Source organism: Oryctolagus cuniculus, chromosome 7 (genome assembly GCF_051225735.1).
Source record: "Oryctolagus cuniculus isolate XC-2025 breed Fujian yellow rabbit chromosome 7, ASM5122573v1, whole genome shotgun sequence".
NCBI lineage: Eukaryota > Metazoa > Chordata > Mammalia > Lagomorpha > Leporidae > Oryctolagus > Oryctolagus cuniculus.
The window spans coordinates 40,915,329-40,987,417 of record NC_142873.1 but is presented as its reverse complement, the minus strand read 5'-3'; the positions used below and the strand labels follow the sequence as shown (position 1 = coordinate 40,987,417).

General features: G+C 38.3%; 3 protein-coding genes across 3 annotated transcripts; all 3 read right to left on the bottom strand.

The window, feature by feature from the left end:
• Positions 1–1,325: 1,325 nt before the first annotated feature.
• On the bottom strand, positions 1,326–2,303 carry OR6Y1 (olfactory receptor family 6 subfamily Y member 1). The gene has a single exon (XM_051858490.3). It carries the CDS (start codon positions 2,301–2,303, stop codon positions 1,326–1,328), a length of 978 nt encoding a protein of 325 aa, XP_051714450.1.
• An 18,342-nt stretch (positions 2,304–20,645) lies between these two features.
• On the bottom strand, positions 20,646–21,599 carry OR6P1 (olfactory receptor family 6 subfamily P member 1). The gene is given in 1 exon segment (XM_002715334.4): positions 20,646–21,599. A coding segment is annotated over 1 exon segment (954 nt).
• Positions 21,600–51,615: 30,016 nt separating this feature from the next.
• Positions 51,616–52,560, bottom strand: OR10X1 (olfactory receptor family 10 subfamily X member 1). Its single transcript, XM_002715290.5, has one exon. The coding sequence runs from the start codon at positions 52,555–52,557 to the stop codon at positions 51,616–51,618; it is 942 nt and encodes a 313-aa protein (XP_002715336.3). The 5' UTR covers positions 52,558–52,560.
• Positions 52,561–72,089: the final 19,529 nt, after the last annotated feature.

Genomic DNA, 72,089 nt, shown 5'->3' with positions numbered 1-72,089 from the left:
GGGATATTTACATGCTTTTATATTTTATTAAAGGTTCTAATTTGAATATTTATGTATACAACCACATGAATTACCTCCCTAATACAGAGTCTTAGATTTGAAATTACAGGGTCAAAGGAATTGAATATTTCCAAGGTGACTTCATGGTTTGAAATAATGTATTTAACCACAGATAGTACAACATAAGGGGATGTCAAAATGCTCATGGAAAAAAAAGACAATGTGGGGGCAGGTGTTTGGAACTTCTGTATCCTATATTAGAGTGCCTGGAATTGAGTTTAGCCTCTACTTCCAATCCAGATTCCTACTAATGTGCAGCCTGGTAGGCAGCAGATGATTGTTCAAGAACTTAAATCCCTGCCAACCGCATGGAGAGACCATATTGAGTTCCTGGCTCCTGGCTTCAGCCGTTCAACCCTGATTACTGTAGTCACCTTGGAAATTATCCAGTGGATTGGAGACCTCTAGCTTTCTTTCTCCTTTTCTTTGCTTTTCAAGTAAATAAAGTAAATAAGATGTTTCTAAAAAGATAATGGTACTGCTGACTTTTGAGTATCAGTCATACAAATATTTATGTCTTTAACTTTTATCCACTATGGATGCTATCTTTACATAAACAATTGAAATTTGGAGTTTCTCAATGTCCTTCAAGTTTTATTTTTAAATATTTATTTTTAAATACTATTAAGTTTCATTGTATATCATATTAGTTTTCTAGTACCAGTTTTAAAGTACCAGTAAAACATAAAATTATTCTCTCAATATTCTGCAGGTTGAAAAACAGAAACCAAGAATCTGGCAGGGCCATGGCCTCTCTGACCGCTGCAGGGGATAATCCTTCCTGGCCTCTTCTAATATTAAAGATATTATAATGTAGGCTACAAATATGTTCTACTTTACTTTCTAATTTACGTTCTATTATTTTAAAAGCCTCAACAAGTTAGGAGCGTATTACTTCATTTTCTTTTACTTCTCAAGGATGGAATATTCAAAGACGTTTTCCTAATCTGAGAGCAGGAATATGGTTTTACTCCTTATCCTGTCCAAAATTTATTTTGGTAAGTTGTGTGAAAAAAAGAACCTCCTTTCTCTTTTCCTTACTCCTCATTTCAAATATTTTTCTATGAAAATGCTTAACATTTTTTTCCTCTGGTCCTGATAGGAGAGGTTACTACTTCTCAGAAATCTGATTCTCTAGTCGTAAGTGTACCCTCAGAGAGCAGTGTTAAAGTTCTGTGTGTTATTGCCTAACTACAGCTGAGACTGAGGGAGAAAGTGTGTAGTAATCATCTTCCAATTCAGGCCTTACAGGTCGACACAGGTTTTTAACTACTGACAGTCTCATCTCCCCTAGACCCAATTCCAAGGCAGAGTACAGTCTTTTTCAGAGATGCTTTTACTTCACGGTTCCTCAGACAGTAAATGATGGGGTTGAGGAGTGGTACAACGACGGTGTAGAGAACAGATACCATTTTGTTGGAATTGTAGGCGTACATGAGCTTGGGGCGGGCATAGGTGAAAAGGGTTGTGGAGTAGAAGAGACTCACAACTGTCAGGTGGGATGCACAGGTGGAGAATGCCTTTTGACGGCCTTGAGAAGACGGGATCTTGAGAATGGTGGTGAGGATGGTGATGTATGATGTGACCACTACACAAAGTGGAACAGCAATGACCATGAGGGCCAAGAAGAAGTCCACCAGCTCAGCCTGTGAGGAGTCCTCACAGGAGACGTTGAGGAGTGGAGAGATGTCACAAAAGTAGTGATTGATATTGGGTGTGCCACAGTAGTGAAGTCGGGCTATGAAAATCATCTTTATCATGGCAGTCACGAGTCCACAGAACCAGCATCCTCCAGCCATTGTACCACAAAGGTGATTGTTCATGATAACTGGGTAACGTAGTGGGTTACAAATGGCTACATAGCGGTCAAAGGCCATGACAGCAAGAAGGATGTACTCAGTGCAGACAAAGGTTACAAAGAAGTAAAGTTGAGTCATGCAGCCATTGAAGGAAATGCTTTTATCGTGGCTGAGGAAGTCTACCAGCATCCTGGGGCTGATGACTGTGACATACCACATCTCCAGGAAAGAGAGGTGGCTCAGAAAGAAATACATGGGCTTGTGCAGCTGCCCATCACTTCGAATGACTATGATGATTAGAAGGTTCTCAAGCAGTGTCAACAGGTAGGTTGCCAGGAAAACAGAAAAGAGAAGAAGCTGGAAGGCTGGTCGTGTTGGAAATCCCAGAAGAATGAAATGTGTTGTTGCTGTCCTATTATCTGCTTCCAGAGTCTTGGTCATCATACCTGGCTGTGGGCACAGACAATGTCAATTCCTTCCATGTCCCAGCACAAGCCTATGGTTATTTATGTAACACAGCCTGCCACCAGCAAATTCTTAGCAATAGGAACTCTCCCCTGTCTTTATATCTTTATTTCACTTTGAATTATTACACAACCAAAGCTTTTGAGTGAATATGGACTTCATTGAGACTATGTTTTTATTATTTTTAATGTTAGTTCAAGAAGAGTAACTTGTCCATGATGATACAGAAGTAAAATTAGTACCCTCTGATTCCCAGTTCTGTGCTTTGCCAATTTATCACCTCTTGGGAGTATGAATATAACCTCCATACCAGTCACTACAAGCAAAACATAACTATTGATTACATTTATAAAATCCACCATTCTCCATTCTTTAAATATAATTTACCCATTCTTGGGGTCAATGCTGGGCGCAGCAGGTTAACACCCTGGCCTGAAGCACTGGCATCCCATATGGGCACCAGTTCTAGACCTGGCTTCTCCTCTTCCAATCCAGCTCTATGCTAAGCTATGGCCTGGGAAAGCAGTGGAAGATGGCCCAAGTTCCTGGGCCCCTGCACCCGTGTGGGAGACCTGGAAGAAGCTCCTGGCTCCTGGCTTCAGATCAGCGGAGCTCTGGCCATTGTGGTCATCTGGGAGTGAACCAGTGGATGGAAGACCTCTCTCTGTCTCTATCTCTCTCTGTAACTTTGTCTTTAAAATAAATAAAATAAATCTTAACAAAAAATTTACCCATTCTCAAGGTATAATTTGTATAGTGGTTGTTTGGCTCTACTCCTATGTAAAATGGATTAAATCATATTTTAATCTGAAACAAATTGAAAGTTTGAATGAATAGTTGAACACACCCACAAGATTATTAGCAAGATGACATTTGATATAAGTGTTCACCAGCTTCTCAGAGAACAAAAATGAGTACATAATTTGAAGGATAATATTTTCCTCAATTCAATCCAGTGCATAGAATACTTGCTTAGGAGTTTGAAAAAGTACATTTAAATTCCACACTTGTATCCTATAGAAAAATGAACGTATTACACAAGATTTCAGGATATTACTTTACTTCTAAGGTGGGGAACTATGGTGGAGTTCACATATTGTGAACATCAAATGGCTTTGCAGTTTAAATGCAGTGCCTATGCATATTTGCTATCACCTTTCCAGGCTGCACTATTTACCCATGCATTCATAGGACCCCTTCACCCAAAACACATTCTGCAGCTCCTCTTCACACAGAATAAAACAAAGCAAACAAAAAAAATGGTGAAAACAGCAACCACAGATAATGAGAAAAGAAGAAGTGATTATAGGACTTGATTTGCTCAAAGAATCCTAATCTGTTAGAGAATAACTTCAGAAATTTTCTTCATTCTGTCCAGTGATTCAGCAAAATGTGTGGCCTCTTTCTAGGTTGGGCTGAGATTCATTCTGAAACTTATTGAATAAGTTACCAGGATTAGCATTTAACTTAGTGGTTAGATTCAGTTTGGGATGCTCTCACCTCAATTCAAAGTGTCGAATTCAAGTTCTAGCTCCCAATTTCAGTTTTTTGCTCATGCACACCCCGGGAGACAGCAGGTAATGGCTGAAGTACGTGCATCCCTGTCACCCATGTGGGAGATCTGGAATGGGTTCCTGTTCCCAGCTTTGGCCTGGCCCATCCCTGGCCATTATGGTCGTTGGTGGAATGAATTAGGGAATGGGAGCTTTGTCTCCTTCTCTTAAAAGCAAAGACAACTTGCCATTTCTAGATTTTTCTTTATATTCTGCTACTTATTTCCTCTTTTCTAGAGCCAAAGTCACTGTTGTTTTCCATTTTTCAGTGAGCTTTCTTTTCTGCTATCATATTTAGGACAACAGAGAAAGCTATATTTTTCCATAAGGAAATAGTCTTGGAATAAAAGAGCTGGAAAAATAGTGCTCACTCATTTATTTCTGTCTTCTCACTTGAAAACTCAGTGTTAGCATCCTACAGAAAGGCAGACTCATTAGCTCCTAATTTATTCATGTTTAGAGAGGAAAACAGATAAATAACCAACATATTACAAATTTATCAAACGGTTTTGTTTTCTGTTGGAATGTCATATATAATTTCTTTAAACACATATTGTCTCTTTCTGCTCAAATCAGCTCTAACAAACTTACACACAAACATACACAGACATACCATATCCCTGCTTGCTGCAGTCTAGTGTTCACCAGACATTAAGACAGTAGATCTCAGGAAAAAGGTTTTGCATTCCTCCCTAGATTTTCTTTCAACTTTGCTTTCTTTGAATCTCATTACAGGAGTCTAAGTCAACTAGGAGTCTATTTGTGAATAGACTAGGCCAGTCTCCATTCTGGTCTTTGCTCATCACTGTCCCATGTTTCCCCATGGATGGATGAAAAGAACATATTTCTAGTCACTGAAGGGTAGTACTTCTGTTTTTGAAGCATTTTTTTTTTATATTCCAGAAACTACACACACAACATTATTCCTTGATCTCTTTTCCTGGAACCATCTTCAGTGACTCCTAGTAGCATTGTGGTCTAACATCATAGATCTAAACATCACTCTAAGAAGAAATTCAATATATTATTAACACCATCTTAGCAACAGATACTGTTTTTTCAGGGTGCATGCCTCAGACTTGAAGTTGGAAATAAAACACACAATTTATCACTAAGAATTAGTAAATGAAATGGGTGACAATTTCACAAGACCTATCCATTAATTCATTCTTCATCTACTTTGAGCAGAAATATAAAAACTAAGATGCAGAATCACAGAAAAGTAAGCAGCAAATATAGGTATGAAGAACCAAAGTGACTACATTTTAAAACAATAAAAAAACAGCCTCCATTTCCCATAGCAGACCCAGGTCCTTGTAAAAGCAGGCATTCAGGCATTCCAGAGATATCAAAGCTCACCAGGAACAGCTAGCTCCGTAGACCAAGGACAGCACAGTAGAGATTGCTAAACAAAGTAACTCCCTGCGCCCAAAGCTCCCGTTCTGTAAGCCCCCGCTGTAACTCCCTGTGCCCAGAGCTCCCCTGCTGTAAGCCCCCGCTGTAACTCCCTGTGCCCGAAGCTTCCATGCTGTATGTAACTCTTTTTCCTGCTGATGTAGCCCTTTTTCCCTTTAAAAACTCTCCCAAACGAAGACCAGGGCCTCACTCCTTCCTCCACTGTGCCGGTTGGTTGGATGGGGTCCCTGTTGCGGCTTGTACTCCCGAATAAACCTTGCTTTTGCAGTTCGGTGTGATCGACTCTCTGGGGGTCTCTGCGAGGATCTAACGATCTGGGCACAACATATTTTTTGGTGCCCAACAGGTACAAAGCAATAAAATGGAGTTCAGGATATGTATCAACAGCATTTGATGGAGAGCTTTCATTATCTGAGCATGGAACTTGGATTGAGCTTTCTGGTTGCCAACAATTGGGCGGAGTTGCATCCTAGTAACATCCAAGACTGTTTAAGCAGCTCCTGTGCTAGATTTATGAGGAAGAGAACGGGGCTAGCACAGTCAACAGCTCTTCCTCAGTGGGAGTGGAAGTAAGTGGAGCAAGCATACTTAGTGAAATACACCATACGCAAAAGACAAACATCATGTTTTCCTTGATCTGTTGTAACTAGTAGAGTACCAAAAAATGTAATGAATAGGAGTAAAATTGACATTTTGAGATTCAATGACTGTTTACAGACCTTGTCTCTACTTTTGAGGAACTGTTTTTTCTCCCTACTATTTACTGAACTCTTTACTTAGTGCAGGATTAATCTTTTGAATATACAATAATCTGAAAGTAGATCACTGTAAAAAATAAGAGAGGGAATAAGAGTGGAAGGAAGAGGAAAGGTGGTATCTTGGGCAGGAGGGAGGATAGGGTGGGAAGATCACTATGTTCCTAAATCAGTATATATGAAATGAACAAAATTTGGTCATCTCAAAAATTTTTTTAAAATAAAAAAATAAATAAAAAGAAAGAAAACAGCTGGATCCGGAGGAGGTCACTCTGAACGCATAATAGCATTTTCAGTAATGTTTGTGATCTGAAAGCACATTCACACTGCTTCATTTGATCTTCACATTAACAAGTGCCCACCAGACTCAGAGATATTAAATATTTAGCTCAAAGTCAGAAAGCTAGTGCCTTAATGGCAGACCCAAAATAAAATAATGAATTTCATTTTCACAACCCACTGCTTTTTGTGTGTATGTAGGCAGAAGATGATTAGTGAGCTAGAGGTTTCTCTTTTGTGTTGTGAACACTAAATTTTATCTTTCAAGACAGTTCTAATGACTCTATGCATGAAAAATAAAGATTCAAAGAATGAGGAATGTAAAATATTTAAAATTCCAAGATGAAAACTAAGAGCTAGGTGATTATTCCAAAATAAAATCATTTTAAAACCAGTGGTATTTTAGTTCAAACTCTGTTTTCATTTTTCTTTTTAGGATAAGGTAATCAAAGAATGTTGAAGTAATTTTCTCATATATATTAGCAGAGTAGCATTTTATTAATTATTACATTTTAGTCCCTGGCAAGCTGTAATTTCTGGTTATTTTACACACTCTATTTAATTTAATTCCTTTGACGGTCCAATTAATGTAATCTCAAGAAGGACAAATCATCTTAAATTTCAGTTTAATTTGAATAGAATCATAAAAGTTAGTGTGAGAGATATAATCATGATTTATCTGAAAACAAGGGCAATTCACTAGCTTTCATAATTGACAGTGCGTTACACTAAGAATGCGCACACACACGCTGCTACAGTAGGAGATAACGTTCAGCTCAGGAAACACAAAATCTTAGAGCAGCAAGGACCTGATTAGACTTACTCCCTACCAAATCTGTGAAACCTGGATGCACAGAATCCAATATTCACATAATCTTTTTCTGTTACTCTCCAGAAACAGAATACTCAAAATCTACAAAGAGAACCATAATTTTAAAAATCTCTGGGCCGGCGCCGCGGCTCACTAGGCTAATCCTCCGCCTTGCAGCGCCCGCACACTGGGTTCTAGTCCCAGTCAGGGCGCCGGATTCTATCCCAGTTGCCCCTCTTCCAGGCCAGCTCTCTGCTATGGCCCGGGAGTGCAGTGGAGGATGGCCCAAGTCCTTGGGCCCTGCACCCCATGGGAGACCAGGATAAGTACCTGGCTCCTGCCATCGGATCAGCGCAGTGCGCCGGCCGCGGCGGCCATTGGAGGGTGAACCAACGGCAAAGGAAGACCTTTCTCTCTGTCTCTCTCTCTCTCACTGTCCACTCTGCCTGTCAAAAAATAAAAAAATAAAAAAATAAAAAATAAAAATCTCTGGGTGATATAAGCATTTCTTTTCTAGAAACTATTGTTGCTTCATTCATGCATCGCTGTTATGTTTTTTGAGGTTGCACAGAATGTGTCTCATTGCTTTCTCAGGGATACACATTTCACTCAACCTCCTATCTCCTCTGAATACTGCTGTCCTATCATAGAATTCCTTCTTTGGACTACACCACTCAATTTATATTTGGTTAAAAGTCAAGTTATTAGCCCCTAAAGTTTGGTGCCTATTTGAATTTTTCCACTTTAACTGTAATATTTAATGTGGATCAATAAGATGAGATTGTAGAAAATTCACATGGGATTTAAGGCATGTTTTCCTTCTGAGTACGAGGAATAGGTATAGTGTCATCCTCTTGAATTTCCACTAGAGAAAAGCAGGTTTTCCTTCTGATTCCCAGGGATGTTGGAAATGGTCTTCTCCACGGACAATGGAGGTTGAGCCAGGATCACAATGAATTTTGCAAGGGATATGCTCTGTTTGTAGGGATATGAAGGGTCAGGGAAGAAAGTTTATGTGATAAAAGCATTACTGGAAAAGAAAGCATTTGAAATATTGCTACGTAACCTCCGTGGAGAGCCGTCAAGACAAAATGACACAAGAATTCTCAAAATGTGACATAGGCAATGAGACATATGGTAGAATTGTCATCTGGACTTGTTCTAACCATCTGTCAACTCCTGCAGAGACGTGAGAAAAAAGAGGGGTTAGTCAGAGATAGATGTATCAGCTTTGGGCCCTCACTAACAAGCTATTTTCTAAATAGGAAATTGATCTTTTAAATCCATTTTAAAGGGATATAATTCTAGCCCCTCTCCCTTTCCCCAGGACCTCTTAGGAACAACCGTGCTTTTGAATATGTTCATAGCAGTTCCTTAGCTTGTAGAAGGACAGAATAAGGAGCCTTCATAGTGAACATCTCTGGACCTTTTGGTTTTTGCTGTAAGTTTGAAAACTTAGAGGGGAAAATCTTTAACATCCCTGGTCCTTAACATACTGTATAACTTCGCACAACCTACATCTGAAATAATTTTTCTTACACCTAGAGGAAGTAGCTTTAATTCTATAGATCTCAGGTCTCATTTTTAGAAAAATTAATTTTATATTTAAGCTATCTAGTTGAGGATAAATGTGACTGAGTTTTTTTTCTGAATGATTAATAAGTTAAAAGGGAGTCTTATCTCTTATCTTATGGAAACCCTGTATGTTCTAAGGGATTTTAGTCATCAAAATTTCTGTAACCACCATCTTCTTTGCAAGCTACTGCCCTTATTTAACATAAAAGTGCACACTTGCATGACTACACCACACTCGCTACTCCTCACACACACATAAATGTTCATTTATATACTCTCGCAGGTTGAACCTATCCTCCCTATCACTTTCTCTCTCTTTGTCTAAGTCACAGTAGAACTGTACTCTGACTGTGGCACAGCAGAGAGTTGGGTTGATGCATTAATAGGATGGATTTCCAGAGATCACCAGGTAATTATCAGAAGCTCAAGTCTATTTCATCTAGAATAATTTCTCACAGTAGAGCCTTAAAATCATGTGAAAATCTAGACCACAAGGTATCACTGAATTCCTAACATTTTCATGTGACTTGCTATGCATAAAAGCTAACAGAATTTTTATTGATTTGAAATTAATCTATATAATCTAACAAGTTCTCTCTCTGTCTATATCCCAGTATGACATACTCATCATAGGATCACAGAAGGAAAACAATTTTTAAAACTATCAAATTAAAATTCTGATGAAATAAATAATATGATTTTCAATTATTTCATGCTTTCCTTAAAAATAATAAATTATTAAAAGCTGACCAAACCCTTTTTTGGAATTATCAACTCACCATTTTTTATTGATTTAACTCTCTTCCCAGCCTTGGCAGGATGGCCAGCTTACACAGAGGAAAGAGAAGAAATCCTGCAGGCAAGGAAGAGGGAAACAATGTGCATAAGCACAGATTGTCATTGCTCAAGTCCACTTCGCTCTTGCTGAGCCTGAGTTCAAGCTCTGATGGAGCTATTTGTGCTACTGCCTGTCTCCAAGCTAGTGATGGAGCAGGATTCAACTCCCTTCCACCCACAAGGGACCTCCCAAGGGACACAGCCTTCAGGAAAGTATTTGGCCTTTCCAAGGCTCAAGGGCATCAGAGAGGGGAATTCTAAGGAAAAAAAACCAGTCATCTAAATGTAATCTCAAGGCAAAAAGAGATGGCTTAGACTTACTAGAAACACACTACCCCATTCTTCCCAACCAGACTATAAGAACAAGGAAGGTGAAGCAAATTGTGTGTGTGCAAGCACGCATGTGTGTGTGTGTGTGTGTATGTATCTTCTATTTCCTTGAAACAGTCTCACAAATAACACACCCCTCTGGGGAGATGGTGCCAGAACCCAAGTAATGCAGAATACAGGAATGATCTTTACCCATCCTTATTTGGAGGCTTATGTATGAAAGCAGGCAAACACAGAAAATCTGTGAACACACTGAGATATGTGCTGACTCTGTACATTGCAATGATTCTTACGCGTGGGTGACTCAGTACAGGTGAAAAATATACACTGCCTCTGGATGATATCTGTATTTTCAAAGACAAGTGGGAATATGTGTGTTTTATCTGTAAACGGTGTACATTCAGAGGCATACAATGGTATTCAGAGAAGATGGAGGTAGTAAGCCTATACGGGACACACATGGAAACTGGATAGTTATCTCTTTGGATGGATTTGTTGCTTCGTGGGTAAGGATACCTAGTCATTCCGGGATAGTTAGCCTTTGGACCACAGACCCAAGGCTATAGCAGAAGGTGAACAGGATCTATTGGGATTTCATATTCACTGCTATGAAGTATGTAGGATTCTTCTAGTATTGCTGCTTAAATTTTAAATTTTTATTAATATAAAGAGAACATATTTCATGTATTTCATAGGACAATCACACTTACCTCCCTCTCTCAATCCCCCTCCTTCCTTCTTTCCTTTTTTTGAAAACCTTGAAAAAATAAGCTCAATCCACTCTATAATCACAGACTTAATTCAATTACAAACAATAATGTTCAGTGAATATAAAATAAGAAGACCACAATTCCACAGGAGTATAAACAAGGGCTAAAACAACAATCATATAACAAGATGTACATTTCATTTCTATGAATTTTTATATTCTATATTAACTGTCACATATCAACAAAAATGTGATTTTGTCTATTTTAGACTGACTTATTTCACTAAGCATACTGGTCTCCAATTATATTTATTTTATTGCAAAAGACAGATTTCATTCTTTTCTATGGCTGAGTAATATTCCATAGTGTATGTATGTGTGTGTGTGTATGTGTGTATATATATATATATATATACACACATATATATATATGTTTTCTTTGTCCAGTTATTAGTTGATGGAAATTTGGGCTGATTCCATATCTTAGCTATGGTAAATTGAGCTGCAGCATATATGAGTGTGCAGATAATGCTTTAATATGCTGATTTCATTTCCTTTGGGTAAATTCCCAAGAATGGGATGGCTGGGTCATATGGTAGATCTATTTTCAAATTTCTGAGGAATCTCTATAATGTCATCCTTTAGGTTGTACTAGTTAACATTCCCAACAACAGTGGATCAGGGCTCCTTTTATCCACATTATTACTTGCATTTATTGTTTTTTGACTTTTGGATGATAGACATTCTAAGAGGGGTGAAGTAAAACCTCATTGTGGTTTTTATTTGCATTTGCCTTATGGCTAGTGATCTTGTACTTTTTTTTAATGTGTCAGTCATTTGAATTTCATCCTTTGAAAAATTCCTATTCATGTCCTTTGCCCATTTCCTAACTGAATTATTTGTTTTGTTGCTGTTAAATATTTTGTTGCTGTTAAATATTTGTTTTGTTGCTGTCAAATATTTTCTTCCATTCTGCTGACTGCCTCTTCACTTTGTTGAGTGATTCCTTGGCAGTGCAAAATCTTCTTAGCTTGATATAATCCCATTTGTCTATTTTTACTTTTATTGCCTATGCTTTTGGGGATTTTTCCACAAATTGTTGTCCTAAGTCAATGTCTGGCAGTGTTCCCCAGTGCTTTCCTCTAGTAATTTTATGGTATCAGGTTGTAGATTTAGATCCTTGATCCTTTGTGAATTGATATTTGTATAATGTGTAAGGCAGGAGTCTTGTTTTATATTTCTACATACACAGATTCAATTTTCCCAACACCATATATTGAATTAACTGTCCTTTCTCCAGGAGCTGATTTTAGCTCATTTATCAAAGATTAAAATTGGTTATAAGTGTATGGATTGATTTCTAGGATTTCACTTTGTTCCTTTGGTCTACATGTCTTTTTGTGTGCCAGTACCAGGCTGTTTTGATTTAAATGAACTGTACTGTTTCCTGAAATCGGTATTATGATTTCTTTGACTTTATTTTTGTTGCATAAGATTACTTTAGCTCTTAGGGGTCTCTTGTGTTTTCATATCAATTTTAGCATTTGTTTTTTTCCAGATCTGAGAAGAATGTCATTGGTATTTTCTTTGGGATCACATTGAATCTGTAAATCACTTTGAGTAGTATGGACATTTTGAATATATTAATTCTTTCAATGCGGGAACATGGGTGATTTTTCAATTTTTGTGTCTTCTATTTCTTTCTTTAATGTTTTGCAATTTTCATTGGAGAGATACTTGGTTAAATTTATTCTAAGGTATTTCAATTTTTGTAGTTATTATGAATGGTACTATTCTTACAAATTCATTCTCAGCATGGCATTTTTGTGTATGTATATAAAGGGTATTGATTTTTGTGCATTTCTGAAGTTGGGACAAAGGAGGTGTAGCAAAGAGACAATAGCTCTTTGTCTATTTCAGCTCTTTATCAAATTATCAAATTCCATTCAAGACGAGTAGCAAATTTCTCAAATCACAGAAGCCCTAGTGAACATTTATATGAATAATCATAGTTTAGTCTTCATTATTTTTTAATTTGATAAAAATTACAAAAAAGTCTCCCACAGAACACTGAAATTACATAAGATTGATTATTGGCACAGTGGTTAGAAGCCACTTGATATGCTCACATTCCACATTGGAGGACCTAGCTTGGAGTCCCAGCTTTGCTTCCAACTCAAGCTTTTGGTAATGTACACTAAGGGAGACAGCAGATAAAGATTCAAGTATTTGGTTCCCTGTCACTCACATGAGACAACTTGGATTGAGTTGCTGGCCCCTGGATTCATCCTGGCCTAGCCTTAATTGTGCAGACATTTGAGGATAGAACAGAAGATGGAAGATCTCTTTCTATTTCTTTCTATCTCCCTGTCCCTCTGGCCCTCATTCTGCCTCCTGTCAAATAAATAATTTCAAAAGAAAATCCATTGGAATATCATTTACAGATAGTCTCCTATTTTATTACTGGTAGTTTGGTTATGTTCTCTAGTTCTGTATTATAAAGAACAAAGAGCTCAACCAATCAGTCAAAAATATTTAATGAGTTTCTTCTAAGTGTCAAGAATATCATTGTCATGTGCCATTAATCCTTTCAAATAGTTTTATCATTAGTTTAATTCAGCATTTGTGCATTTGATCATATACTTCGGTAACAAACTCCTCATCTGAGACAACTAATAGAGTACTTGAAATGTAACGTATTGGAGTGAAATAGACATTTTGAGAATCGATGATTGTTTATAGCCCTTGTCTCTTCCCCTGAGGAACAGTGTTTTGTTTAGTTTTTTTGTCTTCATACTATTTGTTGAACTATTTTACATGGAGTAGGGTTAGCTATAAGATCATTAAGTATACTGAAAATAGATCATTGTAAAAAGTTAGAGAGGGAAGGGGAGGAAGAGTTGGAGCATGGGTGAGAGGGAGGGTGGGGGATAAGTGCCATTATGTTACTAAATCTGTATGTATGAAATATATGAAACTTTACTAACTTAAATAAAATTTATAAAAAAACATGCAATTCTAAAAAAGAAATCATTGAAATGAAGCCAGTTTTGTGAAGCAACACGTTAAGCAGCTGCCCATAATGCTAGCATCCCATGTGGGTGCCAGTTCAAGTCCCAGCTGCCATACTTCCAGTCCAGCTCTTTACTAATGGCCTAGGAAAAGCAGCACAGGTTGGCCCAAGTGCTTGGCTCCTGTCACCCGCACGGGGGACTTGAAGGAAGCACCTGGCTCCTGGCTTCAGCCTGGCCTACCCTTGATCATTTCAATCATTTGGAGAGTGAATTAACAGATGGGAGATCAATGTCTCTGCCCCACTTTCTCTCTCTCTCTCTGTAACTCTGCCTTTCAAATAGACAGATAGATAAAGAAATAAATAGATAAATAAATAAATGTTTCAAAAATCATTAAAATAATTTCTATGTATGGTGAGGATATGGGCTGAGTCCTGTTTTATTTAGATAACATAATAGATACATAATGTCAAAGCAGAGGAAGATAAAGATAAAATACTCCCAAGAGGAGATTTATGAATAAAGCTATGATTATTATTCCAGATTAAAAATACATATATTTCTAAATATTGTAGTGTGAGCTGAGAACTTATGCAAATAAAACATGGTCTTTTCTGAGTATGACTGCTTATAATAATTCCTTACTACAAAAAATGGAATTAGAATTATAAGTACCTAAAATGAGAAAGAATTGTAAGCTTATTTTTCATTGTTTTATTTCACAAAAGAAAAAAAATAATTCTTATGCATAAAGACTAAAAACATAGAGCAAAACACTATAGCTTTGTATAAGCTTTGCTATAGCTTTGTAGTAAGATTTGAAGTCAGGCATTCTGATGGCTCCAAGTTGATTTTTTTTTTAAATTTTGCTCAGGATCATTTTGGCTATTCTTGATATTTTGTAATTTCTTAGGGAATTTAGGATTATTTTCTCATTCTGTAAAAAATGTCATTGGTGTTTGATAGGAATTTCATTTATTTTGTAGGTTGTTTTAAGTAATACAGGTATTTTAATTATACTAATTCTTCCAATCCGTGAGCAAGTTATATTTTTCCATTTTGGGAGTCCTTGATGATTCATTTCTTCAACATTTTAGAATTATCATTGTAGATATCTTTCACTTAATTGGTTACATTTATTCCTAAATGTTTTATTTTTGTCTCTATTGTGTACAGGATTACTTTTTAGATTTCATTTTTGGCAAGTTGGTTGTTAGCATATAAAAAGCTACTGTTTTTGTATGTTGATTTTGTAACCTGTAACTTTACTGAATTGGTTTTTCATCTTGAACCATTTTTTAGTGGAGTGTTTAGATTTTTCCATGCACAACATCATGTATTCTACAATGTTGTTGCATCTAGTTATTGTTAACAGTTGTGTTGAGGAATATTTAATGTCATAAATATAAGAGCATGTCAAAAGAAACACAATAAGAGCTTAAAAAGTAAAGTACAATAAAATAAAATAAACTCAACAGTATCTATTGAAATTGTAGGTACAGAATCTAGAAAAAAATAAAGCTATCTTCCTCTGGCTAGTCCTCCAGGTTACAACTTTACAGAGATAATCAATATCACCCCCCGGCAGAATGACAATACATTAGGTTGGCAGGGATGAAAAAAGAGTCATAACTTTTGTCTGAAAAACATAGAAACATGTTTTATTAGAAAAGAAAAAAAATTTAACTTTCATTTAATAAATATAGATTTCCAAAGTACAACTTTTTATAGATTATAGTGGCTTTTCCCCCCATAACCTCCTTCCCACCCACAACCATCCCATCACACACTCCCTCCCCCATCTCATTTTTCAACATGATTCATTTTCAATTATCTTTATATATAGGAGATCAACTTAGTATATATTAAGTAAAGATTTCAACAGACTGCACCCACAAGGACACACAAAGTATAGAATACTGTTTGGGTAGTAGTTTTACCGTTAATTCTCATAGTACAACACATTAAGGACAGAGGTCCTACATGGGGAGCAGGTGCACAGTGACTCCCATTGTTGATTTAACAATTGACACTCTTATTTATGACGTCAGTAATCACCCGAGGCTCTCGTCATGGGCTGCCAAGGCTAGGAAGCCTCTTGAGTTCACCAACTCCGATCTTATTTAGACAAGGCCATAGTCAAAGTGGAAGTTCTCTCCTCCCTTCAGAGAAAGGTATTGCCTTCTTTAATGGCCCGTTCTTTCCGCTGGGATCTCACTCACAGAGATCTTTAATTTAGGTCATTTTTTTGCCAGAGTGTCTTGGCTTTCCATGCCTGTGAAACTCTCATGGGCTTTTCAGCCTGATCTGAATGCCTTAAGGGCTGATTCCGAGGCCAGAGTGCTGTTTAGGACATCTGCCATTCTGTGAGTCTGCTGTGTATCCTGCTTCCCATGTAGGATCATTCTCTCCTTTTTAATTCTATCAATTATTATTTGCAGACACTGGTCCTTTGACACTTAATCCTATCATTATGATCAATTATGAACTGAAACTGATCGCTTTGACTAGTGAGATGGCATTGGTACATGCCACCTTGATGGGATTGAATTGGAATCCCCTGTCACATTTCTAGCTCAACCATTAGGGGTAAGTCCAAGTGAGTATGTGCTGAACTGTACCTCTCTTCCTTCTCTTATTCCCACTCTTATATTTAACAGGGATAACTTTTCAGTTAAATTTAAATGACTAAGAATAATTGTGTGTTAATTAAAGAGTTCAACCAATGGTATTAAGTAGAACAAAAAAATACTAAGGGGAATGAAATAGTAAGTTGTTCCTCGACAGTCAGGAAAAGGGCTGATCAAGACAATGTTTCTCATAGTGTCCGTTTCACTTCAACAGGTTTCCTTTTAGGTGCTCAGGTAGTTGCTTGGGACACCCACATCAGATCTCAAAGTGTTTGGGTACGTGTCCTGGCTCCTATTTTGATGCCAGCTTCTTAGTAATGTGTACCCCAGGAGCCAAAAGTAATGGTCCAAATACTTGGGAATCCATCACCTCCCATGGGATACCCTGATTGGGTTTCAGGACCTTGACTTTGGCCTAACCCATCCTAATCTTCTTTATTGTGAGCATCTGAGGAGTGAACAAATGGATGAAAGATCTCTGTCTCTGACTCTCTGAATTTCAAAAAATTTTGAAAATGAAGTCTTTTAAATCAATTTTTAAAATGTTATTAATGGCCGGCGCCGCGGCTCACTAGGCTAATCCTCTGCCTTGCGGCGCCAGCACACCGGGTTCTAGTCCCGGTCGGGGCACCAGATTATGTCCCGGTTGCCCCTCTTCCAGGCCAGCTCTCTGCTGTGGCCAGGGGGTGCAGTGGAGGATGGCCCAAGTCCTTGGGCCCTGCACCCCATGGGAGACCAGGATAAGCACCTGGCTCCTGCCATTGGATCAGCGTGGTGCTCCGGCCGCAGCGCGCCGGCCGTGGCGGCCATTGGAGGTTGAACCAACAGCAAAGGAAGACCTTTCTCTCCGTCTCTCTCTCTCTCACTGTCCACTCTGCCTGTCAAAAAAAAATGTTATTAATAAGGTCAAAATTGGTAAGATAAGAATGATATTCTATTTGATACTCTAAAAATGTATTATGATATGTCCTCATAATTTTTAAAAGGGAGCTCCCCTGGTTCAAACCAAAGACACCTTCACATAATGGTAGAGTATATAATTGGGAGTGTTAGATGTTTTTATCAGTTTGTTATCTCCAAATAATTATGAGGGTGCTTACAATTTTACTGCCCATGCATGTTTTAGAGAAAGTCCATTTTCCAAACTTAGTTTGAATAATAGTGAGTTTGACACATCAATAGAACATGCACATCTGCTAGAAAGCATATAATATTAATAATGAAATAATAATAGTGATTCTTATTGGCAGCCACTTACTACCTTTTATACCAGTAGGTCTTACTGGCCCCACAAGCAAATTCACACACTGAAAAAGCCACACTTGGCATTAAGTTAATTGAGAAAAAGATAGGATAGGAAATAAAACAAGGCAGCATCAGGAGTTTGTCTTTTGGAAAAGGAGTCCTAAAACAGTTCATTGGCTAAATGTTATTACTCAAGGTCATAGCTGAGCTATAAATATATGAGTTTCACACAAAGTGGTGCAGATCTTACCATGGCTTGTAATCCTCACGCCATCAGAGTTAATTATATCTCTTGCCCCAGTTTTATGAGCATACATAATTTCTCAAATTTCCTGCAAATGAAGTGACTTTTCAAAAGTAGCCTGAAGCTGTGATTTTTTTTACTGCTTTTATCTATATTTATTGTCATCCAGACCACAGACTATTTAGCAGTGCTGATTTGTTTCATAAGCAATATAGCCTAGTAACACTTACCAGGTTTCCAAGGAGCCAGGGGTAGGAAGTTTATCCAACATCAAATTTATTCACAGAAAAAGAGTGAAAAAAAGCTGTTAACCCTATGCTTGCATATGCATTATCTCTTTAATAGACCCAGCAAGCATATGAGATAGGTGACTCTATTTTCACTATAAAAAGAAAAGAATTGGGGCCAGTGCTGTGGCATAGTGGCTAAAGCCTCCGCCTGCAGTGCCAGCATCTCATATGGGCACTGGTTCAAGACCCGGCTGCTCCATTTCCAATCCAGCTTCCTGCTGACTTGACTGGGAAAGCAGCAGAAGATGGCCCAAGCCCTTGGGCCCCTGCACCAGCGTGGGAGGACTCAGAAGAAGCTCTCGGCTCCTGGCTTTGGATCCGCACAGCTCCGGCCATTGCAGCCAATTGGAGAGTGAACCAGCAGATAGATGGAAGACCTCTCTCTCTCTCTCTCTCTTTCTCTCTCTGCCTCTCTTTTTCTCTGTGTGTAACTCTGACTTTCAAAGTAAATAAATAAATCTTTAAAAAAACAACTAAGAGCAAAAATGTGTAGTTCTTTGCCTCTAATAATTTAATTATAACTCATTAGTGGTAAATCCAGGTTCATATTGAAATTAGCTGATTCTCTTAACCACAAAATCCATGACTTCCATAGCTATGAACACAGAATAGAATGTAATGTAATTCAAGCTGCAATGAGGTAAACTTGCAAATGTAAGATTTCTATTTGCTTGTTTGCTTTTGCTATTTTAGTTTAGATTCTGGAAATTCTAGAATGATTATTGATTAAATAGTTTTCTTAGTGGTCAAACATAGGCTCCCCTGGCTCAAAATAGAAAAATGTGCACTGACCAACAATCTCTGTTTGTTGGGATTTATTAATTTGCACATTTATTTTGCTTGTATATATATATATATATTCCTCATCTAAGTAATCAGCCAAATTTGGTTCGGGGTGAAAAGATCTGGGTATATGAGCCTAGAGTCAGGATGTGAAAATCTCTCTGTGCAATTAGAATACCTTCCAAAAATCAAGGGAGCCGGTGGAATACTTGTGATTCATATAGATATGACTGAGGCTCTTGACCCACCACAGAGATGCATCCTATCTCTCATTCTCTGATCTCTCTTATAAAATATTTGCTGTACTTGTGATTCTTTGTTCACTGACAAAATGTTCCACACAGCCACTATTTGAAACAGAAGTTGGCCAAAGTGCTGGGGAAGATTCTGTGTAAAGTTGTTCTAAAACATTTTACCTAGTTAACACCCATAGGTCAACCAGCTTCACAATCTTCTAAGATTCAAAATGACAGATGAAGAGAATATTCAGACACAACGGACTGTTGGATGCATATGTGTCTGAATATTAACACTGCATTTCTCTGCTTTGATTATCAGTGAGTGTGAGATTTACATAGAAAAAGGGTGTTAGGTGACATGAAATTTCATTTTAGGGGCATGATACATCCTTTTGTAGTTTCTCATGGAAATTGGATTTGATTATCTGGGCCTATGAAATTTCTACCTTAGTGACTACATGATTTTATCTACACATTCCGTTAGTAAACGCCCTGTCTTTTCTCCTGTTAGATTTTCTCACTTATAAGATAATGGTCTAGGATTACAGTAGGAAATTTCAAACTATCTGGGAAATAGGAGTTCCTATAAAGTTTTGAAATTGTACCTGTTAGGTTTACAATCCAGGTATACTTGACCAGATTTCCACATATTTTTCTAGAACTTTATTTCAACAAACATGCAGGTGGTTCTTATGTAACAAGCCCAACCTTAGTTTCGAAAGATCTGTAAAAAAAAAAAAAAAAAAAAAAAAAAAAAAAAAAAAAAAAGCACTCTGGCCTCAGAATCAGCCCTTAAGGCATGCGGATCAGGCTGAAAAGCCCAAGAGAGTATTACAGGCATGGAAAGCCAAGACACTCTGTAAAAAAAAAAAAAAAAAACTAAATGAAAGATCTCCGTGAGTGAGATCCCAGTGGAAAGAACAGGTCATCAAAGAAGGAGGTACCTTTCTCTGAAGGGAGCAGAGAACTTCCACTTTGACCATGACCTTGTCTTGTCTAAATATGATCAGAATCAGTGAACTCAAAAGGCTTCCATAGCCTTGGCAACTCATGACAAGAGCCTAGGGTGATTACTGATGCCATAAACAAGAGTGTCAATTTGTTAAGTCAACAACAGGAGTCACCGTGCACTTACTCCTCATGTAGGATCTCTGTCCTTAGTTGCTGTACATTGTGATTTAATGCTATAACTAGTACTCAAACAGTATTTTTCACTTTGTGTTTCTATGGGGGTGCAAACTATTGAAATCTTTACTTAATATATGCTAAACTGATCTTCTGTATATAAAGAGAATTGAAAATGAATCTTGATGTGAATGGAAGGGGAGAGGGAGCGGGAAAGGGGAGGGTTGCGGGTGGGAGGGGGGTTATGGGGGGGGAGCCATTGTAATCCATAAGCTGTACTTTGGAAATTTATATTCATTAAATAAAAGTTAAAAAGAAAAGATCTGTAAAAAAATCAATGATTCATCAACATTGGCTTGTATTAGAACTTCCTGAGACAATATAATAGATTGATAGATATTCATGTTCCCTGTAAGTCCATTCTCTGATTCCTTGAGAAGGCCCTATGAAACTCCTGTTTGCTTCCCTGTCAGGATGTGTCATATATCAGTTTGGGGCATGTCTAGATTAGTGGCATCTTCCCAGAACTGTCTTCCTGAAGGCATCTTTCACCTCCTTATTTCTCAGGCAGTAAATAGCTGGATTGAGGAATGGTACAATGACGGTATAGAGCACGGAGATGATCTTGTTGTGGTTGAAGGTATACATAGCTCGGGGTCGGGCATAGGTGAAGAGAGTGGAGGAGTAGTAAATAACAACCACAGCCAGGTGAGAAGCACAAGTGGAGAAGGCTTTGTGGCGTCCCTGTGCAGTAGGGATCCTCAGGATGCTTGCAATGATTGCAGCATAAGATGAAACCACAGCCAACAAAGGGAGCAGAATCATCAGCAGAGCTAGGAGGAAGTCTACCAGTTCTGCTTGCTCCTTGTCAGAACAGGTGAGGTTGAGTAGTGGAGAGATATCACAGAAAAAGTGGTTGATTATGTTAGGTCCACAGTAGGACAGTCGGGAAATGAACAGAAGTTTCATCATGGAGCTGAAGAAGCCACTGCCCCATGAGGCAGTGGCAAGGCGAGTGGCCAAGATGGAAGGCATGAGACTAGGGTAACGGAGAGGTTCACAGATGGCCAGGTAACGGTCGTAAGCCATAACTGCCAAAAGGACACATTCGGTGCAGGCTAAGGCAATGAAGAAGTAGAGTTGGCTCATGCAACCTATGTAGGAGACTCGACCATCATGGGTAAGAAATGCTCCCAAGAGCCGAGGAATGGTGACATTGATGTACCAAAGTTCCAAGAAGGAGAGATGGCCAAGGAAAAAGTACATGGGGCGATGAAGGCTTGGAGTGAACCAGATAGTAGAGACAATAAGTGTATTCTCTAACAGTGTTAACACGTAAATTGCAAAAAAGAAGACAAAGAGGAGATGCTGCATGGGTGGAGAGGTAGGGAAACCCACCAAGACAAACTCTGCTATGTGGCCTCCACTCAGATTTCTCATGGTCTCTGTCCGGTTGAGTGCATGAAAAAATAACACACCGAGAGAGATGGATAGGTGGACTAAACCATTAACAACCCCTCACAGATTATAACCTGGGAAGATACTCAGTGTTCCACCTATCGATTGTTGTCATTACATTTTCCTTCAATTTGCTGTTTCATTTCTGATTTCAAGAGAAAGAGTCTTAGATTTGAGGATTATACTCAATAACTAGTAGCATTATCTACAGTAGCTATGTGATAAATGCTTATGAATAATTTCAGATCTAGCCTTGATATTATTATTCTTGTCTTGCCCCTGCCATACTCTTACCCCACGTCCCTCAGGAACACCTACAAACTCCTATGTCTCACAGCACCTGTATGCTATACTTGTTGAATGAATGAAGTATTAAACATATGAAAGCAAGCTATAGATTGAGAAATAAATTGGACTAAGAGGAAGCCATCACTTAAAGAAATTGCTGAACTGTAGTACAAGGTGGTGTGCCAGGAAAAAGGTTGGTCTACAAAGTCGAGGAAACATGGGAGCTCTGTTTAGCAAGGCATGATTTTTCTACTCATTTATGAGTACATTCTCTGTGCCAGAGTAAGACACTCTCATTTCCAGGGTGGTGTGTTAGCTTAGACAGTAGAATCCCAAAAGTTGCAGAAATTCTAATCTCCGGAAACTGTAAATGTTTCAAGGATTTTGCAGATGTGATTAAATGAAGAAATTTGAGATGGAGAGATTATTCTTGCTTATCTAGCTGGATTTTAAATGCAATTATGAGGATTCTTATAAGGGAGAGGTGGAGGGAAATTTGAAAAACACACATAAAAAATGTTCAGATGAGAAGATGTAGAAGAGAGAAAATTGAAAAAGCTGACCTTAAGAAAGGAATAATGTGGTCACAATATGGGGAATGCCTGTGGCCAGGGCTGTGAGAGAATAAACTTTGGTTGTCTTAACAACATCAAACGTATGGTGACTTGTTACATTAGCCTCAGGAAACCGATGAAGCTGGCAGCCAAACAGACGAGGCAGTCATCTTCTCATCCTGTTACGACAACACTGCTGGTTTCCTGACATCCACAGAGGACCTGTGATAAAATTACAAATCTAATTTGAAATTGGGTGACATGTTGATATTAATTATAACTTTCATTTTTCATTAGACTTAGCACTTGCCTTTTCATACTTATTTTCCCTTAAGGAGCATAATTAAGAAAGAAAGAAACCAGCGTACATAGTTTTAACTTGACATCTACTTGTTATCAGATATTTAAATAGTTGCAGGGGCTCTGAATTCTGCTGAATTATGAGTGTTGACCTTTTGAATGAACTAGTTCATCACTCCCCTAAGTGTCCAATGCACCCTAAATGTGATTGCTGATATCTAGAAATACTTGTTTCAAAATTATATAAATGTGTCTTTAAAATCAGAATTTTTATCGTTAATCTCACTGACATCACAATTCATGATATTATAACATAGTTTTATAATTGTAAGACTTTTATTGATTTCTTCATATCTATCCACATGTGTTTTGTCTTCTGTTCTTGTGGGACCATAAGTACTTTACAGAAGATTTCTTTCTAAATGCTATATAATTAGCATGCATTTAACCAAAGTAATATAAATATTTGCCAAGTTTTGGAAAAACATAATTTTCAAAAATCTATTCAAAACTGATCTTCTTGTAATAATATGGATTGCACTTTTTTCAGTTCTTGGGTGGCTCTCTTAAGACTATTACTGCAAATGAGAAATAGTTCAATATCAATTCCATTTTTACTTTTCATTTTGGAGATATAAACAGTAAGAAAACTAGTTCACATAAATGACATTGAAGTACTTTGGCCCTGGGAATGAGAGTTATTTTTTATGGTAATAACGCTAAATTATTTGAACATTTTATTAGTTATGTGCCAGGAATTATACAGTAATATATCATCTAAACTCTTTTTATTGATCTATTAGCTGACAATTCAATTAGCTTCAATTGCATTTGTGTTGAAAGAAATAGATTGGAAACCACTAACTTACAACATGATTTGGTACCCAGGTATTAGTCCCTCAATTTTCCAGCATCGATGTAAGTACTATCATTGATTTACACCTCTACATGTAATTTATGTCTTTCTTTGTAAAGAAGGAGGAATAGCTTTGAAAAGGGAAATGGGAAAGTAAAACACTTTCTGAAGCAAATAATAGGTAAAGTCAGTTTACTGCATATTTCTCTCTAAAAAAGTAGAACGCAGGATTTGGGGATGTTTTCTCCACATTGTAATAAATGCTTGAAAAAATAAATGTGTATATACTCTGATTGAACATTAAATGATACACATATATATAATAAAACATCACATATGTACATATAAATGATTTTTATATCTGTTAAAAGTTTTTTTAGCCGGCGCCGCGGCTCAATAGGCTAATCCTCTGCCTAGCGGCGCCGGCACACCTGGTTTTAGTCCCAGTTGGGGCGCCGGATTCTTTCCCGGTTGCCCCTCTTCCAGGCCAGCTCTCTGCTGTGGCCAGGGAGTGCAGTGGAGGATGGTCCAAGTGCTTGGGCCCTGCACCCCATGGGAGACCAGGAGAAGCACCTGGCTCCTGCCTTTGGATCAACGTGGTGAGCCGGCTGCAGTGTGCCAGCCGCGGCGGCCATTGGAGGGTGAACCAACAGCAAAAGGAAAACCTTTCTCTCTGTCTCTGTCTCTCTCTCTCTCACTATCCACTCTGCTTGTCCAAAAAAAAAAAAAAAAAAAAAGTTTTTTTTAAATAAAAAAGTAGGCAATTCATGTCCCTTTTGTTACCAAAACAATAACAACAAAAAGATTGATTTTAAGAAGTGCTTATAAAAGAATTGAAGATTAGACAATAATTCCTTTGAACCCTAGAAAAACTTTGTATTCTCACTTGTCCTTAAGCCTCAGTGTTCTGATGTGCCAGATGGTTTCTGAGAGTTTGGAGAAGAGATGTAGGTGATAAGGATGGAGACAGAAGGAACCCTAGGGGTAGCCAACAGTAGAGGATAAGGAGAACTGAAAAATGGTGGCTATAAATCCCCCAAGAACCAAGGGGGCCTCAGGTGCTAAAGCAGCTAGGGCAATGTCGGAAAGTCCGAAATGGGACTTGTATCCCCCACTGTACTCTCAGTAAATGGGATGTGCATGGGACATAGTATTGATTCAGTAAGTCCTGCTGGAATGACTTGCAGTCCTGTCATCTACATCACTCAGATACATATTTGGTAAATTATATAATTGATTCAATTAAAACCTCTGGTTGTTTCCCAGCTGTAGCACTGTATTAAATTTAGCTGAAATTTCAGCTTAGCCAGGGTCAGTCCTGAGGGAAAGATGAGAAAGTTGTTGGAAAGGAGAGTGGAAAGCAGTCTGGGAAAATCACTGTGTGATTCACAAGTCTGTATGCAACCACCCTTTCTCGGCAGTTCACCATAGGTTAAATTGTCTGCTGACTCAAAGCAAGCCTAAAAGGAGGCACTTTTGTGCCCAGAAGTGGCCATCCCTCTAGCTCCTGCCAACTCCTCGGTAACACTTTATGTCATCATGTTCACAGGTTTCCCACTCAGTTTTTGAAAATAGAATACAGGTTGCTACTCAGATTGGTCCGCTATTGCCAAGGACTTTCTTCTCCAACCAGGACGATTTGGCCTCTAATCCCTGGTCCCTTATGTATGTACTCCCACTGTCGCCCCTCCACACCTTTGAAGAGTCCTTCCTTGAGAGACTGCTTCCAGTACTGCTTGCAGTACTGAGATCCCTCCTACAGCTCTGAGAACATCAAGCACACACTGCACACTGTTTGTTCTCTTTCTCTTGTTCTCACTAACTTCCGAGTTATGTCTTCCTCCTTCACCAGTCTGAGACTCATCATCCTCTTCTGTTAGCACTCGAAGGTTTCCAAGACCATAGGGTAGCATAACATTCTATTACCAGGGCAGCACTGGCCAAATAACCCTGAAATATGAACAGCCGCAGGGTAAGCTCTCTCTCTTTTTTTTTTTTTTTTTTTTTTTTTTTTTTTTTTTTTTTTTTTTTGACAGGCAGAGTGGACAGTGAGAGAGAGAGACAGAGAGAAAGGTCTTCCTTTGCCGTTGGTTCACCCTCCAATGGCCGCCGCGGCCAGCGTGCTGCGGCCGGTGCACTGCGCTGATCCGATGGCAGGAGCCAAGTGCTTCTCCTGGTCTCCCATGGGGTGCAGGGCCCAAGTACTTGGGCCATCCTCCACTGCACTCCCTGGCCACAGCAGAGAGCTGGCCTGGAAGAGGGGCAACTGGGACAGAATCCGGCGCCCCGACCAGGACTAGAACCCAGTGTGCTGGCACCACTAGGCAGAGGATTAGCCTATTGAGCCGCGGCGCTGGCCAGGGTAAGCTCTTAAAACAGGCCTTCTCATTTGGCAGCTTGCATTCATAAAAAATAACTAATAACAAATTGGTACTAGTAGTAATAACTAATAATAACAGCAGATAACCCTGGGTTTCTCCCATTGCACTTCCTCTCAGAACCAGGAACAGCTCTTAACACATAGGTCTTCTTGGGACTAAGTGATATTGATGGGATTGTTCAACTCATTGTTTAATTGCTCACGTATGCTCCCTTTCATGGTCACTGTCCCCTTCAGACTTATTACTCATCCCTCTGCGTAGCTTCAAGTCATATCACAGTCATTGAAGATAACACTGTGTTTTCTACCTCTAGTCTTTTAAACAGAAATAAGCATAATAAACATCAGTGACTCTGAGAAGAGTCTCTCCAGTGGGTTCCTCAGCTCTGCTTTTGTGACTGACACCATTGCGAGATCTTTGGCGTGCTTGTGTTTTCATCTCAATTTCCCATCCTTAAGAGTAGAAAGTCACTTTTTTCTCAGTCCTACTTAATTCAGTGTTTCGAACATGATACATAAATAATGAATAAATATTTTGCAAATGAGTTAAATAAAAAATAATTTAACAGCTTGGGCATTTAAATGATCCTTCTCTCTTTCAGAAGATTCAGTTTGTTTTCTTTTCTATGGAAAAGTATTTTTATTGTAGCTTATGATATTATATTATGTGACAACCAACTTAGCTGAGGAGGATTTCCCCACAAAGTGAAACAAATAATTTACTATTTAAAAATGTATTAATGATTTCATAAATCTTTGAGCATGCCTGAAACCAAGAGAATAACACTTGAGTCACTCAAATTGGTCATTAAACCAGGAAAATTTGCCTGAATTCTTGTCTCATTCTCACCTCCTGCTTGCTGCAGAAAGGGAGCCTTAAGAGCCCATTGCCTGGCTTTCAAAGGAGCTTCCTTAGGAATCAATACAGATCTTCATCTGGAGACACACAGGGCAGAGCCCAGCCCATAGCTATAGTCCTTTTCCACAGCAACAGAGTTTATTTCGGTTTGTTTTATTTTACTTAGATTTTTAGCTGATCATCATAAACTGCGCCTAGCAAAGGATTAGGAGAATTTGCAATTAAGGACTGTCTGGACTTTTTGTAATTACTATCTTAATTTCTGTATACATGACAAATAGAGAAAACATGATAATAAAAATAATTACTATGTGTAAAGTGCTGAGTGCAAATTTAATCCTCACAAAAGACCAAAGAGTTGAAGCATGTGATATAAATGATACAAAAAGATGAGTGATTTTTTTCTTCAAGATCACACATCTGTGGAGCTGGAATAAATAGTTAATCTGGACGCTGTGGCGTATTGGGTAAAGCCACTGCCTTCAGTGCCGGCATCCCATATGGGTGTTGGTTGGAGTCCTGGCTGCTCTACTTCCAATCCAGCTCTCTGCTATGGCCTGGGAAAGCAGTAGAAGATGGCCCAAGTCCTTGGGCCCCTGCACCTGCATGGGAGACCTGGAAGAAGCTCCTGGCTCCTGGCTTTGGATCAGCACAGCCCCAGCCATTGCAGCCAATTGGAGAGTGAATCATCAGATGGAAGACCTCTCTCTTTCTCCCTCTCTCCCTCTCTCTCTGCCTTTCCTTCTCTCTGTGTGCAACACTGATTTTCAAATAAATAAATAAATCTTAAAAATAGTTAATTTGGCTACTGAGCAGTAAATGTAACCTGTTTTATGCATCCTCCGTGGAAGTAAATAAATGTCCATAGGTATATCCAGACAGACTCACTCATGTAAAAAGTAGTTTCTGGTTGTCAATTTGTATGCACGTTTGGCTTCTCTAAGCATGGTAGTCAAATTACTTCAATAGTTTTCTTTGAAATTTCTTTTGAAATTGAGACTTAATAAGGCAGATATGGCTTTGTGTCTGGATTTGGGAGCAAGAAAAGTGCTAACCCCTGAACATATCAAGATTAGCTCTTGCTTATATTGCCCTCTGTTTCAGAGTTTCCATAGATAGTTTACTTCCCTGCTCAACATCTTTATAAGTATCCAGCATTTTGCCACTTTGGCACATAAAAACATCCTTTATATTTGTGAATATTTCAAATGCATTCCTCAGGTACAAGCTCCATAATCATATGTATATAAGATTAAAATGCTAAGGTATTCACTATGAGATATTTGGATGACTAATGATTTTTTTAAACACATTTAACAGCTAGGAAAATTCCAGAGGTTTTCAGAGTTAGAAGGGATCTGAAGTAAGGGAATGGAAAAAGAATCTGAGGGCGTTTAACTTGAATAAGGACAAAATTTCTGAGTGACTCTTTGACTCTTCTCTTGCTTGTCCTACATGTTCACTTGCATACCTTCTGTTTGGATGTCTGTCAATAGTCTGGTTACCTGTTGTTTCTGTGCCAGTACAGTCTGCTCCCAGTCCTCTTCAATAAAGCTGATACTCCATGCTTGTCCCTGAGTCATTCATGTCAGGACAGGACAGAGGTTACAGATGGGGCTCTAGAGCCAACAGGGGCAGCAGTAGCCTAGCCTTATCTTTGGGGGCCATGCAACATCAGGGACATAGTTCCTTAGGGCATATTGTCATGGTGACCTACCTCTTCCCAACAAAGCTGAATCCAAGTCACCTCAGGGAACATTCCTTCTAGGGCACAGGTGATAGGAAGGAAGAGCAAGGCCTAGAGGGACTCAGGTCTGCAGCAAAATAGAATAAAGTCCTCATGTTCAATGTCTGAGAGCCATTCTACATGTAATAAATCCGCAAATACCATTTTCAGAGGTGCTGAAGAGGCAGACAAATATAATTCAAGACAAAATCCAATTGATGAAACAATACAGTGAATTAGTTCTGCAACTTTTTAGATTTAATTTTTTGGAGAAAACTGTTTATATATTCAACTCAGGACACATTTGTATTTTATCACTTGTCTGTGTCTATGTATGACAGAATGAGGCTTTGTCTCCCTTCCATAGGCTCCATGAGAATGGCTTTTCCTTTTCATCTATTTTATAAACTTCTGTAAATAATATTGGGTTAAACGGGCAATTAGGGAAGACCAAAGGATAACTGGAGTGAGAATGAACAGAGGAATAATTACAGATTCCTCATACTGGCTCAGGTCGATGTTACTTTCTGAAAATGATAGAAAGTTCTCTTTTCTACAACTTGTACTTTGCTGCCAGTCATTCATCTATAGCTTGCTCCCTTGGTTCTTGGTCTACTGTAGCTTTCACAAATGACTTAGACTATTCCCTGGGAAATGTGCTAAGCTCTCTATCCCTGTAAGTGTTCAAGAAGAGCTCAAATGACCTGTCAAAGATGTGCTACTGGGGAGGGAGAACACTGCTGCAAAATTGTTTTCTCCTCTCAACGCTAAAGAAAATACGTTGTTACTGCAGAATAATAGGGTTGCAAATACAGCCACTTGCTAAATAATGACATTTTAATTAATGACAGACTGCACTGACAAATGTTCTCACAAGCGACCAGCATTGTGGCTTAGTGGGTAGTAAGCCACTGCCTGTGACAACAGCATTCCATACGGGTGCTGGTTCAAGTCCTGGTTGTTCCACTTCCAATCCAGCAGAAAATGGCCCCAAAGCTTGTACCCCAGCCACTCATATGGAAGACCCAGATAAAGCTCCTGGCTCCTGGTTATGGCCTAGCCAAGCTATAGTCACAGTGGCCATCTAGGGAGTGAGCCAACAGATGAATGATCTCTCTCTGTGTTTTTCACCGTTTATTTGTAACTCTGACCTTCAAATAAATAAGTCTTTAAAAATGTTCTCAGGGCTGGCACTGTGGCATAGTAGGCTAAGCCTCTGCCTGTGATCCTGGCATCCTATATGGGCACTGGTTCATGTCCTTGATATCCCTCTTCCAATCCAGGCATCTGCTGATAGCCAGGGAAATCAGTAGTAGGTCCAAGTGGTTGAGCCCCTGTGCTCACATGAAAGATCTGGAAGAAGGTCCTGGCTCCTGGCTTTGGATTGGCCTAGCTCCAGCCACTGTGGCCATTTGGGGAAAGATGGAAGACCTTTCTCTCTGTCTCTCCCTCTCTCTGTCTGTAACTCTAGCTCTCAAATAAATGAATAATCTTAAAAATGTTCTCACAAGGTGTAATGGAGGTGAAAAAAATTACCATTATGTAGGAACATCACAACAGAGGTACATTAGTTAGCACATTGCATTAGTTGTGCATTTTGATGATGTTGGTGTAAACAAGCCTACTGAGATGCCAGTCATATAAAACTACAGTGCTTATACTTATGTAGAGTGCATAACATTTGACAATGATAATACTGAGTATGTTACTGAATTTTACATTTAATATGTTATACTTTTTAACATTATTTTAGAATATGTATATTATAAATACTATGCCATGCCATGCGAGCCACATTTCTTGATTGTATTGAGGAACTATATCTAGTGATTGACTTACACCGTTATTTGAATAAGTACATTCTATTATATTCCCACAAAAATAAGATCATTTATTGACATATAAATCAGATTACATTCCTGTCGTTACGTTTGCAAAAGATTAGAAGATGCTATAAAGAGGTGGGAAATTATAGCCATTTCTGATATTTTAGCCTAATGTGATGATGAGATGCTAACTTTTGAAAAACACGAATGTAGTTACTACATGAGAAAATCAATATTGAGTGCAGTATCAACAAATTGAACAAAAAGCAAAAAGTAGATGCAGTTACATGCTTCAATAAAATAAAAATGTTGACCTGCATTTTAGATCTGTCTTCAAATTTTAAAATTGGAAGTCAAAATTAATGAATATTAAAATTAATGACTATTAATGCATAGTTGATAGATTTAAATGGGGGAACAGAGTTGAGAAAAATAGGTAGGGGGAGAGAGAGAAACAGAAGGGCAGGAAGAAACAAGAAATGCTAAAGAAATGGCCTTTGGCAAGCAAAAGAAACAGAAAGAGCAAACTTTTCGACCAAGAAGGGAATAACGAGTGCAGTGCTCTGGAGGTTGAAGAATTAGCTTGAGGAAGGTGAGGTTTGTAAATAAATAAGGAAAAAAAAACAGTATTTCTAGCAGTGAAGTGAAATGGAAGGAGTTGCAGTTATACTTTTTTTCCAGTGGATGAAGAAAGGAAAAAATACATAATTACCATTTACTGGGCACTTACTGTATGGCAGGCACTTTACTAAGAGCTTTACAAATATCTCATTCAATTATTTTAGTTATACAAAGTAGTTACCACCTGAACTGTCAATCCTTCAAGAATATAGTATCTTAAATAAAATGAAATTTTATTTTTTTCTCATGTAACCATGCAATGCCCACAGTTGGCAGGGTTTCTTGTGCAGCTTGGTTTCATGGAAATAAATTTCAATTTACATAAATGTATATGTAAGTTTATATATATTTATATAAATTTAATAAAATATATATGCATTTTATCTTATTTCTTTTAACAAATATTTAATAATTTTCAGAGTTCAAGTTTATACTTTGTTGTGTTACATTTATTTATTTTATTCTTCTTGATGCTATCTTATATAGAATGTTTTCTCAACTTTATTTCAGATGTTTTATCTCAAGTATATAGAAGTACAACTGGTTTTTATATTTTAATTTTTACCCTTAAAATTAATTTAACTTAGAGTTATAATGAGTATGTAGTGTCTTTCTGACAATTTCCATTTCATCTATGAATAATGATAATTTTTATCTTCTTTTTGATCTGGAAGCTTTATTTCTTTCCCTTGCCTAATTGCCCTGGCTAGAAATTCTAAAATAATTGTCAGTAGAAAGAACATAAGCAGATATCTTGGTTTTACTTCTGATTTTAAGTGGAAAGTGTCTGTATCTCATTATGCTTGGTGTTGGCTGTGATTTTACTACAGGTACTTTTTTTAAGTTAAAATAAGTTGCCTCATATTCTTTCTTTAAAAGGATTCATTTTATTTATTTGAAAGGCAGAGTGACAGATAAAGAAGGGGGTACAGAAAGGAAGAAAGAAGAGGGAAGGAGGGAGGGAGAGAGAGAGATTGATTGATTGATTGATTGATTATATCCACTAGTTAACTACCCAAATGACTCACATGGGCTGAAGTCAGAAGCTCAGAATTAATGCCCAGGTCTCCCACGTGGTGTCAGGCACCCAAGCACTTGGCCCATCTTCTGCCGCTGCCTTACCAGGCATATTAGCAGGAAGCTGGATCAGATGAAGGGCAGGGCCTGCGCTGTGGCACAGTGGGTTAACGCCCTGGCCTGAAGCGCCGATATCCCATATGGGCTCAGGTTTGAGACCCTCTGCTCCACTTCCGATCCAGCTCTGGTTTGGCCTGGGAAAACAGTAGAAGATGGTCCATGTGCTTGGGACCTTGCACTCGCAAGGGAGACCCAGAAGAAGCTCCTGGCTCCTGGCTTCAGATCGGCACAGCTCCGGCAGTTGTGGCCAACTGGGGAGTGAACCAGTGAATGGAAGACCTCTCTCTCTCTCTTTCTCTCTGTCTTTCCTCTCTCTGTTAACTCTGACTTTTAAATAAATAAATAAATCTTTAAAAGAGAAGAAGAAGAAGGGCAAGCAGGACTCAAACTCAAACTGGTGATCTGGTATAAAATGCCAGCAATGCAAGCAATAGATTCCCATCCAATATTTTTAATCATGAATACATCTGTTGAGATGGTCATATGGTTTCATTGTGTATCTCATTACTATGCTGTAACTCATCCATTGATTTTTGGATGTTATACCAATTTTGTGTTTTTTGGATAAATACTACTTATTCATTGTGTACAATTCATTTTATATGCTGTGATATTCAATGTGCTAACATGTTATAGATCTTTTACATTATTTATTTTCTTCATATTTGAGAGGCAGAGAGAGAAGTGGACAGAGAAACACACACACAGTGGAAGAGCAAGTAAGTGAGAGAATTGTAGGGGGAGGGGATTTTCCACCAATTCTTTCCCAAATGACCATAAGAGTCAAGAACTCAATCTGAGTCTCCGATGAGGATGGCAGGGATCCAAGTACTTGAGCCATCACCAGCTATCTCTCAGGGTGTACATTAACAGTCTGTGGGGCATCGGGCTTGAACTAGGCACTCTGATATGGGATGCAGGTACTGTGAACTGTGTTGAACACTCATCCAAGAAGAATCTTGAATCTATATTCATAACTATTATTGGCTAACAGTTTTCATTAGTTGGGATGTCTTTCATTAATTTTGGGAACTTTTCCTAACACCCTTTTTTGAAAAGGCAAGCAAAAAGTTTGTGAAAAATTGGTATTATTTCCTGTATCACTTGAATGAATTTAATGTTAGAGCTACCTGGTCTTGGGTTTTTACTTGTGGGTATTGGATTACTAATTGGAGAGAGAGAGAGAGAGATTTTCCATCTGCTGGTTTGCTCCCTAAATGGCCCCAGACCTGGTTTTGGACTGGAGCTGGACTGTTCCAAAGCCAGGAGCCAGCAACTTCTTCCATGTCTCCCATGTGGGCTCAGGGGATCAAGGACTTGAGCCATCTTCTGCTGCTTTCCCAGGCACATTAGCAGGGAGCTGAATCAGAAGAGTAGTAGCTGGGACCCGAACTGGTGCCCATGTGGGATGCCAGCACTGCAGGCAACAGTTTTACCTGCTATGCAACAAAAGCAGCCATATATTTATTCTTTTGAAAAATTTCCATTTATTTGAAATTTGACCATTTCTTTATTTTTTTTTTTTTTAGTTTTACTTATTTAGTTGAAAGTTAGAGTTACTGAGAGAGAGAAAAAGATGGAGAGCAGTCTTACATCTGCTGGTTCACTCCCCAAGTGATCACAAGGGCCAGGACTGAGGCACACCAAAGCCAAAAACCAGGAGTTTCCTTTGGATCTCACTTTTTGGATCTCACTTGGGTGGCAGGGGCCCAAGCACTTGAACCATCTTCTGTAGGTTTTCCCAGGTCATTAACAGGAAGCTGGACTGAAACCATAGCAGCCAGGACAAAAGCTGGCACCGTGTGGGATGCTAGCATCGTGCATAGGCAGCTTACCTGCCACAAGGCTGGCCCATTAGTACTGTTTAAAAAATATTTTCTAAATTAAAAAAGAAAAAAACATTTCCAGAAAAAAAGACTTACTGGGGCTCATGCTGTGTTTTAGTAGGCTAAGCCTCCGCCTACGGCACCAGCATCCCATATGGGTGCCGGTTTGTGTCCAGCGGCTCCTCTTCCGGTACAGTATTTTTTTTTTAAATACTTATTTATGTATTTGAAAGTCAGAGTTACAGAGACAGAGAGGGATGACCATTTCTTAATTTTTTTCTTGCTTTTGAATTATTTTCATGTCATATATTCTGAATATGAATGTTTTATCAGATGCAAATTTTGCAAATATTTTCTCACTCTTCTGATTACTTGATTTGCAATGAAGAAGCTTCTTAGTTTGATAAAATCCCGTTTGTCTATTTTTGCTTTTATGGTCTGTGCTTTTTGTGTCTTTTCCACAAAATCACCACCTGTGCCTATGTCTTAAGTGTTTCATAGTTTCTTACATTTAGATCGTTGATCCACTCTGAGTTGATTTTTGTATTGAATGAGAATTGAAGTCTTGTTTCAAACTTCTGTGTATGGAAATCCAGTTTTCACAATTCCATTTATAAAGCAGACTGCCTTTGATCCAGGAAGTTTTTCCAATACCTTTATTAAAGATAACACACTTGTAGATATCTGAATTTATTTCTGAGGTTTATATTGTGTTCTATTGGTCTGTTTCTAGTTCTGTGACAGCATCATGCTTTTTGGCTGCAATAACCCTAGAATATGTCTTGAAATCTGTATTGTGATTATTCAAGCTTTGTTTTACTGTTTTATAGAAAACTGACCTTAAAATTATTTTCATTTTTATTTGAAAGGCAAAGAGACACACAGAGAAACAGAGAGAAAAATGGAGAGAGATTATCTACCTACTGGTTCACATGAAGAATGCCTACAATAGCTAGGGCTGGGACTGATAGAAGTCAGGAGCTGGGAACTCAATCTGGGTCAGTCTTGGTCTCCCATGTGTTTGCAAGGATCCAGGTACTTCAGCCATCACCTGCTTCCTAATGGGTGCATTACTGAAAAGTTATATCAGCAATGTAGGAGGACTCAAAACAGTGAGAACGTAACTGCTGCTCCAAATACCTGAGCCTTGTTTTGGCTTTTTGAGGTATATTGTGTTTCCATACAAATGTTAGGATTATGTTTTCCAATTCTGTGAAGAATGCCTTTGGTATTCTTATTTATAATTTAATTTCATTGCATTGGGAGTAAGAGTTGTGTCATTTTTAAAAAATAATATTTGTTTTATAACATTTTGGTATGATAATACCTTTGAAAAATTTTTATTAATATGAAATGCTTGTATGCATTTTATGTGGTACAGTGCAACATCTTATATTCTATTTAGCATAGACTCCAGTTTTCTTGCTTCTTGTCTGCCTGATATGTCTTCTCCCATCCTTTTACTTTTGATGTATTTGTATGTTTGACTCTAAATTGTGTCTCCTATAGAAAGCAGATAGTTGAATATTCTACATTCTTTCAAGTCTAGTAATATTTGCTATTTGGTTGGATGGCTTAACACATTCAAAATTAATAAGATTATTGATATAGTTGAATTTAGATCTGCCATTTAACTTTTTGCTTTCTGTATTTCTCATACCTTATCTGTCCCATGATTTACTTTGCATTGAGTGAACATGATCTTTGCATTCAGTGAACTTTGACTGTTGTACATTTTAATTTTTATGAGGATTTTTTTTTTGACAGGCAGAGTGGACAGTGAGAGAGAGAGACAGAGAGAAAGGTCTTCCTTTGCCGTTGGTTCACCCTCCAATGGCCGCTGCGGCTGGCACGCTGCGGCCGGCGCACCGCGCTGATCCGATGGCAGGAGCCAGGAGCCAGGTGCTTTTCCTGGTCTCCCATGGGGTGCAGGGCCCAAGCACCTGGGCCATCCTCCACCTGTGGCACTCCCTGGCCACAGCAGAGAGCTGGCCTGGAAGAGGGGCAACCGGGACAGAATCCGGCGCCCCAACCGGGATTAGAACCTGGTGTGCCGGCGCCGCTAGGTGGAGGATTAGCCTAGTGAGCCGCGGTGCCGGCCAATTTTTATGAGGATTTTGAGTTATTTTGTGATGATTACTCTGACTTACCATACACATCTTTTTTTCAAAGATTTGTTTATTTATTTGAAAGTGAAAGTCACACAGAAGAGAGAAGGAGAGGCAGAGAGAGAGATCTTCCATCCGCTGGTTCACTTCCCAATTGGCTGCAACGGCTGGAGCTGTGCTGATCCAAAGCCAGGAGCCAGGAGCTTCTTCTAGGTCTCCCATGAGGGTGTAGGGGCCCAAGGACTTGGGCCATCTTCCACTGCTCTTCCAGGCCACAGCAGAGAACTGGATTGGAAGTGGAGCAGCTCGATCTCGAACTGGCGCCCTTATGGGATGCCAGCACTTCAGGCCAGGGCGTTAACCCGCTGTGCCACAGTGCCGGCCCCACCATACACATCTTAATGTATCAGCTTCATATTTACACTAACTTGCTTTCAGTGCACATAGAATTGTTCCACTTTACATAGCTTTATTCCCTCTCCTTCATTTTCACAGTATTATTGTTTGTATAATATAAACATTATAAACTGAATAGTAGATTATTATAATAATCATTTTTAATTTTTTTTTTATTTCACAGGTACAGTTATAGACAGTGAGAGAGAGAGACAGAGAGAAAGATCTTCCTTACGTTGGTTCACTCCCCTAACAGCCACTATGGCCGGCGCTGCACCGATCTGAAGCCAGGAGCCGGGCACTTCCTCCCAGTCTCCCATGCGGGTGAAGGAACCCAAGTTCTTGGGCCATCCTCCACTGCCCTTCCAAGCCACAACAGAGAGCTGGACTGGAAGAGGAACACCGGGACTAGTACCTGGCACCCCAACCAGGACTAGAACCCAGGGTGTCGGCGCCACAGGTGGAGGATTAGCCTAGTGAGCCATGGCACCAGCCTATAATAATCATTTTACACTTGATCTTAGCCAAAAGGCTGAGAAGCGATATATAATAATCATTTTTTTTGATTTTTTTAACATTTATTTAATGGATATAAATTTCCAAAGTACAGCTTATGGATTACAATGGCTTGCCCCCCATAACGTCCCTCCCACCCGCAACCCTCCCCTTTCCCACTCCCTCTCCCCTTCCATTCACATCAAGATTCATTTTCGATTCTCTTTATATACAGAAGATCAGTTTAGCATACATTAAGTAAAGATTTCAACAGTTTGCTCCCACACAGAAACATAAAGTGAAAAATACTGTTTGAGTACTAGTTATAGCAGATATATAATAATCATTTTATAATCACTTATTTTAATAATCTGAGAGAAGAAAGGAAAATACATCATTTGTTATAGCAACTTTCTTTTTTTAATCTTTAGAAATTTATTTGAAAAAACAGAGTCACAGAGCCAAGAGAGCCAGTGAGAGATCTACCCTCTGGTTCACTGTCCATATGGCCACAATGGTTGGGGCTGTTCCATGCCAAACCCAGGAGCCTGGAGCTTCCTCAGGGTCTTCCAGGTTGGTGCAGGGGTCCAAGCTCTTGGCTATCTTCCACTGCTTTCCCAGGTGCATTAGCAGGAGTTGGATCAGAAGTGGAGCAGTGGGATCTGGAACCTACCAGTGTCACAGGCAGGAGCCCAACCCACTATGCCACAATCCCATCCCTTACAGTAAATTTCATTTTGATATTTTCTTGTTTTCTTCATTTATGAATAAAGATTTTCATTACTATCTGGAATTATTCATTAGGTCAGTATAGTTTTTCATTATTGGCATATACAACACAGTTCTATATATTATGAGTCAGCAATATATTATTTATAAAATCAGCTAAGAGAAGACCATACATCTATACTGTGTTTTAAAATTGCATAATTACGTTTATCTTTACCTTTATGATTTGAATTTTGTTTGATTTTTATTTATTTTAGAGGCAGGTAGGGAGAGAGAGAGAGAAAGAGAGGGAGAAAAAGAAAGAGAAACAGAGAGGGCTATCATTTATTTGCTGGCTCATTCCCTTAGATGCTAGAGGAGGCTCAAGCCAGGAGTCTAGAATTCAAAAGACTCCTCCCTTGTTGATAACAGAGATCCAGCTACTTGAGGCAACAGTGTTGCTTTCTAGGCTGTGCATTAACAAGTAGGTAGAATCAAGAATGAAACCAGGACTGAAACCCAGGCCCTCTGATATGCAATGTGTACATACAAATGGCATCTTAACCACATGCCAGATGCCCACCATCATGTTTGAATTCTGCTTGGAGTCAGCTGCTTTCTGTCTAAAGATGCTCCTTTAGTCTTCCTTGTAAGTTAGATCTGCTGGGAAGAAATTTGCTTACCTTTTTTAGCTAGGTGTCTCTATTTTGCTTTTATCTTGAAAGCCAGCTTTGCTGGATACAAGATTTTTAGTTGAGAAGTTCTGTGTTGATTTTTGAACACATTGTTTCTGATAGGAATTAGGCTATTACACTTCATATGGCTTCTTTGTAAATGATGAGTCATTTTTCTTAACTATTTTCAAGATTTTTCCTGGATATTTACGTATTTGTGCTATTACTTGTGTTTATGTGTCTCTTTGCATTAACCTTACGTGTAGTTAGTTGTACTTCCTAAGACGCAGGCTTTTGTTTTTACATTTGGAGTTTATTCAGTCACTATTTCTTCAACTACTTTTCCTTTCTGCTTTCTGTTTCTTTTCTCCTTCTTGGACTCCAGTATGGCTATTTTGATAATGCTTAATGACATCTGACAGTTCTGTGAGGCTTTCTTTATTTTTCTCATTATTTATCCTCTTTTTTCTTTGGATTACATAATCTTTATTGGATTAACTTCAAGTTTGCTAATTTATTCTTCTGTTAGTGTACATATATTTTTGTGTACCTACTGTGGTGTTTTAGAAAAATTATTTGAAAAGCAGAGAGACAGAGTGAGACAGGCAGAGAGAGAGAGAGACTGAGAGAGAGCTTCCATCTGCTGATTCAGTTCCCAAATGCCTACAGTAGCTGGGGCTGGGCCAGAAGAGTTGGGAACTGGGAACTCAATCTGGGATCACTGCGTGGGTGGCAGAAGCTCAGTTAAGTGTGCCTGCACCTGCTGCCTCACAGGTTTTGCGTTGGAAGGACATTGCATCAGAAGCAGGGCCAGGACTCCAATCCAGATCTGTATGGGATCTGAGTGTTGGGCATCTTGACTGTCCAACAAAATGCTCAGTCTTTCTCTCATGAATTTTTCATTTCAATGATTATACTTTCAATTTCAGAGTTCACTTTTGAGTCTTATTTTCTCTCTCTTTACTGGTATTCTGTATTTGACATGGTATTATATCTTTACTTGTTCAATTGTATATATATATATATATATATGATTATTTGGAAGTCTTTTTTAATCATCACAAAATTTATATTATAATTCCAAATATGTTTAAAAAGAATTTTTCACATTTATTTTTGTTTAAATTTATATATTCAGAACTTAAACATAATTTTAAAGTTTTTTAAGCTCATATAAAGGGAACACATTTCATGTATTACATAAATACAGCTTTAAGAGTATAATAACACTTTCAGCCCTTTCCTCCCTCCCTCCCTTCCTCCTCCTTCCATTATTATTTTCTTTTAACTATTACAATGACATACTTTAGATTTACTTAATAGTCAAAAGTTTGACCCTACATTAAACAGAAAATTCAACAAGTAGTAAGTAGAAAAACCACTGTTTCTCAGGAGTTATACAGGGCTGTAAACAATAATCAAATCTCAAACTGTCAACTTTGCTCATATACATTACACGTTTTTTTACTCTGTGTATTAGCTCCTCAAACATATAATATTTATCTTTTGGGGACTGCTTTAATTTCACTAGGCATAATGGCCTTCAATTGTATTCATTTTGTTGCTAAAGACAGAATTTGGTTCTTTTTATTGACTGGGCAGCATCTGTTAGTGTATATATACCATATGTTCTTTATCCAGTCATCAGTTGATGGACACCTGGATTGATTCCATATCTTAACTGTTGTGAGTTGAACTCTGAGGGTACAGATAATTCTTTCATATGCTGATTCTATTTCCTTTGAGTAAATTCTGAGGAGTAGGATGGCTAGGTCATATGGTAGATCTAGATTCAGATTTCTGAGGAATCTCCAAACTGTCTTCCATAATGGTTGTACTAGTTTACATTCCCACTAGCATCATATTTTTTTTTTGACAGGCAGAGTGGACAGTGAGAGAGAGAGAGACAGAGAGAAAGGTCTTCCTTTGCTGTTGGTTCACCCTCCAATGGCCGCCGCGGCTGGCACGCTGCGGCAGGCGCACTGCGCTGATCCGATGGCAGGAGCCAGGTGCTTCTCCTGGTCTCCCATGGGGTGCAGGGCCCAAGCACTTGGGCCATCCTCCACTGCACTCCCTGGCCACAGCAGAGAGCTGGCCTGGAAGAGGGGCAACCGGGACAGAATCCGGCGCCCTGACCGGGACTAGAACCCGGTGTGCTGGCGCTGCAAGGTGGAGGATTAGCCTAGTGAGCTGCGGCGCCGGCCCCCACTAGCATCATATTAAGGTACATTTTCCCCCACATCATTGAAAGCATTTGTTATTTTTTTTTATTTCTGGATGGTAGCCATTCTAACTATGGTGTGTTAAAACCTCTTAGTAGTTTTTATTTGCATTTTCCTGATGGCTAGTGATACTGAACATCTTACATATATCTGTTGGCCATTTGTATTTATTCCTTTGAAAAATGCCTGTTAATATCCTTAGCCCATCTTTTAGCTGGGTTGTTTGTTTTGTTGTTGTTGAGTTTCATGAGCTATTCATGAGCCCTTAATGTTAATCCTTTATCAGATATATAATTTGCAAATATTTTCTCCCACATTATTGGTTGTCTCTTGGTTGAGTGTTTCCTTTGTTACAGGTATGTGTTACATATTTTTCCCCTGTGAATAGTGCAGTGTCACAAATAGCATAGATTTTCCAAATACATAGAATAAACAGATGAATACTTTCACATTTAGATGGAGAGCAGAAGCATTTATCTCTTAGTCTAATACTTGCTCTGCCATGTTCCTTATTGGCAAGAGAACATATTTTCACTTCTTTCCATTAATGGGATTTCTTGGCATAAAAATTCAGGAAGCACTAATGAGATATTGCATTGCAGGAAAAGTCATTAAATTGTAACCCATCTCTTGAACTATTGGTGAAACACATGTTATAAAGGAGGAGTTTCATATGTTCACTGAAGAATAAAACTATAATTTATTCACATTTATTATTTCATGTTGACATACACATAAAAATGCTATAATTTGTTATATTTGAGTAATTTCTAACCGGCTTTTTGCAAGTATTCCATTGATAAACATGTCTGTATGTGTCTTACAGAGAACGTGTATACACACTTTTCTAAGGCACACACCAGAGTAGAAAAACTTGACTATATGGTATCACGAAATAGGAATATAATACCAATTTTTTTTCTAAAGTTTTTAAACTAGTATACACTCTTACCAAGAGCACAAAGAGTTCTTGTTCCTCTCAGTTTAATCTCTTGTTGATCCAGGCTTAGAGTTTTTATCATTCATGTGTGTGGTAATTAATTTGTGGTTTTAATGTTCACTTTTATGCTTATTAATGATATCAAGCATTCTTTCAGACATTTATTAAACCTTTGAATGTTCTCGTTTATGAAAAATCTATTTACATGTCTTGAATATTTTTTTTTGTTTTTTTTTTTTATTTTTTTTTTATTTTTTTTTTATCTTTTATTTAATGAATATAAATTTCCAAAGTACGTCTCATGGGTTACAATGGCTTTCCCCCCCATACCGTCCCTCCCACCCACCACCCTCCCCTTTCCCACTCCCTCTCCCCTTCCATTCACATCAAGATTCATTTTCGATTATCTTAGTATACAGAAGATCAGCTTAGTATACCTTAAGTAAGGATTTCAACAGTTTGTTCCCACACAGAAACATAAAGTGAAAAATAATAGATGATTTTTTTTTAAATGATGATGAAATCAGATCAGACCTATTGTCATGTTTAATCCCAGTGAGAGTCAAGTTGGGAATTGATAGTTTCTTTTCTTTTTTTTTTTTTTTTTTAACAGAAGATCAGTTTAGTGTACATTAAGTAAAGATTTCAACAGTTTGCACCCCCATAGAAACACAAAGTGAAATATACTGTTTGAGTACTCGTTATAGCATTAAGCCTCAGTGTACAGCACATTAAGGACAGAGATCCTACATGAGGAGTAAGTGCACAGTGACTCCTGTTGTTGACTTTACAAATTGACACTCCTGTTTATGGCATCAGTAATCTCCCTATGCACCAGTCATGAGTTTCCAAGGCTATGGAAGCCCCTTGAGTTCTCCGACTCTTATCTTGTTTAGACAAGGTCATAGTCAAAGTGGAGGTTCTCTCCTCCCTTCAGAGAAAGGCACCTCCCTCTTTGAAGACCTGTTCTTTCCACTGGGATCTCACTCACAGAGATCTTTTTGCCAGAGTGTCTTGGCTTTCCATGCCTGAAATACTCTCATGGGCTTTTCAGCCAGATCCGAGTGCCTTTAGGGCTGATTCTGAGGCCAGAGTGCTATTTAGGACATCCGCCATTCTATGAGTCTGCTGAGTATCTCACTTCCCATGTTGGATCACTCTCCCCTTTATTTATTCTATCGGTTAGTGTTAGCAGATACTAGACTTGTTTATGTGCTCCCTTTGACTCTTAGTCCTTTCATTATGATCAATTGTGAACTGAAATTGATCACTTGGAATAGTGAGATGGCATTGGCACATGCCACCTTGATGGGATTGAATTGGAATCCCCTAGTATGTTTCCAACTCTACCAATTGGGGCAAGTCAGCCCGAGCATGCCCCAAATTATACATCTCTTCCCTCTCTTATTCCCACTTTTATTTTTAACAGGGATCACATTTCAGTTAATTTGTCTTGAATATTTTGGTTATATATTTTTATTTGTTTTTTTGGTAGGGATTATTTATGTATACTAGATGAGAACTGCTTGCCGGTTCTGTGTTGAAAGTATTTTTTATCATGTTGATTGCCTTGATTAATATTTACTATGAAATAAAATATAAACAGAAAATCATGCAAACACATACTTAAGGTAATATTTTGTGGAGTAAAAATTCGTTTTTTTGTTACACAATTTTTTTAAACTTTTATTTAATAAATATAAATTTCCAACTTTCATATTATAGCAGCTTTTTCCCCCCATAACCACTCTCCCACCCACAACCATCCCAACTCCCACTCCCTCTGCCATCTCATTCTTCATCAAGATTCATTTTCAATTATCTTTATATACAGATCAATCTTAGTATATACTAAATAAAGATTTCAACAGTTTGCAGCCACACAGAAACACAAAGTATAAAACACTCTCTTGAGTATTAGTTATACCGTTAATTCGCAGAGTACAACACATTAAGGACAGAGATCCTACATGGGGAGTAAGTGCACAGTGACTCCCATTATTGATTTAACAGTTGACACTCTTATTTATGACATCACTAATCACCCGAGGCTCTTGTCATGAGCTCCCAAGGCTATGGAAGCCTCTTGAGTTCACCAACTCTGAACTTATTTAGACAAGGTCATAGTTTAAGTGGAAGTTCTCTCCTCTCTTTAGTGAAATGTACCTCCTTCTTTGATGTGCTGTTCTTTCCACTGGGATTTCATTCACAGAGATCTTTCATTTAGATCCTTTTTTTTAGTTGGGCCAATGGTGTGTCAATTTTGTTTATTTTTCTCAAAAAACCAGCTCTTGTTTGCTGATGTTTTATAATTTTTTTTGATTCAATTCTGTTGATTTCTTCTCTAATTTTAATTATTTATCTTCTCCTACTAGTTTTGGGTCTGGTTTGCTGCAGTCTTTCTAGATCCTTGTGATGCATTGATAGCTCATTTGTTTGGTACCTTTTCAATTTCTTGATGTAGTCACCTATTGCTATAAATTTTCCTTTTAACACTGCTTTTGCCATATTCCATAAGTTTTGATATGTTGTATTGTTATCCTCATTTACTTCTGGAAAGTTTTTGATTTCTCTTTTGATTTCTTCTATGACCCAGTGTTCATTCAGGAGCATGTTGTTCAGTCTCCATGTGTTTACATATGCTCTAGGGATTCCTGAGTTGCCAATTTCCAGCTTCATTCCACTGTGGTCCGAGAAGCTGCATGGTATGATTCTAATTTTTTGAATTTGCTGAGACTTGCTTTATGGCCTAGTATGTGGTCAATCCTAGAGTAGGTTCCATGTTCTGCTGAGAAGAATGCGTATTCTTCAAGTGTAGGATGAAAAGTTCTGTAGATATCTATTAGATCCATTTGGACTATAGTGTCACTTAAATCTACCGTTTCCTTGTTGATCTTCTGTCTGGTTGATCTGTCTATTGCTGAAAGTGGAGTATTAATGTTCCCCATTACTATTGTATTGGAATCTGAGTCTCCCTTTAAGTTCCTTAACATATCTTTTAAATAACCCGGTGCCCTGTAATTAGGTGCATATACATTTATAGTAGTTACATCTTCCTGTTGAATTGATCCCTTAATCATTATATAGTAACCCTATGTATTTCTCTCTTAACAGTTTTATTGTTAAAGTTTATTTTGTCTGATGTTAAGATGGCTATTCCAGATCTTTTTTGGTTTCTGTTGGCATGGAATATCTTTTTCCAGCCTTTCACTTTCAATCTGCATGTATCTTTGTTGGAAAGATGTGTTTCTTGTAAGCAGTAAATAGAAGGGTTTTGTTTTTTAATCCATTCAGCCAGTCTGTAGCTTTTAACTGGTCTGTTCAGGCCATTTACATTCAATGTGACTATGATAAGTCATGATTTTGCCCTGCTGTTTTTCCAAAGATATTTGTAATGCATGCTTTGAATTTCCTGTGATCTTTTACTGAGAGATTTTCTTCCTTTACCTTCTCTCATACTGATGACCGTGTTTCTGTGGTTCTGTGTGCAACACATCTTTAAGCATCTTTTGCAGGGCTGGATGACTGGTGACAAAGTCTTTCAATTTCTGTTTGCTGTGAAAGGTATTTATTTCATCATTCATTCACAAATGAGGCTGGCAGTTTTTTCTCTCTTAGTACTTGGGCTATATCGCACCATTCCCTCTTAGACTATACGGTTTCTGACGAGAAGTCTGCTGTGAGTCTGATTGGAGATCCTTTGAGAGTAATCTGATGTTTCTCTCTTGCACATTTTAGAATCTTTTCTTTATATTTCACTGTGGTGAGTTTGATTACAATGTGTCATGGTAAGGATCTCTTTTGGTCATGTTTATTGGGGGTTCTATGAGCTTCCTGTACTTGGATGTCTGTCCTTCTCCAAACCCGGGAAGTTCTCTTCTAGTATCTCAGTAAAAAGGCCTTCTAATCCTTTCTCTCTCTCCATGCCTTCAGGAACTCCTAGAACCTGAATATTGGGCTTTTTAATAGTATCCTGTAGATTCACAACAGTATTTTTAGATTTCTAATTTCCTCTTCTTTTCCTTGGTTTGATTGTATACTTTCCTGTGCTCTATCTTCTAAGTCTGATATTCTCTCTCTCTCTCTCTCTCTCTCTCTTTTTTTTTTTTTTTTGGACAGGCATAATTAGACTGTGTGAGAGAGAGACAGAGAGAAAGGTCTTCCTTCCATTGGTTTAGCCACCAAATGGCTGCTACGGCCAGTGTGCTGCATCAATCCAACACCAGGAGCCAGGTGCTTCCTCCTGGTCTCCCATGCGGGTGCAGGGCCCAAGCACCTGGGCCATCCTCCACTGCCTTCCTGGGTCACAGCAGAGAGCTGGACTGGAAGAGGAGCAACTGGGACAGAATCCAGCACTCCAACCAGGACTAGAACCTGGAGTGCCGATATCGCAGGTAGAAGATTAGCCTAGTGAGCTGTGGCGCCAGCCCCGATATTCTCTCTTCTATCTCACTGGTTCTGTTTTTTAAGGCTCTCAAATGTGTTTTCTTTTGTTCTATTGAATTCTTCATTTAATTTTGGTTTCTCTTCAATATCTCAATTTCATGTTCTACCAAATTCCTCATTTCATTTTGATTCTTCCTTAAGATTGCATTTTCATGAGAGAGATTTTCTGTCCTTTCCTGTATGGATTTCTGTAGTTCATGCATTTGTTTTTTATAACTTCTAAATGTTCTTATCATAAATTTTTTGAAATCCATATCTTGCATTTCTTCTATCTCATTATCTTCATAATCTTGTATTGGAATATCATATTCATTTGGGAGCATCATGATGTCTTCCTTGTTCTTGTTTCCTCAGTTTCTGCGTTTGTTGTCTGGCATTGTGGAGATATTCTTTGATATCTGCTGCTGCTTTTTTTTTCCCACTGTGGTGGCTTTTCTCATTATACTGTGACTCTGGATTAAGTGGACTGTCTGCTTTTGGTGAATCCCTAGAGGCTTGTGGTGGGTGTGGCCAGAGAGCTCTGTTCAGTTCTTCAGTGTTAAGGGTGTGTCAAAGGTAACACACCCAGGTTTGGTATGGTAAATCTTCTCTCTCTCTCTCTCTCTCTCTCTTTTTTTTTTTTTCAAAAGGGAAGTAATTCTGCCCAGCTGAGCTCTTCTCCTTGATGGCAATCAGTGCCTGAGTGCTAGCCCCAGTGGGTATAGTATTCATCTGCCCTGTCCCAAGGACCACACAAAGGATCTCTGAAGTCCTCAGTATAAGGTCAGATTCCCCTGCAATATCTCTCACCGGGTAACCAAGGCTACCAAGTTTGTGGCATCTCATACTGAGACTACTGATGTCTCAGCCACACCATGAGTTCTTCCACACACCCTCAATTTTTTTTCCACAGTCCCATTTCATAGGCTCCACACATTCACTACGTCTTAGTCTCCTGTAATTACTCCCAGCCAGAGTCAACTTTTTCTGTTTGGCTGAGGGCAGGCGCCCTGAACTGGTGTAGCTGTTATGTATGTCCAAAACGGTGCCTGCTCTATTGTCTCGCTTGCCTTTGTAAGGTGAGTAGAGAGAAAGAATCATATCTGTACTGTCTCTTTTGTATTTTTCTCTCCTCTAGTTAGGCTGGTGTACTTTCCCCCATGGGGCTTCAAGCCTCCTTCCCTTTAGGCTCTTCGTGCCACTTTTCCACCATTGTCTTGGGCTACTGCAGTTTCACCTCACCTCTGCTTCCAGCGCTGGTGCAGGGGAGAAGATTCTCAGCAGTTGGGCTCTCGAGCTGTGGGCAGCCGTGTCCTCCATGTAGATCCACCATGTCTCTCTAATTCTGGAAGAGTTCCCTCCACAGCTTTTTCTGTAACTTCCCTGAGACTTCACTATCTCCACTTTTACTAAACTACCTTTTCCTGGACTATCAGTGAGCTCCCTCCTTATTCTGCCATCTTGGAGCCACTCCACAAAAAATATTTAATTACTATATATACTACAAAAATAGTTTTTAAACAACCAAACCATTTTTATTTATTTGAAATGTCGAATGACACTGGGAAAGGAAGAGGCAGAGAGATTGAAAGAGATCTTTAATCCACTGTTTCATTTCCCAAATGCCTGTGTTTCCTATGCTTGGAACTCAATATGGGCTTCTCTTGTGTGTGGCAGGGACCCAAGAGCTGAGCCATCATCTACGATGTTCCCAGGTGCCATTAACACGAAGTTGGATTCGAAGCTAAGCAGCTGGAACTCAAAGAGGTACTCTGATATGGACTACGGGCATCCTGAGCAAGCGGTGGCTTAACCTGTTGCACCACAATACCTGTCCTTAATAAAAATGATCTATTCTCACCAGGGGTCCTTCCATTTTATTCTTCTCTCAATCACAGGCCACTCCCTCAAAAATTCATCATTATCCGAATTTTGCACTAAATCATTCTTTAAATGTCTATTGTTTTATTATGCGGCTTTTCTAGCCACTCCCCAAACAGATCTTTTTTGGCTGAATAAAATTTCTCAAACTGGATTCAATCTTTCCATTTTTATGTAAGATTTTTATGTATGAATTTTTTGACAAGTTTGTTTTAACTAATAGCTACCACAACAAAATAATACAATGTAGCAGGCTCCAGGAGTCTCAAACAGGATCAGGTTGCTGACAGGAAGGCAAGAAGTGCCGATGCATGCCTCGTTCTGAGTGCCCGCTCATCACCTGCCTAAGATCACTGATTGTCACTCTGGGAATTTTGGTCCTGGCTTGTTGGCATGTCGATGATAACCACAGGCAGTTGTTTCTTTGTCTTTAGGAGATCGGTAGACATGCACAGCCAAGCAGAGATTGCACAGATGCAGGTTGCAAAGACTCACCACAGAAAGAGGGGATGGGAGTGTCTGAAGCCCGGCTGAGCTGGTGGTCATCTCCAGTGCCTGTTTGTCACCTCGTGCCTGCAGAGTTCTTAAGCCTCCTGGGCACTGCATTTTGGTATTAATAAAACTTGTGTTTTAAAAGTTTTAAAAAAAGAAAATTCATTTATTTGAAAGGCAGAGGGATAGAGAGAAGTGGAGACAGAGAGAAACACAAATATGCTGATTCACTATCCAAATGCTGCATGAGCCAGGTCCAGACCAGGATGAAACCAAGAGACAGGAACTCCATCTGGATCTCCCACATGATTGACAGGAGTGCAAGTACTGGGGCCATCTTCTACTGTTTTCCCAAGCTCATTAGCAGGGCACTGAGTAAAAGCAGGGTAGCTAGGACTTAAACTGGTGCTCCACTATGGAATGTTGGCTTTGTAAGGAGCAACTTAACCTGCAATGCCACGTTGCTGACCTGTGTGTACAACTTAAACAATATTTCTGGGGCTGTTATTGTGGCATAATGGGTTAAGCAGCCTCCTGCAACACAGGCATCCCATATGGGCCAGGATCAAGAACTGGGTGCTATGGACAGTTGGGAATTGAACGAGCCAATAGAAGATCTCGATTTTGATATCTTTCTCTTTCTCTCTCCTTCTCACTCTCTCTCTCCTTCTCCTCTCTCTTTCACTCTGCCTTTCAAATAAATAAATCTTCAAAAGTATTTCCCATCTCAAGATGTTGAAGACATCTTTTTATATTGCCTTTTAAAGGTTTTATTGTTTTGTTTTCCAAATTTAGTCTTTGATAATCCAAAATTGATCTTTTGATGAATTTTGGTTTTCCGATATTGATAAAACTACTTTCCTAACATAAGTTACTGAATCGTGTCATTTTCTCATTGCAAGTTCCCATATGTACACATGACTTTTGGTATTTTCCAGCTTCCATCTATCTTCTTATCTCTAACTCACAAGTGAACAGGAAATAGGAAACCAATAATCTCAGCCACAGTCAATAGATCAGACAAAAGCAGGTTAATTCTTCAAAATAAAGATTTGGGCACTTGAATCCAAACTTATAATCCTTTGCACCCAATGTAAGAGAGTAAGTTGTTATTATTTATTCCACAGACTTAATATCTTCTCCAGATTCAATAACTATTTGCTAAGAGTGAAACTAGAGTAAAAGAACCCTCTTTCCACTGAAGCAGTGATAACAGATAAGAGATATCAGGGATTCTCTGACCACATATGTCATGGAATCCACCTACAGAAGGTGAGGAAGCATGGCAGTTTATGTGAATAATAATTTTTAATTTTTGTTTATTTATTATTTATTTAAAAGGAGGAGACAGAGAAGATGAGCAAGAGGGAGAGTGACTAGGGGCAAGGCTGAGGAGTGGGGGGGAAGAAGATCCTTCAACCACCGTACCACAAAAGCCAGGGCTGGGACAGGCTGAAGCCAGCAGCCAAGAACTCCATTCAGGTCTCCCACATGGGAGGAAGAGATCCAAGTACTTGCTACATGCTCTGCATCCTTCTGAGGCACATTAGCAGGAAACTGTGTTAGAAAGGGAATACCTGGGACGGGAGCCTAATCTCCAATGTGGGATGCTGCAACTTTTTAAAAAAGATTTATTTATTTATTTATTTATTTGAAAGTCAGAGTTACACAGAGGAGAGGCAGAGAGAGAGAAGTCTTCCATCCAATGGTTCACTCCCCAATTGGCTGCAATGGCTGGAGCTGTGCCCATCTGAAGCCAGGAGCCAGGAGCTTCCTCCAGGTCTCCCATGCGGGTGCAGGGCCCCGATAACTTGGGCCGTCTTCTATTGTTTTCCCAGGCCATAGCAAAGAGCTAGATCGGAAGTGGAGCAGCCGGGTCTCGAACCGGCACCTATATGGGATGCCGGCTCAAGAGGCCAGGGTGTTAACCCACTGTGCCACAGCCCCAGCCCTATCATGCTGCAGCTTTAACATGAAATGTCACAATTCCAGCCCTCTGTACATAGTAATTTTTATCCATGATTTCGTTTTTCCTCAGTCCTATTAATTTTGGAGTTCAAATTATACCAATAGTTTTCACATAAGTTTTACATATACTAAGTCCTGGTTAAAAACTTTATGTCTTTCATGAGCTGTCATAGAATTAGTCAACCAGAGAACTGAGAGAAGCATTCATAGGAAGTGGATATTGTGAACAAACTATTTGTTTCAAAGTGTTGTTAAAGATTTTTTATTTTATTTGAAAGGCAGGGTGACATAAGAAGAATAAAAAAAGATAGAATGAGAGTGAGAGAGAAAACTTCCATTCATTGACTCATTATCCAAATGGCTGCAATACCTAGGTCTGGTCCAGGCCAAAGACAGAGCCAAAAAATCCATTTAGGTCTCCTAAGTGGGTGGCAGGAGCCTGAGAACTTACACCATCCTCCTGCCCCTTCCAAGGTGCATTGCCGTGGAGTTGGATTAGAAGAGGTATATCCAGGACTTGAACCAGCACTCAGGTATGGGATGCTAGCATTGCTACCAACTGTATCACACTTGCTCTTCAAAATGTTTTGCACCAAAATAAGCATATCATTAAGTTCAATTGTTCATGAGATGCAGGAACAGTTTGTTTCTATATGGCATGCATCTTATTAATGGTTTACTCTCTTGCTATTTGTAATTCAGTGATCACAACCTGGCCTAGGAAACAAAAATGCCCCAAATCTTTACATCTTGAGATATTTAAAACATCTCAGTGCAGTGGTTGTGTTTGCTTCCTACCTCCCATCCCTACTCTTTCTTTTCCCATGTCAAGACACCCATAAATTGATGGACAGAAGTTGCAGGAACATTATTTCTCAGATAGTGGAAGTAGATGGTTGGGACAACATCTTTTTTTTTTTTTTTTTTTTTTCATGTCGCCGCCGCTAGGCCTCGGCAAGAGATGCTCTTCCAAAGTGGCATACAAGGTAGAGCACCCCCTTCCTTCCTCTCTGGCTGGAGCCCGCAGGACAGGGGCAGTGCTGGGCCAGGGCAGGCGGGGGAGGGGAGGAGGAGACCCCCAAGGGCAGGAGCCCAGCGCTGCTGAGCCCAGCTGCAGGAAACACAGGCCTCCTGTGCAGCTGTGTCCACAGCTGTGGCCTGCGTGGAAGGTGCATTTCCTCTGGGGGGAGCGGAACGTCTGGGACAACATCCTTAATAAGCTGAAAAATGCTTGTAATGTTTTAGATCCCAGTATCCATCAGCTATAATTCTGGGGACATTGAGACACACTTTAAATGAAAAACAATAAACCAAGATTATTTCTTCAAGGCAGCTGTCTTTCCTACTACCTTTCTAAGAGCATTCTTCATGTCCTTGTTCCTGAGGCTGAATATGACAGGGCTGAGGAAAGGGGTAATGACAGTGTAGGGTACTGCTATCAGTGTATCATCTCCCCCCGAGGCTTCTGGCTTCATATACACAATAGACGCAAAACCAAAATGAATAATGACTACCGTGAGGTGGGAAGCACACGTGGAAAAAGCTTTCTGCTTGCCCTCAGCTGATGGGATCCTGAGGACAGTGGAAAGAATTAAAACATACGTCAGAAAAATAAACAGGAAGGTACCAAGCAAGCCTGACACTGAGATTACTGTCACAATGAATTCTGTGAGGTCACTATCTAGACAAGACAGCCTCATGACTGCCCGCATATGGCAGAAGAAGTGCTTGACAAGGTTGGGTCTGCAAAACGAGCCCCTGAATACCAGTGCAGTCTCTACCAGAGAAATGAAGAAGCCTCCAGCCCAAGCAGAGGCCACAAGTTGTCCACATACAATGTTGGTCATAAGCAGTGGATATTTGAGAGGGTTGCAGATGGCCATGAAACGGTCATACCCCATCAAAGTGAGTATGATGCAGTTTGTGCCACCGAGTCCCAAGAAGAAACACATCTGAAAGCCACAACCTGTGACTGAAATTCTGCTAGTTTTGGCCAACAGATCTGCCAGCATCTTGGGAACAATGGCCAATGTGTAGCAGGTTTCAGAGAAGGAAAGTGCACTAAGGAAGAGATACATAGGGGTGTGGAGAGATCTATCCAACCACGTAAGACCCAAGATGGCCAAATTACCTGTCAGGGTGAGGACATAAAGGCAAAAGAAGAACAAAAAGAGGAATGTCTGTACATGTGGGTAAACAGAAAAGCCAACAAGAATGAATTCCTGCAGAACTGTCTGGTTGATCTTCATCATATCCATATCTGAAATTGAAAGAAAATAAAACATTCAACTCTTCATCAAATTAAAATGGTGATATTAATAAAACAAATAATCCAATGCACAAGTACCAACAGTTTTTCCATTTTATTTAGTAATACTTTGTGCAGATGATATGTCTTCCATACTTTCTGTTCACTCATTCATTGATTTCACTCAATAACTAATAATTGATAACTTATTGTGTGATAAGAGACATGTCCTAGAATATTTTCTAGAGAATTTTATTGGCTAATATAGAATACAGGGGAAATAATATCTTTTTGATGTTGAGATGGATATTTCAATGTATTAGGATAGCCAGATTTAATTAGATTACGAAAAATTGAAAAAAAAAAAAAGGGCTGAGTAGCTAGCAGACAGAGTACAGTATGGTATAGAAGAGTCCACACAACATGTGGCCTGCAAATATCACTACAGAAATACTAAGAATTTATTTCTTAGCAACTTTAGGACCAAACTTGGACAATGATTTGCAAGTGTAGAATTAGCCCAAAACTATTATTCTTTCTTAGAGAAGACATTTAGGTCATAAAATATTAAAAGGAATTATAGAACATACTTCATTCCTCCTACTATGGAGGGAGGTGAGAAGCATAGAAGGGATATCCCAGGACCCTTAAGATTAATGTAGATTAATTTAAGTATTTCATAATATCAATAAAGACTATTCAAACACAATACAAGTAGCATCTGAGATTATACCCATTTCTGTAAGGCCAATGTCAGCACTCATGAAAGATAAATATTATTTAGTCACTGTATGGATTCCTTAATAATTCTATTGCTGATTTAATCTCATCAACCTCTGACTTCAATGTTTCTTGAATTTATGCTGAACACATTTTTTCAGCTTTCTTTTATATTGAGCAATTGTTTTTCCTGGCCAACATGTCAATATGTTTTATAACTATTATTTATAAAGTCTACATTTTTTTCAAATTCTTTCTGTTGTTTATTGATTTCTACCCTTCACAGAGCAAATATGAAGTGCATAGGACAGCTGTGAAATGTGTAGGGCAGCTGTGTATCTAGGAATATCATGTTTGTAAGTAGAATCAAACTGTCTTGTCTTTGTGTATAATTTTTTATCAATGATAAATGATAAATGATTTTTACCCTTCACAGAGCAAATATGAAGTGCATAGGACAGCTGTGAAATGTGTAGGGCAGCTGTGTATCTAGGAATATCATGTTTGTAAGTAGAATCAAACTGTCTTGACTTACCTTAAGGAGGAATCATTGATAAATCATTGATAAATGATTCCTCCTTAAGGTAAGTCACTGTATGAATCATACAGTTCTGAACTTCTCAGAGTGATAATATAGAGAATTTTGAAAAAGGTGGTAACTCCCAGAACTGTTGTATAAATGGTAAATTATCAAAAAGGTGCATAATGTATAAATAATTTCAGATTTTACTTTATTATTCAGCGTTATATAGCATATAATTTTTGAATATGGAGATGAACAGAATTTCCACCGTAATTAGGTTTATTTCAGGCTAAGTTTAAGCTTTATTTTTAATGACAGAATCTAGTATATTACTGAGAACCAGAAGAGGTAGCAGGAAAATTATCTCACCTACGTGTTGGGGGATGGGCTGGGGAGGTCAGTGTACTGTATTCCACTCTCCTTTAAATTATCTATGAAGTGATCCCCAAATTCATATGTGTCAAATTTGATGTGATATTTGGATCCATAGGCAAATGGCAAACACATGTATGTAAGATCTGAAAAAAGCTGAAAACACAGAAATTGAGAAGAATGGGGGTTAACCAGATGCTAGGGAGGGTAGGGAGAAGAGAGGTGTGGAAAGGTTGATTATACTAAGTTATAGTTAGATAGGAAAAAGAAGTTCGGGAGTTCTGTTACACAGCAGGGTGACTACAAGGTAATGATAATATACTGTCAATATTTTTAAAACATAAAAAAGGATTTTGAATGTTTTCATCATAAAGGATGTATTTGAAGAGATAGATACGTACCACTTTATGTATAAGTAAAAGATAAAAATTAAAATAATAAATGATATACATACGCTTTCCAAAGCATAAGAGATATTGATTTGAACAAAATGTGTAATTTTATCCTAAGGATTCTTTCTTTTTATAGTAACACTTAATTAAAAGGGAGAAAACTGTCAAACTACTTTTTAAAAAACTCCTTACCTTGTATATTTTGTCAGGTTCAAAGTTAATTCACTCACACAATTTTTTTTTTTTTTTTCAAAAAGACTCTTCACATCGTTGTTAGAAGCATGTATTTGTCCTCCACTCAAAACAGACAGCTTGGCTTGCTCTGAGAGTCTGGATTTTTACATGTACCACTGCTAGTTTAAGAACCGTGGGAAAGCCACTGTACGTTTGGCTCTGAGCTTCCCCAGCTGGAAGTGAGGAGGAGGATCCTGAGTCTGTGCAAGCTCCAGCTTGCTGTGGAGCTAGGGTTTTGTGACATGCATTGCCAGACCTACCGTGTGTGCTGTGATCAGTGCCTTTCTCCCACTAAATCGCAATGGTTTAGAATCATCCTTCCTGCCACTTTAGGGAGGCTGTGTGATTATTTTCAAGGACTAAGTTTCCTCAGCTCTAGAGGTTTGGTTTTAGTTAAGAGACCACAAGGGATTCCTTTCTTCTTTCATCAGAGGGTGCAGAGAACTTTCACACTTAACTTTGTAATTTGCTCTCATTACTTACAGGGCTTTGTGTAACACGTGACTTGCAAAGCTTGACTCTCTGGGGATTTTAACTTGCAGAGTTCATGTCTTCATAAAAATACCTTATTCCATTATCTAAGCTATTTTTTGGCAGGGAGGGATGAATAAATATTTTTTTCCTAATGCTCATTCTGTTTGCTCTTCCATTGACAAAGATACTCCCCTGGCCCGAACGTTAATCAGGCTGCTATAAGTCTTCTGCTCAACTAGACTTTGACTCTGGGCTTCAGTGTCTACCTGTGTTAGATCTGCGTTGCCTCATTATAGCCATGATTTTCCTAAACCAGTTTGGAAAGTATTCCCTACTCTTGATAACTGATCACCCTTGATATCTAATTAAATTCTTCATGTCTCACCATCTCCTACGTGATATCTAGGCTTCCTGTCCTGCCATTAGTAAGAATCCTATTATATCTGTTTAGCAGGAATCTCTCCTTATTTTTGTAGACTTATTTATTTATTTGAAAGGCAGAAATACAGATAGAGAGAGAGACAGAGAGAAGAGAGATTTTTTCCATTCCTTAGTTCACAGCCCAAATGGCTGCAATGACCACAGCTGAGTCAGGCTGAAGTCAGGAGCCAGGAACATTATCCACATCCCTCAGGTGGGTGTAGGATCCCAAAAGCTTGGGCCATCTTCTACTGCTTTCCCCAGACCATTAAAATGGAGTTAGGTTGTAAGTGGAGCAGCTAGGACACAAACCAACACCCAAATGGAATGTCGGTCTCCCAAGTGGTAGCTTTACCAGGTACATCACAATGCTGGCCCCAGGAATCTCCTCTTATACCTAGTGTGTTTTCTAAGTAATTTTCTATTAATTAATAATTAATTAATTAAATCTATTGCTAATTATTTTCCCTGTACCATGACTATAAACCCTATTTTCCCATGTTATATTCTGAATTGAACCTGGTACTATACCAAGATGTTTTCTTGCAATATTGCAATATTTCCTGAATACAATATTTTTACAACTGTAGCTACTCTCTGCATATGGTTTACTTTGTCGCGTCGGTCTCCATAAACATCCTCAATCTTTCCTTCTAGTTACTAATTCTCTCCCTGATTATTTAAGAGTGATCTGCACTGTGTTGCAAATTATTTTTAAAAAGAGGAAATTCAGGCTGGCGCCATGGCTCACTTGGCTAATCCTCCTCCTGTGGCGCTGGCACCCTGGGTTCTAGTCCTGGTTGTGGTCCTGGGTACTAGTCCCGGTTGCTCCTCTTCCAGTTCAGCTCTCTGCTGTGACCTGGGAGGGCAGTGGAGGATGGCCCAAGTGTTTGGTCCCTGCACCTGCATGGGAGACCGGGAGGAGGTACCTGGCTCCTGGCTTCAGATCAGTGCTGCACACTGACTGTAGCGGCCATTAGGGGAGTGAACCAACGGAAGGAAGACCTGTCTTTCTGTCTCTCTCTCACTGTCTATAACTCCCTCTCTGTCTCTCTCTCTCACTGTCTAACTCTGCCTGGCAAAAAATAAATTAAAAAAGGAAATTAAAATGGCTAACAGACACATGAAAAAATGCTCAGGATCATTAGCCACCAGAGAAAAGCAAATCAAAACCATAATGAGGTTTCACCTCAACTCAGTTAGAATGGCTATTATGCAAAAAATCAACAAGCAATAAATACTAGCAAGGATGTGGGGAAAAAGATACCCTTGTTCATTGTTGGTGGGAGTATTAAACTGGTACAACTATATTGGAAGACGGTATGGTGATACCTCAGAAAGCTGAAAATGACTATACCATATGAACCAGAAATCCTACTCTTAGGAATTTACCCAAAGGAAATGATATCAGCATATGAAAGAGTTATCTATAGCCTAATAGCAGGTCAATTCACAATAGCTAAGATATGAATTCAACCTGGATGTCCACCCACCAATGACTTGATAAAGAAATTGTAATAGATGGATAGAGAAATAGAGATATAGATACAGAGACAGATAGAGAGATCATAGATAGATAGATAGATAGATAGATAGATAGAAATACTACTCAGCAGTAAAAAAATAAATAATGAAATCCTGTCTTTTGCAAAAAGATGGAGGCAACTGGAAACCATGATACTTAGTGAAATAAGCCAGTCCCCAAAAGGCAAATACCATATGGTCTCCCTGATCTGTTATAACTAATAGAGTACTGAAAATATAATGTATAGGAATGAAATTGACATTTTGAGATTCAATGATTGTTTACTGCTCTAGTCTCTACTTTTATTTATTGAACCCTTTAATTAGTGTGGGGTTAATCTTGTGAGAATAAAGTAAACTGAAAATGGATAATTGTAAAATTTAAGACAGGGAATAGGAGGGGAAGGAGGGGGGTGGGAACATTGACAGGAGAGAGTATAGGGTGGGAAATATCATTATGTTCCTAAATTTGTATATATGAAATACATGAAATCTGTTTACCTTAAATTAAAAGAATAGAAAAATATGTACCATGGGATTCCAAATCCCATTAAGGTGGCATGTACCAATGCCATATTACCAGTTAAAGTGATCAGTTTAAATTCATAGCTGATCATAAAGGTAGGATTAAGTATCAAAAGGATCACATAAAGAAGACCAGTGTCTGCTAATAATAACAGATAGAATTAAAAAGGAGAGAATTATCCAACATGGCAAGTGGGATACACAGAAGACTCATAGAATGGCAGATGTCCTAAACAACACTCTGGCCTCAGATTCAGCCCTTAAGGCGTTTGGATCCGACCATCAAAGAAAGAGGTACCTTTCTCTGAAGGGAGGAGAGAACTTCCACTTTGACTATGGCCTTGTCTAAATAAGGTCGGAGTTTGTGGACTCAAGAGACTTCCATAGCCTGGCAGCTCATGACAAGAGCCTGGGGTGATTACTGATGTCATAAATAAGAGTGTCAATTGTTAAATCAACAATGGGAGTCACCGTGCACTTACTCCCCATGTAGGATCTCTGTCCTTAATGTGTTGTACTCTACGAATTAACGATATAACTAATATTCAAACAGTGCTTTACCCTTGTGTTTCTGTGTGGGTGCAAACTGTTGAAATCTTTACTTAGTATATATTAAATTTATCTTCTATATATAAAGATAATTGAAAATGAATCTTGATGAAGAATGGGATGGGAGAGGGGGTGGAGATGGGATGGTTTGTGGGTGGGAGGGAAGTTTTTGGGGGAAAAGCCGCTATGATCCAAAAGTTGTACTTTTGAAATTTGTATTTATTAAATAAATGTTTAAAAAAAGAAGAAAGAAAAAAAGAATAAAAGAATAAAATGAGAGTTGTGAGAAAATCATAAAAAATGTGAGGAATTATATTTTCTTATAAAGGCTTTATACATCTGTGAAATGTAATCATGAAAACTGAGTTACATCATAGAATGTTGAGAAGTAACAATGACCAGACGTGGTTGAGCTGAAAATCACTAAACCAGGTGACAAGAGAAGGTTCCATGGAGGTAGCATATTGGGTAGGGCATCTAAAAAAAAATCAGGATTGGAATTCCAGTTTTTGGTAGATTCTAATAACTTTTGGCAGTTCAAAACTTCCAATTATTCAATGAGTATATAAGATTAATTAAACAACCAGTTTTCAAAGTTATCAAAAGTACCAGACAAAATACTTTTGAAAAATTTAATAATATATATGGATGAGTAATGAGCACTTGAGTAAGTTTTTAGAATCGTTAGTCATTAGGAGATGAGAATTAAAATCACAAAGTGATTCTACCACACTATTTAAACAGATAAAATTAAAAATATACATTGATCATATTAATGTTGGTGAATAACTGTAAAAGTGTAACTCAAAAACTGATATTAAAGACATATAGATTGTAAAATATTTTGAATATCACAAGATAATTTAACAATATCACAAGATAATTTTTCAATATCATAAAGAGTTTATTTGACCCAGATTAGAAGACAAGATGACATATATTAACTGTTCTCTACTTCTTCCCCCATAGATATAACTAAAAATCCTATAGGTAAATTGACAAAAAAAACCTCATAAAATGGTCTTTTTAAATTTTTATTAATATAAAGGAACATATTTCATGTATTTCATAGATACAATTTGAGAAAGAAGGAGGTGGATTGATTACAGAGCTTATCCGTAGTAATCCAACCTAAAAAAAATGGCTAAAGGCACTATAAAAGCACAAAGAAGTAACAGTCCTGACACTTCAGAAAGGAAAAAATAACACTCAAACATCTCGTGTGAACATAGGAAAAAATATAGCAAATGATCTTTTTCATGAGCTTTCATTTAAAATTATTTTTATTTTCTATTTCTTCCATTTTTAAACTTTAGATAACATATTTTTAATTTACAATATAATTGGAGAGTTGATGTTCCTCTAAATAAACAGTTCAACAAATAAAAAGAGAAAGATCATAATTCAGCAGGAATTTGGGTAACAATCATGAACAATAATCAATTAAAAAGATGTCAATTTTACTCACATAGAGTATATTTTAAATAATAACAGATCATCAAAATTATAATGCTGTATTGTTGTTAATAACTTGTTTGATAAGGATTTGAAGCAATGACAGACAAAATAAAGGCATTTCTTTTTTTTTTGGCTTTTCTTTTTAATTTTTTAAAAAAATGTTAGCTCCCATCAGCCTGAGTTATGGCACAGCTAGTTAAGTCACTACCCACAACATCGGCATCCCACACTGGCAACTGTGTGAGTCCCAGCTACCCCAGTTCTAACCCAATTCCTTTTTAGTGGATCTGAGAAAGCAACAGAAGATGGCCCAAGTCCTTGCACCACTGCACCCACCTGGGAGACCTGGATGGAGTTCCAGGTTCTTGGTTTTGGCCCACTTGTGGGAAATCAACAAGTGGATGGAAGATTGTATGTGTGTGTGACTATGGGTTGCCGTGTGTGTGTGTGTGTGTGTGTGTGTGTGTGAGAGAGAGAGAGAGAGAGAGACAGAGAGAGACAGAGAAAGAATCCCTCTCTGTAACTTTGCTTTCAATAACTAATTCCAATAGATACATAGATAGATAGATATTCCAATAGATAGATATTCCAATAGATAGATAGATAGATAGATAGATAGATAGATAAGTAAATTGTGGCTACCACATACAAGGGAGAACATGTGGTATTTGTTTTTCCATATCTGGTTTAATTCACTCAATGTGATATTTTCCAGTTGCATCCATTTTTATGCAATGGATAGAATTCCATGCTTTTTACAGCAAAATAATATTCCATTGTATGATATTTGAATAAAAATTTTACCAGCATCTATTATGTTATTCAAAGTTTGTAGAAGGAAATGCTTGAGAAAATTGTATCGAAATTTGAGGTGAGTAAAGGAACTTACATGGATATAGGATTTCAATACCAAAAGTAATAAAGTATCAATAAAGTATCAGTAGACTTTGGAAAGTTTTACATGTGTAATGTAATATACAGTAAGTCACCAAAAATATGTGAAATTATGTTTTAAAAGGCAGTATAAATAAAATTATACAGAATCAAAAATTACCATGTAACACTTAAACAAAGAATGTGATGGAATGAGAAATAAAGAAAATGAGCTAGAAACAAACAACAAAAAGGCAAAGTTATCTCATAATATATTAAGCTAGAGAAGAAGCAGCAGATTTGTTTACAAAATGGACAAATTGCTTGCTATTATAACTCACTGAAAATACAATGGTATAGGTAAATTGAAAGTAAAATGAGTAAAATATGTATTGTACTAACCTAAATTGAAAATTCAGGAGTAGCTATCCTACTATTACCTAAATTGCACTTAAAAACTAAAATAAAATATTAGAGACAAAGAGCACAATTACATAATGAAAAAATTATTCCACAGGAAATGTGTAATAATATTAAATGTGTATGACACAAAATACATGACAGAAAAGTGCCAGAGTGGAAAATAGAAATAAAAAAATTCAAATTTTTTTTAACTTTTATTAAATGAATTTAAATTTCCAAAGTACAGCTTATGGATTACAATGGCTTCCCCCCATAACGTCCCTCCCACCTGCAACCCTCCCCTTTCCCACTCCCTCTCCCCTTCCATTCACATGAGGATTCATTTTCGATTCTCTTTATCTACAGAAGATCAGTTTAGCATACATTAAGTAAAGATTTCAACAGTTTCCTCCCACACAGAAACATAAAGTGAAAAATACTGTTTGAGTACTCATTATAGCATTAAGCCTCAGTGTACAGCACACTAAGGACAGAGATCCTACATGAGGAGTAAGTGCACAGTGACCCCTGTTGCTGACTTAACAAATTGGCACTCTTGTTTATGGCCTCAGTAATCACCCTAGGCTCTTGTCATGAGCTGCCAAGGCTATGGAAGCCCCCTGAGTTCACCGACTCTGATCATATTTAGAGAAGGCCATGGTCAAAGTGGAAGTTCTCTCCTCCCTTCAGAGAAAGGTACCTCCTTCTTTGATGACCCATTCTTTCCACTGGGATCTCACTCACGGAGATCTTTCATTTAGGTTTTGTGGGTTTTTTTTTGCCAGAGTGTCTTGGCTTTCCATGCCTGAAATACTCTTATGGGCTTTTCAGCCGGATCTGCATGCCTTAAGGGCTGATTCTGAGGCCAGAGTGCTGTTTAGGACATCTGCCATTCTATGGGTCTGCTGTGTATCTCACTTCCCATGTTGGATCATTCTCTCCCTTTTTGATTCTATCAGCTAGTATTTGCAGACACTATTCTTGTTTATGTGATCCCTTTGGTTCTTAATCCTATCATTATGATCAATTGTGAACAGAAATTGATCACTGGGACTAGTGAGATGCCATTGGTACATGGGATTGAATTGGAACCCCCTGGTATGTTTCTAACTCTACCATTTGAGGTAAGTCAGCTTGAGCATGTCCTGAATTGCACATCTGTTCCCTCTCTTATTCCCACTCTTATATTTAACAGTGATCACTTTTCAGTTAAGTTTCAGCACTTAAGAATTGTGTATTGATTACAGTATTCAACCAAAAGTATTAAGTAGAACAAAAAAAAAAAAACAAAAAAAATACTAACAGGGATAACATATTAAGTTGCTCATCAACAGTCAGGGTGAGGGCTGATCAAGTCACTGCTTCTCATAGTGTTCATTTCACTTTAACAGGTTTCCTTTTTGGTGCTCAGTTAGTTGTCACCAATCAGGGAGAACACATGGTATTTGTCCCTTTGGGATTGGCTTATTTCACTCAGCATAATGTTTTCCAAATTCCTAACAGGGATCACTAGAGTACATGTCCCATACAAATTCAATGTTTTTATAGGGTCTTCTGCATCCCATTATTGGGCATTAGATATATCTATATATATTTGTTAAAGAATATATCAATGAAATGAACAACATCAACAATGAATATTATCTAAATGACATTATTAAAACACTCTAAGGACAACTACAAGTCACATGCTCTTTCAAAGTATACATAGACCATTCACTAAGACAAACCAAATGCTGAATCATAATGCATTCTACAAAAAATTTAAAAGAATGAAAACCATACAGAGGACATTAGGGTTATCATTAATGGAGTCAAATTAGAAATCAATAACCAAGATAAAAGGAAAATCTGCAAAGATATGAAACTTAAAAAAAACATTTCTAAATAATTCAAGGATTAGAGAGAAAGTCCTAAAGAAAATTAAAAAATTCAGAATTAAATAAAAATGAAATTATAACATATCACAATTTTTGGGATGCAGCAAAAGCAGTGCTGAAAGGGGAATTTATAAAATTAACTGCTTATATTATAGATGAATAAATGACTGAAAAATATTCTAAGCTGCCATTCAGGAAACTAGCAAAAAACAAAACCAAAATAGATCCAGAACCAGACAAGGATGTCTACTTTTACCATTACTATGTAACATCTTTCTGGATGTTTTAGCCAGAGTCATTAGAAAATAAAAAGAAATCAAGTGGATACAAATTGGAAAAGAGGAAGTCAAATTGTCTCTGCAGATAACATGATCATATATGTAGGGATACCAAAAGACTCCACTGAGAGAGTTTTGAAATTCATGAGAAAGTTGATAAAATTGCAGGATATAATATCAACACACAAAAATCAATAGCCTTTGAATATACAGACATTGCTATGGCTTATTTTGTAAGATCGATACCATTCATAGGTGCTACAAAAAACTTTGAATGCCTTGGGATAAACTTAACCAAATAGGTGAAAGATATTTACAATGCAAATTACAAGGGATGGCATTGCAACATAGTAGGTTAAGCCTCCAACAGTGACAGCAGCCTCCCAGATGGGAACAAATTCAATACCAGGCCTCTCTACTTCCAGTCCAGCTCATTGCTATGTGCCTGGCAAAGTAGCAGATAATGACTCAAGCACTTGCACCCCTGCACCAAAGTGGGAGAATTTGTAGAAGGTCTAGGCTCCAGGTTTTGGCTTGGTCTAGCCCTGTCCATTGTGACCATTTGGGGAGTAAACCAGCTGATGGAAGATCTCTCTCTCTCTCTCTCTCTCTATTTCTCTCCCTCCCCTCTGTTTCTCTGCCTCTTCTCCTCTCTCTGTAACTCTTTCAAATAAAATAAATAAATCTTGTTTTAAAAAAGAAAATTACAAAACATAAAGGAAAGAAATAGAAGAGGACACACAAAAAATGCAAAAATATTACATGTTCATGGTTTGGAAGAATTAATATTAACAAAATGTCCATACTACCAAAAGCAATTTACAGATTCATTGTGATTCTAATCAAAATAGCAAGGATATACTTTTCAGATTTAGAAAAATTATCCTAAGTTCATAGGAAAACACAAGGAACCCTAAAAGCTAAAGCCATCTTAAATAACAAAAGCAAAGCCAGAAGCACAGCAATATAGCTTTCAAGACACACTACAGGGTACTTATAATCAAAATAGCCTGGTGCTGGAACAATTAGACATGTGGACCCATGGAACAGTATAGAAACCCCAGAAATTAATCTACACATCTACAACCAATTAATCTTTGATAAACAAGCTGAAACCAATCCCTGGAGAAAGGGCAGACTCTTCAACATACAGTGTTGAGAAAATAGGATTTTCACTTGCAGAAGTATGAAACAAAACCTCTTCCTCATATCTTTTACAAATATCAATGCATTCAATGATTCTAGGGTATAAATCTTTGATCTGATACTACCAAATTACTAGAGGAAAACATGGGAAACTCTGCAAGAGATTGGCCTAGGCAAAGACTTCTTGGAAAAGACTCCAGAAAAAGACTCCAGGAACTAAAAGCAAAAATAGACAAATGGGATTATGTCAAGCCAAGAGTCTTCTGCATAGCAAAGGAAACATTCAACGAAATGATGTGGCTACTGACAGGTTGGGAGAAAACATTTGCAAATTATGCATCAGACAAAGGATTAGTATCAAGGATGTACCAGGAGTTCAAGAAGCTAAACAACAAAATGAACAATCTAGTTAAGATATTGGCAAAGGATATAAACAGGAATTTTTAAAGGATGAAATATAAATGGCCAACAGATACAGGAAAAAATGTTCAGGATCACTAAACATCAAGCAAATACAATTGAAAACATCAATGAAGTTTCACATCATCCCAGTTAGAAAGGCTATCATCCAAAATATCAGAAATAAATAAATGCTGGTGCTAATGTGGAGAAAAGGGGGCCCAAATATAACATTTCTGGGAATGTAAACTAGTATAACAATTATGGAAGACAGTATGGAGATTCTCAGAAATCTAAAAATATATCTATCATGTGACCCAGCCATCCCACTCCTGGAAATTTACCCAAAGAAAATTATATTAACATATGAAAGAGTTATCTGTACCCCTATGTTTATATATAGAGGCTCAACTCATGATAGCTAAGATATGGAATCAACCCAGATGCCCATCGACTGATGACTGGATAAAGAAACCATGATACACACACACACACACACACACACACACACAATAGAATACTAATTGGCCATCAAAAAGGTTGAAGTCCTATCTTACAACAAAATGAGTGCAACTAGAGGCCATTATGCTTAGTGAAATAAATCAGTCTCAAAAAGATAGATATCATATAGTGTGTCTGATATGTGATATTAATATAGAATAGAAAAAATTTGTAAGGATAAAAGTGGTATCTTAAGATTTGATTACTATTTTAGCCCTTCTCTATATTCCTATGAAACAGTGGTGTTTGTACATTTTACTTGTTGAACTTTATGGTTTACGTCTATTAAGCCAGTGATCATAAAATCATAAATTGAAAGTATAAATTGATCATAAATTAAAAGCATATTATTTCGCTGGCGCCGCGGCTCACTAGGCTAATCCTCCACCTTGTGGCGCCGGCACACCGGGTTCTAGTCCTGGTCGGGGCAGCAGATTCTGTCCCGGTTGCCCCTCTTCCAGGCCAGCTCTCTGCTGTGGCCAGGGAGTGCAGTGGAGGATGGCCCAAGTCCTTGGGCCCTGCACCCATGGGAGACCAGGAGAAGCACCTGGCTCCTGCCATCAGACCAGCGCGGTGCGCCGGCCGCAGTGCGCCAGCCGCGGCGGCCATTGGAGGGTGAACCAACAGCAAAGGAAGACCTTTCTCTCTGTCTCTCTCTCTCACTGTCCACTCTGCCTGTCAAAAAAAAAAAAGATTAAAAAAAGTATATTATTTTAAAAACTGAAAAAGGAGCTAAAGAAAGAGGATTAAGGGAGGGAGAGAGGGAAGCATGGTTAACTTACTAGAATTGTATCAGTGAAATACATGAAATATGTTCTATTTGTAAAATTGATCCCCAGGTAGAGCTGTTGGCCTAGTGGCTGAGATACCATTTGAGAAACCAACATCTCATATTGTAGTGTCTGGGTTCAAATCTTGCCTCTATTCCTGAATCCAACTTGCTCGATGTACACACTGACAGGCAACAAGGTGATGGCTCCAGTAGTTTGGTTCCTTATAATCACATAGAAATGCAGAATTGGATTCCCAACTTCTGTCTTTGGCTTGACCCATCCTCAGTAATTGCAAGAATTTGGGAAGTGAATCAACAGATCAGCAGGTAGGAGTTCTTACTATCTGTTTCTCTCTCTCTCTCTCTCTCTCTCTCTCTATCTCTCTCTCTCCCCCCTCCCCTCTTCAATTTCCTCATAAAATATGTAATAAGTTGTAAATCATTGTCATATTACTGTGCTCTATAATAGTAGAACCTTGATTTTAAGTGAATGTACAATTATTATTTTACATTATTCGAATCAAGTATTCTAAATACATTTAGAGAAAGAAGGAGAATATGGTAATAAATGGTAAACATATGGATAATTAGCAGAGATATGCAAATTATAAAAAGTAGTAAATTGGAAATCTAAAGTTTAATAGTATGGTAGCTAGGGGCTGGTGCTGTGGCATAGCAAGTAAAGCCATTGCTTATAATGCCAGCATCTCATATGGTGCCAGTTTGAGTCCCGGTTGCTCCAATTCTGATCCAGCTCCCTGCTAATGTACCTGTGAAAACAGTGGAAGATTCCCAAATGCTTGGGTCCCTGAACCCATATGGCATACCCAGAAGAAACTCCTGCTCTTACCTAGGTCTGGCCTGGCCCTGGCTACTGCAGCCAATCAAGGAATGAGTTAGCAGATGGAAGATCTCTGTTTCTCTCTCTCTCTCTCGCATTCACTGTAACTTTGCCTTTCAAATAAATAAACCTAAAAATAATAATACATAAAAGTAAGGTAGCTGAACTAAAGAATTCATGGAATAAGCTCATCAGCTGACTGGATGTGATAAAATAACAGGTAAATCTGAACCTACAACAGCAATTATACATAAAATGAATAAATTCCTTGATTCTTTTGAAAGGATATAAAGATTTATGAAACATATTAAGTATTCCAATATACTTGTAATCAGAATCTCAGAAGGATGCAGAACAAAAAGAGGAAGGAAAACATCTAAAGAAGTAATAGCCAACAATTTCTCAAATTTTGTGGTGATTTAAATTACTAATTCAAGATATTTAACAAACCAAAACTGAGAGAAGCACAAAAACACAGTCAAATACATTATGGTGAAATACAGCTTATAGTAAAGGAAATCTATTGAAATAGCAAGTGAGAAATTATACATGACATAGAGTGAAATAATGATGCAATTAATGTCAGCACTATTACCAGAAATTTCAAAAACAGATGCACTGAACATGCATATTGAAAAGTGAAAAACAACTGTTGAAAATAATTTTATATCCAGTAAACTGTATTTCACAAATAAAGGAAAAATTAAAACACTTTCAAATAAATAATAAAATATTTAATAAATATTAGATAAATAAATAAATAGAGATAAAATGTGTTGGTTTTAATCTGTACTGTAAGAGATGCTAAGTAAAGTCATCCAGGTTGCAGAAAAGTGAACTCATGGTAACTCAGATAAGAGAAAAAAATGGAGAGCACTGAAAATATTAAATGTTGTCTTAATATTGTGGACATACACACTTTCCCTCTTAGTTTATTCATAATGGCATGCATTTTTTTTTGAAAAATTGACAGTGCATCAGTGGTTTGGAATAACTGAAAATTTTCCATCTCAAATAGTCTTCACTTTACTGGAAGAAATTCAATATCATTTAAGTGGATTGTTAAAAATGCATGCTGTATTTCATAGATCAACAACTAAAACAGTAGTGCAAAAAGTTCCTGAGATAATAATTATTGCTAAGACTATACTCATTTCCATATATTATTCATCTTTTTGATCCTCTTAACCAATGCAAATCAGGGATAATATGGAAATTAAAAGAAAGAGTTCTTGAGTTTACTTGCACTGCAACTTCCATAGGTTTTGTTGTCTTATGTAAGTTAATACTTTTTCCATACCTCAGTTTTCTTACTGAAAAGCAATGATAATAATCCTTAATCATCCCATTACATTTAGCAGATATCTGATGTTGAATTATACTATCAATCATTATTTTTAAAGGTTTATTTATTTATTTGAAAGTCAGAGTTACAGAGAGAGAATAACAGAGTGAGAGAGAAAGAGAGAGAGAGAGAGGTCTTCCACCCACTAGTTCACTCCCCAAATGGTTGCAATGGCCAGAGCTAGCTGATCTGAAGCCAGGAACCAGGAGCCATGAGCTTCTTCCTGGTTTCCTACATGGGTACAGGGGTTCAAGAACTTGATTCATCCTCTGCCGCTTTCCCAGGAACATTAGTAAAGAGCTGGATTGGAAGTGGACCAGCAGAGACTCAACCTAGTGCCCATCTGGGATACTGGCACCACAGACAATGGCTTTAACCATTATGCCACAGCACTGGCCCCATTATTGTTTCTGTTGAATCAGTGACTGACTAAAAATGTATACTGGAGGTGCAAATATGGACACTAGTATACTGGAGAAATGAGTTAAGCTAACTGATTAACTTTGGTTTACTTTTGACATGTTTCCATGTTTCAGGAAAATCTCAGCTTGGAAAGCAGTTTACAAATCTGGGTGCCGATATTGAAGCATTGTGGAAAAAGCAAAAAATGAAAATAAAGTCAACTTGCTTTTTTAAAAAGGTGCACTTGCAAAAGTTAGAACAGATAGATGAGGATACAGAAAGAAATTGACCATGGGAGAAATTATGATATCCTTTAGAATTACTTGGAATCTGGGCAGATATATCTGAAGTACTTGTATTATCAACTTTTGAGACAACAATAAGGGGAAAGTGAATTCCTGTTAATTTTCATCTTTTAAATGATACATCTTTTAGCAAGAATTTAAAGGCATAAATTCTGAATTCTATAGCTTTGGACTGGTCATTTCAATTTTATAGACTGAGTTTGCTATCAACTCTACTTCACCAGTTTCTTATAGGTTTTAAGAAATTTGTTGTGTGAAAATAATAATATTTAGCATATAAATTATTACTTGAATAATGATCTTATCATCTTTTTCTTCATATTCCCTGTTCTACTTTCCCCCAAAGGATGTGAACAACTAATGATGAGAAGTACAATTAGATGTACTTCCTAACTCAGAACCCACTGGGATGGGGGATTCCTCAGAGACACGATCGATGGAAGCAAATATCCTTCAGCACTTAGGGCTAGAGGTGTGGAAGGAGGCTTCTTGCAGTCAGTTAGGGATATCATTTTGCTTGGAGAAGGAGTTTCTGAAGGGAAACTCAGGTCTTTCTACTGCAGGCTCACCTGCTGGGAGGCAGTTGGTTGCATGGCTGCTGAAAGGCAGAATTTGCTCTCGCTGCTGTGACCTTCTTGAGGTGAGTGGAGAATCCCCTGTTGCCTAAACTCTCCCATGATTTGGTTCACAGCAGATGTTCTGGGGAGGCAGCAGAGCCTGATGGCTGATATTTAGGTTGAAAGATTTCTGATGCACAGCCTTCTCTAAGCCCACTTTTTCTTTCAGCGCTCAGCAAAGATGGGAAAAAGAAGCCTGCCCTAATCTGCCCAAGGAAACTTGAAAGGGTAACATTACTTGGGGGAGGATTAGAAACAAATGACTACTATTAAAACAAAATGTTTCTTAGTCTATATTCTTTATTTAAAATTGTATTTATTTGAAAGACAGTGTTACAGAAAGAAGTAGAGACAGTGGAGAGAGGTCTTGCATCTGCTGGTTCACTCCCTAAATGGCCACAATGTCTGGAACTGAACCGTTTAGAAGCCAGGAGCTTCTTCAAGGTCTCCCATGTGGATGCAGGTGCCCAAGCCCTTGGGTCATCTGTTGCTGCTTTCCCAGGTGCATTAATAGGGAGATGGATCAGAAGTGGAGCAGCCAGGACTTGAACTGGCACTCATATGGGATGCTGTCACTGCAGGCTGGTGCTTTAACCCATTGCACCACAATGCTGGACCCTTAGTCTATATTCTTATGAGCTAGTGTCCAATAGTGTTTGAGGAAAGCAATAATTGTACAGGGTAAGTAATGTTAGATTTCGACTCATCATACTTATTCTCTAGTCTCAATCCTGCATGGCTTTTAGAAAGTCACTTCTCTTGGCCTTTGTTGCATAATCTATAAAATAATATTCATCAAGACCTTACCTACACCCTAAATTCTTATAGGCAATGTATACATATCCATTAATATATTCTTAAATGAAAGTGTACCCAGAAGATCAGTATTAACATATATGTGGAGAATGGTCCTATGAATTGGTGTGTATCCCAATAGATATAGATTTGTTACACAATATCCATTCCTGATATAATTTGGATATGGTCAGCAATGGAAAATGTGCACTAAGTAGTTTTGATATGACATGTCCATAATTGAATTTTATATGTGCTTGTGTCTATGTATGTATACATTTGTGTATACAGTCATATATATATATATATATATATATATATATATATAAATTCACAGGCTTTTATTGGAATTCCGATCCTGGGTGAGGTACCCCGGTCCCAACAGAGCAGGGACTGGGGAAGCCACACATCAGAGATTGGGAGGGCTCCTTTTATAGATTCAGGGCATGGGGGTTAAAAGTTAAGGCAGGTTTGATCCTCATTGGTTGACCTTTAGGCACCCGCAGGGACCTTGACAAGGACTTTTCATTCTCAGAAGTGTGGATAGGGACTCTCCATTCCCGGAAGTATAGGACTTCTCTCCTTGCGAATCCCAAAGCTACCATCCCGACCTTTTGATGATAGGAAAGGGGGCAACGATGAGTCTCTGTGGCTACTTCCTGCTTACTGGGGACGTCGTCCACAGGGGCCTGCTGGGGGTATCTTGGGGCTCCGCAGGGACAGGCATGTACGGATAGAGAAGCATCTGGTTGACTGCCTGGTTGATGAAGGCCTTGGTTCATTCCATTATCACCTGCTGTAAACACTTAAACAGACACTGTAATATACAAGTCAGGGTGAGAACAGCAACCAATGAACCTAAAGAGTGGCATTAACCAGGTAATGAAAGGATTTCATAGAGGAGAGGAAATGAGGGGGGTCTCTGGACCCTTGTGAGGACTCTTTGATGGATATGGTTTAAATCTGATCCCAGCCAAGACCAAGAGAAAGGCCACTCAATTTTTGCAGGTAGAGGGTTTTGTCTGTGGAGAAATTCTGAGTAATCATACAACATTAAGTGGAAGAGAGGACCATCAGTACACACAGGTTGGGAGTAGAGTCATTGATGTTAGAGTAGAGGCTATGATTACAAAGGAATGAGACCCAAGTGGGCTAGACAGGGTGTAGAACAAAGGACAGAGTCATTATTGGAGAACCTAAGAAAGATGCTATCTAAGCCACAACTAAGTTTGCTGATTGAGAGGCAAATAGAACCTGACAGAAGGGGCTTGATAATAATCTGGTGGGCTTTAGGCCTTGTAAGTTAAGAGGACCAGACCTATCTCTTCACATAGGGAACATCCTAAGGGAGGTGTGAACCTCCTTGGGGAAGGCATCCTGTTGACTTCCATTACCTACCTGGCCTGGGAGGAGAGCTGGCTAGGTAAAGGCAGGTGGAATCTCTAACAGGAAATTTACAGTTCTGCCTGCAATGTTACTGACCCTACTTGGCCGTCCCCTCAGCTGTGGTGGTCACTTTGGAGGCTGGGCTAAGTGAAGGGCTTTTCAGCTTAGAGCCAATACAATCTGTGGCTCTGACCTGAAGTCCTTCGACTCCAGGGCAGTTCCATTTCCAGTGATCCAACTCTTGGCTGGCAGAGCTGCCAAGGCTCTTCACAAGCTGACTTCTGCTGAAGCCCAGGCTTACCATATTGAAAGCCACTGCAGTGGACTGGCCTGCTGGGTCTCCTTGAGGGCAGACCACTGTACAGAACAACTGTGCCCATGGTGAAGTAAATCTAGCTGTGAAATTATA

What these genes read in the sequence shown, in the direction of transcription:
- OR10X1 (XM_002715290.5), bottom strand. Translation starts at nt 52,557, where the DNA reads ATGGATATGATGAAGATCAACCAGACAGTTCTGCAGGAATTCATTCTT.
- OR6Y1 (XM_051858490.3), bottom strand. Translation starts at nt 2,303, where the DNA reads ATGATGACCAAGACTCTGGAAGCAGATAATAGGACAGCAACAACACAT.